At 37.0% G+C, this 72,089-nt stretch overlaps 4 protein-coding genes across 4 annotated transcripts in view; 2 read left to right on the forward strand and 2 right to left on the reverse strand.

The window, feature by feature from the left end:
- Window positions 1-1,381, forward strand: part of LOC143629721 (uncharacterized) — a 3,336-nt gene extending 1,955 nt beyond the window's left edge. The window contains exons 6-8 of the mRNA XM_077098920.1: window positions 1-51; window positions 766-1,067; window positions 1,166-1,381. The exon at window positions 1-51 is cut by the window's left edge and continues 25 nt beyond it. Coding sequence (XP_076955035.1) covers window positions 1-51; window positions 766-1,067; window positions 1,166-1,249 — 437 coding nt within the window. The 3' untranslated portion in view covers window positions 1,250-1,381. The remainder of the gene's footprint in view (window positions 52-765; window positions 1,068-1,165) is intronic.
- A 30,894-nt stretch (window positions 1,382-32,275) lies between these two features.
- Window positions 32,276-36,243, forward strand: LOC143629786 (leucine-rich repeat receptor-like tyrosine-protein kinase PXC3). Its single transcript, XM_077098965.1, has 2 exons — window positions 32,276-35,120; window positions 35,800-36,243. Exons 1-2 carry the CDS (start codon window positions 32,738-32,740, stop codon window positions 36,126-36,128), a joined length of 2,712 nt encoding a protein of 903 aa, XP_076955080.1. The 5' UTR covers window positions 32,276-32,737; the 3' UTR covers window positions 36,129-36,243.
- Window positions 36,244-37,305: 1,062 nt separating this feature from the next.
- LOC143629761 (protein SEMI-ROLLED LEAF 2-like) lies at window positions 37,306-50,576 on the reverse strand. Its single transcript, XM_077098943.1, has 11 exons — window positions 50,486-50,576; window positions 49,080-49,138; window positions 42,261-42,445; window positions 40,352-40,517; window positions 40,074-40,149; window positions 39,847-39,974; window positions 39,579-39,770; window positions 39,050-39,178; window positions 38,839-38,961; window positions 38,557-38,748; window positions 37,306-37,885 (listed from the first exon to the last, which is right to left on the reverse strand). Exons 1-11 carry the CDS (start codon window positions 50,574-50,576, stop codon window positions 37,727-37,729), a joined length of 1,500 nt encoding a protein of 499 aa, XP_076955058.1. The 3' UTR covers window positions 37,306-37,726.
- A 13,291-nt stretch (window positions 50,577-63,867) lies between these two features.
- On the reverse strand, window positions 63,868-67,735 carry LOC143629722 (protein FATTY ACID EXPORT 1, chloroplastic-like). Its single transcript, XM_077098921.1, has 6 exons — window positions 67,565-67,735; window positions 65,370-65,598; window positions 65,109-65,276; window positions 64,978-65,024; window positions 64,843-64,883; window positions 63,868-64,011 (listed from the first exon to the last, which is right to left on the reverse strand). Exons 1-6 carry the CDS (start codon window positions 67,652-67,654, stop codon window positions 63,918-63,920), a joined length of 669 nt encoding a protein of 222 aa, XP_076955036.1. The 5' UTR covers window positions 67,655-67,735; the 3' UTR covers window positions 63,868-63,917.
- Between the last annotated feature and the right edge of the window lie 4,354 nt (window positions 67,736-72,089).

Below are 72,089 nucleotides of genomic sequence, written 5' to 3' on the forward strand. Positions count from 1 at the left end.
GTGCCTTGTTTGATGCTGCTCTGCTTGCTGCTGTTGCTGCTTTTTCTCATTGTAAGTGGTTTTACACAGGGCTGTAAACAAACCGAACAGAACGAGACCTTGTTCATGTTCGTTCGTTAAGCATTTATCGGACACTCGGACGGTTCATGAACACATATCCGAGTGGAACTTCTTGTTCGTGTTCGTTCATTAAGGAAATGGTTTTGTTTGTGCCTGCTTGTGTTCGCTCGTTAATTTCATAAACTACACAAACGAACGTGTATTACTTTCAAAATTAAAATCAACATTCTTAAACTCATGTACTAGACACAATCACTCAAAATAAATATAAATTAACTATTCAAGTACGGGAAATACATATCTGAAAATCGGTTGGCATTATAATGGTAATATACATATTATAGAAATTAAGGTGATAAACTAAAGAAATTTTAAAATATGAAAAGGTAAGTTGTTTGGATTATAAGTTAAGTATAAAATATAAAAAAATAACCTTTAATCACCGAACATAAACGAACGAGTATTAGCGAACATAAATGAATGAGCATAAGCAAACGCATTACCGAACATTCACGAACACAACTGAATGAGCACAGCCTCTGTTCATGTTCGTTCATTTATTAAGCGAACGGACTTCTTGTGGAACGTTCGCTTTTGCAGCCCTGGTTTTACACATATATAGGCCTATTTAGAATAAATTTTAATATACAGTTTACTTATTTATATGATTTAATGACATCGAGCTTCATATATTAATATTCTCAGTGCAAATTCCCGTGGTGTCATTGAATGACGATGGAAGAATCGTGGTTTTTTCAAAAGAAAACGAGGGTGAGAAGCTGAAGAACAACAAACCAGTAAACGAGGAGAAGCGAAAACTTAAATTAAGGAATATTCCATTCGCGTTAACTTGCTTAATTCACAAGAATTACATCCTAGCTGATCCAACGACCGAGGAAGAATCCATCATGGAAACACTAATAACCATTGTGTTAGATTCATCATATCAGCTGGTGTCTCTTTACAAACCAGGTGGTCCTGCTGTTGCATACGAATCCATAATCCAGGTCAGCACGCGGCATCATTTTTTAATTTTTAATAATTATTGTTTTTAAGGTTTTTATATAATAATAATATAAATTTTCGTATATGGTTACGTGTGCAGGATTGTATTGCATTGTCAAGACAGAGAGTGAGTGAGCTTCAAACAATTTTGAATGAAGCCATTTGTGATATGGAAGTTGATTAGCTTCATAATATTATTTTGTGCTTCATTTTAGCTTTTATATCTTTTTACAGAGCTGTAGTTTTGGGATTTTTTATCTTTGCTCTGTAAAAGGACAGCTTTGGAATTTTGGAATGTGGTTTACTTTTATTGGTCAACAATGATTGACAACATGTTTAGTTATATTTAGTTTAACGTGTTATGCGTGTCACAAACGAGATAAACTAGTTGAACGCGTGTTCAACCTATTAATCTATTTGACAGAATTGGTTAAACATGTTGGTATCATAACAATCTAAGAGTGACTTAAATAAGATTAACCTATATCATTGTTATAGCGATCACGAAATAAGAATTGCGTAACAAAGTCCAAGTGGATCGGATTTGGGATTGTTTATGATCGATAGTACATATGTGTATCTTATTTAAGTCACAACATAACAAATCATAGGTGTCCAGTTTATTTTCGTTTTCTTTATTTTGGTTCTGGTTTCACAAGAATTATGTATTTCTTGTATTCAGCTCAACGCAGCTTGCTGTTGATAAGTTTCAAATAAGTTAAAACAAAAAATCTTTAGTTATTTATTATATGTCTATACAACACATATACAAGGAAATGAAATGCGAAATCAATTATTTGCTTCGAACTTCATACACGGCAAAGGAAGCTACCTTAAGTTTTATTGTACGTTCGAGTAAGGCGAAAAACAAATAAGTACCTTAAATTGTATTATCTGATTGATCGACAACGAGTTATCTTTAAATTGCACTCAACACTTAACTTTAGACCAGTTAACTAACATGAGTTGAATATAACCGAGCTAGATAGAAACGAATTGCAAGTGAGCTGATGCTATCTTTAAATTGCACTCGACACGACCCAAACACATTCAACATCAAAGTTCTAAGCAGTGGTTAATGGTTTTACACAGCTATCTCACTAATGCCACTTAGGATAAACGCAAAGTCCATGGCAAAGATGAGTACTTAAAAAATGACCCTTTCGAGCTACCAGTTTTCTCTTTTTTTTTTCTTTTTTTTTTAATTTAAATACCGGCTTTTACCGGTTAGCCGGTTTCGGTTATAACTTAAACCGGTTTGATAGTTTTCGAGATACGAAAACCGGTTATTAACCTAACCGGGTTTTGGCCAAACTGGTTTTGACCGTGTTGACCAAAAACCGGTTCTGCTAATAAACCGGTATGATATCTTCGTTTTGGGCCAAAACCGGTTTCACATGACCATTTGGGCCCATTCAGTCTCACGAACCGGCCTGCTTTAACAAGACAAATTTCTTCATTAAAATTATACATATTTTATGCAAGCAATTTCCAGCGTCATCTGATTGAAAATTTAAATTAACATCTTTTATGTTAGTTTATATGTTTTATATTTATCTTACGTATGCCATATAATTATACTGATTTATATAATTATAATCCTTCCTCTCTATCCTCAAAGGCTCAAACCAATAAATTGAGTTTATTTTACATTTTAGTTGAATAATTGTTAGGAGATTACGTTTTGTTAATTATAAAATTTCAAAAATAAATTAAAAAAAACGTATTTTGTTATTTAATTTGATTTTTTCTGATTTTTTAAAATTTTATTTGAAAATACTGGTTACATGTTCATTAGTTCAATTAGTAACCTAGCCGGTTTTGATGGTTATAAATTTTAAGCCTAGAAACCAGTTACTTACCTTAACCGAATGTTCACACTATCCGATTTCAGCCAATTGATTAACAACCAGTTATGATTAGTAACTGATATTCCACAAACCGATTAAACGGTATTTGCACCTTCATGTATATGTCAATTTTCAACTACCCAAAACAAAATAGAAATGAATAACAAACAAAACATATTATGCATGTGATCACAACAAACTAACTCCAGTTTGTTACAACTTTTTGGATTAAGTTGATTCCTTTTTTACCAAACATGAATGTTTTACACAAAGTAGTTATAGTTTTAACTGTGAATTCTGCAAACCAAACATAAAATGTTTTTTATGTTAACGTCCAATAGTATATAGTGAAAAGTAATACTTTCTTAAAGTAACATTTTACAAATTGTGTGTTATAAAGATTGGTTATATTTTAAAATTCGTGTTAAGATCTAAAAACCAAAACATTAGTTATTGGTTCGGTTTTAAGGTTTTAATCTATAGTCGAGTCAAGACTTCAAATGAAGAAATCAAGACTTTAGAGGAAGAAAAATGCTAAGCAGCAAACAATAAATGTTATGATCACGGCCGGCTCCGAAAATTGAAAAAAAAATTGGGGCGAAGGCGAAAAATATTTTGGGCCCGTATTTTGTTGGGTTTAAACAATTTAATTTTTTAATTGGCTTCCTTGGTTATAATATGGGTTGTATAAAAAACCAATATATAAAAATAGGCTAAAAAATGTCTCTTTACCACTAGACCAAGTTAGTTGTTATGTAATTGAGTTTAAACATTAAGTATACATATAGTTTTTCATAAAAATACATATAATTTTTTTTTTAAAATTTCGGGCCTAACGGGTAGTCGGGCCTATGGCCGTCGACCTCTCTGCCATAGGCCATGGACGGCCCTGGTTATGATCGTTCAGGCTATGCGTGGGAGATCATATCAACGTTTAATGCAACTTGAGTTGCCCTCTATTTGAGCATTCAACTTCTTTATTTTAACGAGCCAGTTAGCCGGCCTGTCGAGCCCACCTTACCTTGGTTCGGTTACGAATGATCCAATTTGAGCGAGACACGACCTTTTCAAACACCCCTAGTATTGGTGACTGACTAGACCGTGACTATTAGGTTAAATTGTGATATTACATGTTTTGACAAGAGATAAAACACAACCCAAACACTTCTTTCTCACATTTTTAAAGTTTTTTTTTATTATAACAAACTTTATGTATTCGTGATGAAAATATATGTACATGTAGATCATGTTCGTGGACACACCTCGTCTTCTATGAGGAAAAGACTAACTTGCGATCCTTGTCTCATGGCCTATGGACCGAATCCTGTTGGAGTTTCGGCTCACACCACACATTGTTTTTCATAGCGGCGGCACCTTGTTTACACAAATTCCTAACCAGTAGGGTAACATCCCGATCAACAATCCGATAAACAAAAGAGTCGCATTAATAGTTTAACATGTATAAAGACAAAAAAGGAATCCGTACACAACGGCCACAATAGGAAGGGGCCCACAAGATCACACCTGAATATTTTATAATAGGGAAATGTAGAAGGGGCCCATGGGATCATACCTATTATGACAAGAACCGGTTTTAATATAAAAAAGCTCTACATTTGTAACCTGTTGGGTTAATAACTGTACCGGTTAACGGTATTTTTTTAAACAGTAAAATTTTTTAAAAAATAAATACTAAACATATAAAATTAACACAATAAAACATTTTTTTATTTATATTTTGAAGTTTCAGAATTAACAAAAGATAATCTATTACAAAACCTAGTTAATCACGAAAACATTTTACTTTTTAGATATTAAATCATCTTGGTCGTCGTCATCTTTGCTTAGTGTTTACCGGGTAAAGTGTGTTCTTTGATTGTAAACGAGTTCCTCATTAGATAATGGAAACGTCTCTCCTTGTTCTACTTAATTCTTCTTTATGTAAATCTTCTTATACGAGGAGTATACCCTTAAGACTTCAAGCATGTTGTACATGTCCAACTGGTCTTTACGCAAATGCACATTTTCGTCGACTGTGGAGTGTGCTTCGTTGCCACTAAAAGAAAAAAAAAAGAAGGCTCGAACAGTTAGTATGTCACAAGCCATGGTAACAAAAAACGGATAACGGGCTTTGCTTTCTTTCCACTAAAGCCATCTTTCCACCAACCAAAATATAAGGTTCCACCAAATCTTAGCGACACATAGTGGGTTAAGAATCGGTTCCACCATACCGCCATAGCTCAATACTAGGATGAGATTGTTGTGACAGATTTGATATATTAAAGTTCTCTCAACTTGTTAAACTTTATAAGAAAATGTCACTAAATTAATTTTTACTTATTAAAAGTCTTTTGGCCTTGTTTTAAGATAACCCATTTCAATTGAGATTATAACATATCGATTATTATGGTGAATCATATGTATTACTGGAAAATAGGACAAGAAAATGGATAATACACTATGAAAACGACTAGTCATTGGAGAACATTGGGTGTTAATAAAAAAGTAAAGATAAGTCAAGGATAAGCACAAAATTAACATCATTTTCTTTAGTTAGAGATTGCTACAACTAATTGACAGCCAAGATAGAGCCGTTTAAGAGAATCAATCAAGGATTCATATCCTTTATTTATTTTACATCGCCATTGTTAAGCTGTTAGCCTCACAAAAAGTTTTTCTATTTAATTTGCATCTGTCTTTCTTTGTAAGACACAAAAAAATACACTGTCAATGAAAATCAACTCTGATGGAGATGAAGTGGCCGGAAACTTACGGAAAGAGGTTGGTATCTTGGTTAAGATGATGTGATGCTTGATGCCTTGATGTCTTTATTAATTTAAATTTAATATAACCTTGTTTTTTAGTTAACTTAATGTAAAGGACATTTAAAATTTTTATACAGGAGTAAATGGTAATTTAATTTGAAAAGTGGAAATCTATAATTGATATTTAAGGATCGGAGAAATATGTAATTAAAGATGTTTAGGTAGAGAAAATATATAAAAATTCTTATAAAAAACCCAATAGAGCATCTCAAATTTCAAAATAACAATAACAAAAAAAACTACGTACAAATGTGAAATCCATAATGTGAAGTTGGGCTCCCAAACGGCCAGACATAGATCCTAGTCAGCTTAACTAATCACTTTCCCCCTTTTTTTTCTTTCTGATACGGGATGTCGTCCATACTGATTTTGACGCTTCAGGTATCACTCACCCAAAAACATCATAAATGAGGAAATCCACCACTATAAGAATAACCCCGCTATTGACCAGAAGGTCAATGGCATATCTGTCTTTCCCAGTTTCCCTAACTGCCAAAGAAAACCACCTCAACAAGGATCCGTGACATGGCAAGCCAACGGATCACTAACGTGGAATGTTATTTTTATCAAAACTTCGGCCCACTTCACATTCAACATTGATCCCTACCCACTAGAGGTGCACAAAAAACCCGAAACCGGACCCGAAAAAAAACCCGGAACCGGTTTTTTTTAAACCCTGGTTTTTTATACTCGAACCCTACCCTACCCGTAGGGTACGGATAGGGTATGACTTTCAATGCTGAAACCCGAACCCTTACCCGATATAAACCCGATAATACCCAAAACCCGGTTCTAGTTATACCCGAAACCCGGTTCTAGTTATACCCGAAACACGGGTTTTTTGCATACCCGAATCGGGTTTTTTGCATACCCGAACTGGATTTTTTTGCATACCTGATATTAGTGTTTGTGCACATATATCTATGTGACACTTGACAATGGTTGTGTGGCTACCCACAGATCTATAGCCGTTCTTCGACGGATCTTTTTTGAATCACATATTTGATATAAATATTTTGTTTAGAGCAACGTCTTTTGATATATCAAACAACAATTCAAAACACATAAAATATATGTTTTTTTATATCACTGTTTAGTTATTTACTTATGTTTGAATTATGTTTAAATGAACTTTGAAGTTTGTATGCAAAAAAATGGAGTTATAATAATAAAAAAAAAGTAGGCCCGTTATCAGAAGAATGCTGCAGAAAATTGGTTTTTTTAATACCCAGAAATAGGGTATTCAAATACCCGGAAAATGGGTTTTTTCAATACCCGAAAATAGGGTATTCAAATACCCGGGTATTGAAAACCCGGTTCAATACCCGACCCGGACCCGGTACATAGGGTATGGCTTTTCATGCCAATACCCGGACCCGACCCCGACCCGGTTATTACTAATACCCGATTTTCCAATACCCGATCATACCCGTACCCGGTTCCATACCCAAACCCGTTTTTTTTAATACCCGATTTGTGCACCTCTACTACCCACTTTAAGAACGGCCCACTTTAATTAGCCCTATTTTTAAGAACGGCCCAATGAATATTATTTTGGTAATCTCTTCTCATTGTTATTATTATTATTAGGAAAATTGGATTTTAACAATCCCAACTTTCTGTTATTGGCCGATAATAATCTCAATTTTGTTTATTTTCACCAGTGGTCCAAATTTAAAAAATTGGCTCTCAATGGTCCCCTGTTAAAAAAACTCTAACGGCGTTAAGTTTTTTCCGAATTTCACACTAATTTTTTTAGGCTTTTAATCGGAAGGAGATGCGAGTCGATTAACATAAAACTTAGCTCGAAACGATACTCCAAACAACTTAATTTTTGTTAATTTGAAGTTTAAATACCCGATTTGAAGCACTAATCAAGCCATTTGAAGCATCATTTCGAGCTAAAGTTTTACGTTAGTCGACTCGTGTCCTCATTCTGATTAAAAGCTCTAAAAAATTAGTTTGAAATTCGGAAAAAACTTAACGCCGTTAGGTTTTTTTTAACGGGGGACCATTGAGAGCCAATTTTTTTTAAATTTGGGACCACTTGTGGGAATAAACAAAGTTGTAATTATTATCGGCCAATAACAGAAAGTTGGGATTATTAAAATCCAAAATTTCCTTATTATTAATATTAAATGGTATTTTGGGCTTTAAAACTTGGATTGAAAGTAAAACATATCTACCCAAAGAAAGTTTAAGCCCATATGCGTAGAGTTTTAGTGGTGACCATTCAAAAACTTAAAACTAGGGCTGTAAACAAACTGAACCAAACTAAATAAAACCTTGTTCATGTTCGTTCGTTTAACATTAACTTGTTCGCGAACGGTTCATGAACACTAACCGAACAGAAATTCTTGTTCATGCTCCTTTGTTAAGAAATTGAACTTGTTCACAAACGGTTCGCAAACACATATGAACATGTACTACTTTAAACAAATATATTCTTAATCCAAAACATAAAACATAATTACTTTAATTAAACATACAGGTAAACACTTGAGATAACAATAATACCCATAACAATATTCCGCTAATCGACTATTTTATATATATATATATATATATATATATATATATATATATATAAACATGTGAAATAAATAAATAAATAAATAAAATGCTTCTCAATACAACTATACATGAAAACAAAAGGTATATGAAAACTTATTCAATATATAGATAAAAAGTGAAATATATTGATGGTTATAGTTATCTAGAAAGAATAAATGTAAGAAAGGAAGAATGGTGGCCCAAAATGGCCCAAATGGGAGAGACAATGCATGATACAAGGGTCATGATACATGTCTAGTAAAGGGAGTGCCCAATCTACATCAAATGAGATTCCATCAAACCTCAATTTGCTTTCCTTTCCTTCTGTTCATCTCATCACCATTTGTGGCTCCCACCATCCCCATTACACATGCACATGCCCTCTTTCCCACTACTTTTTCCTTTCATAATATTATTCCCCCTTTTAACATAACAATTCAAATATTATTTACAAGGTTTTTAACTTAGGTGATAAATCTGTGAAGTGTGCTCAAATTAAGCTAAGTTAGATCAAGTTACTTATCAATCAATAAAGAGGTAAACAAGTCTGCTAAAATTGTAAATAGCCTGCCTTAAATGAGCTTGAGTCTAAATCAAAGCTCCTTTAGTAAACTAGTTCGACCCGGTTTCATTTTTGAGCTATACTAAGCTTGCAAGCCAAATGATCATAGTATCAATATAAATATAACAATTTGCATTTAATTTGCATCTAAAGTTAAATAATTAATCATGTGTTAAAAACAAAACACTAAAAGGTATTATTATTATTATTATTGTTATTATTACAAATGTAACGAATTTATATATGTTTCTCTTTAACCTATTTGACTAAGAGTAAAAACGCTCAAACCAAACACGAATGCCAATACAAAACATATAGTGATAATTAGATATGGAAGAAGGTTGATTATAACAAAAATTCTTCATTACATTATTCATGATATTGCTTTCAATCAACTATCAAAATCTAACATGACTATAGGTGGTGATATTGGCAGTTCGAGGCAGAGGTTGGGTGGCCGGAACATCACATTTATCTGAAACATCGCAATAACCGCGTAGTATTTCACCTTCCGCTGAAGTAAATCCAAGTGACCCCATTAAAGATGGCCAACACAACTTTTCTATTTTCTCGATCGCCCGACAACAACCCGTCCCTAAACAAGTCTCTCCGTTTATGAAAAAAAAGTATGATCTCTCCGGTGCAAGCATGGAGTTCAAATAATGTTTCCCAACACTCGACTGCACCGCCGTCTTGGCCATCACTTTTGTCAAGCTTGAGTCGTGCAACTAAGGACTGTGGACCCGTTGTGGTTGGTTGGCCAACGGCCTTGTGTGGACCATGGACATGGTTGCAAGAAGTAGAGCTAGCACAATCATAGGAGATGCATTAGCCATGGTTTGTGGTGTGTTTTTGGATCAAGATGATGGGAGATGAATTTATAAAAGATGGATGGTTAGGGGTTACGATTATTGGGAGGCCAATGGACATTTTTTACATGATATGAAAGGTTTTATTAATTACATGTTAGTATTAATCAATTGAATTCATTAAATTGTACAAATGTTACTAGACAATGGTTTATTGAAGATTTAATATATATTCAAAATACATGTTATTGGAAAACTAAAGCCTTATCATATTACTCAAAGATCATAATATCAAACATTTTTTAGTTTTTAAATTCGTGATAGTCATGCGTTGGGAAATTAGTTGTAGAAAGGCTTTTTTAGCGAGTGACAAATACATATTGTGATAATCACATAATCAATGTTTCGATTTAACTTATAGTAAAAGTCTAAAACAACTTCAGAATCATTATATTATTTATTTATTATTATATGTTTAGCTTAATAACTATTCAAAAGTTAGAAATTATAAAAAACCTAGCATTCGCTCTTCAAATTTGGAGAGTACGATAGCGTAAATACAAAAAAGTCCTCGTTCTAAAAAAAAATTGTTATTTATAAAGGTTTTATGTAACTGTAAGTGGAACGAGGTTCAATATTAGAAAGCTAACATCCTAATAATAAAACTCAATAAACAATCCAACAAAATTATCAATTAAGCATCAAACAACTTAACACTACTAGACATTGCTGCAGAAATTTAGTAAACGTAATTGTAGAAAAATAAGAAAAAGTAATAACAATCCAAAAACAAAGAGTGAAAGAGACAAACCCGAGCGTCGAGGACTCGCACACTACAAGTAGACTATAGTTGCGAGGACGGCAGGAGGTAGTAGAGACGACAAAAGCTAACAGAAGCAAAATAATTAGTGAGGGTGAATGGTGATAATTTGGTAAGGCTTTACGCTTTCTATAAAATTTTGGTTTCAATTCTTAAGTTGGAATGAGTGAGCTAGAACTCTTTTACCAAAAACTTCTGCTTGAACTATTAATTAATGGCTCGATTTTTTTTGTCGGCTTTCTTACAGCTGAAACAGGCCTTTGTTCTTGAAGCATAAACTATTTGTCTCGCTCTACATAAGTCACAAGGGATCATTTTTAATACATCACAATAAATGTTCGGAAACATAAAGTACACCCAATACATATATCATAAATATTTACTGAATGCGACATTAGGTCTATCTATTTTTGAACGTGATAAAGTTTCAATCTATTAAATTGATAAATAAATTATATATTTAAATACTAGTACTAGATGGTTTTAACTACTGTTTTTATATGAAAAAATTCCCAAAATAGCCTCTTTTAGAGAGAAGATTTCCAAAATAGCCAGTTTTTCCTCAAAATAATTTAAGATTTGGACTGGCAAGACGCATTGGGAAAAGATAAAAATAATGAAGGAGCAGTCCAAATTTTGAAGAAAAGTAAGGTAGGAGACAGGATTTGGGAAAATAATAAAGGTAAAGTCCAAATTATTTTGTAATCTTTGAGCAAAAGTCCAAATTTTTCCAAAACTTTTTCTTTCAAAAACCGTCTTGAGAGACTGTTTTTTTATGTTTCCTACATTTCCCGTCCATATTTTCAAATTCTTGAAAAAATATATTTTTTACAGTTATACCCCTGAACCACCACCACCACCGTCGGCCCCACCCCATCACCACCACCGTCACTATCACTATAGCCGCCTCCACCGTCAATTCCCGTCGCCGGAGAAAACCACCACCACCACCATACCCGTCAATGCCGAGGAAATGGTGGTAACTTCTCTATGCAACAGGTATGACGGTGGAGGCGGCTATGGTGATAGTGACGGTGGTGGTGATGGGGTGGGGCCGACGGTGGTGGTGGTTCAGGGGTATAATTGTAAAAAATATATTTTTTCAAGAATTTGAAAATATGGACGGGAAATGTAGGAAACATAAAAAAACAGTCTCTCAAGACGGTTTTTTTGAAAAAAAAGTTTTGAAAACATTTGGACTTTTGCTCTAAGATTACAAAATAATTTGGACTTTACCTTCATTATTTTTTCCCAAATCCCGTCTCCTACCTTACTTTCCTTCAAAATTTGGACCGCTCCCTCATTATTTTTATCTTTTCCCAATGTGTCTTGCCAGTCCAAATCTTAAATTATTTTGAAGAAAAAAAGACTATTTTGGTAACCTTTTCTCTAAAAGAACTATTTTGATAATTTTTCTTTTTATATCGATTTAACTTCAAGTATATATAACCTAAATAAACATACTTATTCTTAAACAGATGAAAATGATGCCTCAACGGTCTACATTCAATTATGAAATATAAATCTTATCAATGACTCATTAGTTTTGTGAAGGCAGAGATGATTGACTGATTTAAAGTTGTCATATCCACATATAAAAAATAAACGTTTTCATAACAATTTATTAAAACCTAGGTTTGTTATTTAGCCTACAACCAAATAACTCAATAAGCATCTTTATCTAGTTGAGATGACAATGAAACCGAAATATAGTGGAAAAACCTGAAAGCTAAAACATTTGATGGGTAATGCCCGTCCCACTAACTAAGGGCATTGAACGAGTTTGGATTACTTTTAAAAATTTTAGCGGGTTTTAGACGGGTATAGGATTTATAATATGTCTGATTAACCGACCAAATTATTCGATAACATAGCGTTGTTTACGTGATTATATGATTAAGTAACCTAACAAATTTTTTGTTATTTATTTATTTATCTTAAATATATTACCCAATCATTTTTTTGTAATTAATTGATAGTTACATGATATAATGTTTAATAATATTTTGTCAAAATCCGAATGAGTATTGAAACCCATGGGTTTAGGACGCGCTTGAAAGAAGATTTTGTGAACGGGAGTACCTAACTCCTAAGTCTCAAATCCAACTCATTACCATCTTTACCATTTTTCAAAAGTTACAAAATAAATAAATGTTAATTTTATCGTACCGAAATGAGTATGTTTCAATAATATTTTTAGAAATATCACTATACTATATAGTCTATAGATACCTTTAAGCAAAAACCTTAAATCCCGCCACAATTAACGTTAGCTTTTTTAAGTTTAATGATTAGACCATTCTACGGCAAAGGCTGCATATAAAAGCCATGTAAATTTAATAATTTTTATTATAGTACCATGAATCTTACTTAATATTATTAATTGAGTCGCCGTTCAAAGAAAAAATATATTATTAATTGAGTTATAATTACGGCAAGTGATGAGTAGAAAGTCCTTTCATTTTTATTTAAACGGCACTAAGTTCAGTTTTATTGTTTTAGTTTTATGCAACACTAAATATAATTCAAATGTACTAAAGCATATTTGTTACGTCTTAACCCCTCAGGGTGAATAACAAGACTAATAACTCGACATAGGTGTGTAAATGAGTCAAACCTTGTCATTACTTAGAAGTTAGAATTATCTTACTTATATTTTAACTAAATATAAAATTAATCTAAATTAATAAACTTACTGGAGTCTGAATTTCATACCTTAAGCTCGGTTATATCTAAACAAAACATATTACCTGTAAAAATAATTTTTATATAAAATAATATGTAGCTATATAATCAATTTGCTGTAAACCAATACAAAAAGAAAGACAAAAATAAATTACTTACTGGAGTATGAATTTCATACCTTAAGCTCAGTTATATCTAAACAAAGCATATTACCTGTAAAAATAATTTTTATATAATATAATATGTAGCTATATAATCAATTTGTTATACACCAATACAAAAAGAAAGACAAAAATAAATTACTTACTGGAGTCTGATTTTCATAAATTAAGCTCAGTTATATCTAAATAAAACATGTTACCTGTAAAAATATTTTTTATTTAATATAATATGTAGCTATATAATCAATTTGTTATACACCAATACAAAAAGAAAGACAAAAATAAATTATATATATATGTGTGTGTGTGAAACAACAATATGTATAAACAAGTAATAAATGTAAGAAGTCCGAGCTTATAACATCAATTATAAGTTGAGGCCGAACTTTAGACCTAAAGCTTGAAATAAAAAAAACTGAAATTCATTTATATTAAACAAGTGAAGCTCAAGATTAATCGGTTTAACTTGTTTAAAACTTAACTTTGAACCCTATATAAATACATAATTGATTTCACTTCGTGGATCTTATGAGAAACCACTCTTAGTTATAGTTTTGATTTTAATCCAGGACTTTAATAGGTTATAACGTGTGTGATTTGTATGTTAATAACGTCATAATTAATTAATTTGATTATATAGCTACATATTATATTAATCAAAAAGATGTAGATGATTGAGTACCATCTTTTTGACTTGAAAAAGGAAAACCCGTAAAAGATAGATGATGATTTTTGCCACCCCTCCAAGTCCACACCATCACTACGTGGTCCCACATCTCTTTTTTGCCGGCTGATTTGTGAATAAACTTGTAACATAATCTAAGTCTAATAACAACTTTTGTTTTAGATTATTTTAATTAAAGTAGAAATGTTTTTGAAAACTGTTAGGACTTTTCATTGATAATGTATATGATATGAATATTTGTTGTGCATAAACAAGGATGGACAATTATCTTATAAGGCTAAGGGCAGTGGGGTTTGATCCAAGCCCAAGTGATCTAATATATTTACGACACATAGGCGGTGACGTGGCATAGGATCAAGCCCCAGAGGGTGTAGTGGTTCAGGTGATCCGGAGCTTGATTGAATTAATAATAATATAAAATATTACATTAATAATAATTTAAAATATTACTAGTCTAATACAAGATTATCGGGCTTCTATCCCACAAATGCTCGACCAACTCATGCTGAAGGTTGCCGTGTATCTCACAGCTCTTGATGATACTTAAGTTGTCGAGTCGTTGTGTAACACCCCGACCGATGGCGGATTATACATCGGGGCGCCACGTATTGTTTCATTACTCGTGACACTATTTGGGTGTCAATATTTAATAAATACATTTACCGCGCACGCGCAACACAGTTTGTAAAGTAACATAAATCATAACATAAATCAAAATATTCAAATAACATAAACTTGTCTTGTTACATTTTAAACTAGGTCCAAAAGAAAAGAAAACATCCTATGTGTCCTCAAGCATCCAGAAACAGCTACAGCAAACCTGAACATGTGTTAAAATAAAACGTCAACACTTGCGTGTCGGTGAGAAATCAAGTTTAATACATATAAATAGATAACAATATCTGCGCGCATCATGTGTATAACTGGTGTTCAACAAGGGTGTAATCAGATTGTGATCAAGCCTTAGATCATAGCTCATAGTTCAATCCGTGCTCCCAATTGAGCACAAAAACAAGAAAACTGTGCAAGTGTAAACAAAAGAGAAATCATAAACGATAGTTCTCCCGTGTTCATCTAATGGATCCATGAAAACTGCGGAATAGGCCGACAAGACGGTTAATGATCCACACATACAAATAAACAGCCAAGTCTACGTCCATAACACATGGGGTTTTGCGCGACAAAAGTTTATAAACAAGCTTAAGACTCAAGTTTGTACGAACACATGAACATCCCAAAACATTAAAAATAAAAAGGGATTAGGTACGAGATTACTCACCTGAAAAAGGTATGTTGAAAGATAATGCAAGAACCAACTTTTAAATAAGCACAAGTTAACCTATAAATAAGAGTTTATTGGTTTATCGATTGGTTTTTATGTCTTGAATATATGTTAGCATAGGAATATGTATCTTTAACAAATTATTATATATTATATATTACCGAAAATCTGGGCAGGACAAGGGAAAAGACGAAGGCAGAGAGAGTGGCGGCTGAGGAACAACGGCAGAGGGCAGGGAGAAGAGAGCAGAGAAGAGTTTAAGTGTTTGTGTGTGTAGTGTTAAATAACAAGAAAATAGTATTATATATAGGGAAACCCTAGGGAACACAATCCCTTAAAAAGAGGAAAATATCTTATCAAATCAAGCAAAAGATAATAAAAGCATAAGAAAACAAAAGCAAAAGATATCAAAAGATATGCCGGCAGCTGCAGAGGATGGGGAAAAGGCTGACAGGTTACAGGATAAAGCATGGGAGGAGTCAGATAAAGGTACTGGTCAAGGTATGCAAAAGAAGATTTCAAAAGATTATGTCAGTCACTTTTTCTGTCAACCAATAAGATTGGTGCGCATGCTGCGCCGAAATTGGCTTGACCTACAGTGCTCATACAAAAGATAAGATATATCAAAAGCATACAGGCTGACCTAAACTGAAGAAAAGACTTTAGGTCTAGCGCGAGAAGACTCGAGCGCACGCGCGAGGGCGAAGGCAGACAGAAGACAATCCTTAGCGCGCCGCGGGAAGAACTGAAATCCTTAGCGCGTCGCGGGAAGAACTACAAATCCTTAGCGCGTCGCGGGAGGAACTACCATTCTTAGCGCGCTGCGAGAAGAACTACAGTTCTTAGCGCGTCGCGGGAAGAACTACCGTTCTTAGCGCGCTGCGAGAAGAACTACAATTCTTAGCGCGCTGCGAGAACAGTTCGCCTCGCGTATCGCAGGAACAACTGGTCTTCGCGCAGGCTTCCTTGTAAGGAGTCTGGCGCGTGGAGCTGCGCAGACATCCTTAGGCGGGAAGAACCAAAGGACAAGCAAAAGGGTTAAGAGAAAAGGGGGTTCAAGGCGTAAGGGTTAAGAAAAAGGGGCGGGACGGCGACAAAGGAGAAAAGGGCGAGATGGCGACAAGAGAGAAAGAGGGAGGCGGGAAGAAATTAATACTATTATTATTATTATTAAGTAATATAAAAATATATATATAATTTATTCAATGTTAAATTTACAAAAATTAATAGACAAAATTTAAATCATAAAAAGAATCGGATTCGAAAACGGGTACCTGGGTCGGGTCGGATAGGGCAGTTGTCACAGTCTCCCCTACTTTAAGAAATTTCGTCCCGAAATTTATCTCGAAGTAGGTTGCGCAGAGAAAAGGTGCGGGTACTTGATCTTCATTTGATCTTCCCTTTCCCAAGTGAACTCGGCTCCGCGCTTGGACTGCCAACGAACTTTGACAATAGGGATGCGACTGCGCTTGGTTTGCTTTACCTCGCGATCCATAATCTCAACAGGCTTCTTAACGAAATGCATAGACTCATCAACTTGAACTTCATCAAGTGGTATGTGAAGGTTCTCGTCAGCTAAACATTTCTTGAGATTGGATACATGAAAAGTTGGATGCACATTGCTGAGCGCGGGCGGCAGGTCCAGTTTGTAGGCAACTTTTCCCACCCTCGCAAGAATCTTGAACGGACCAACATAACGAGGTGCAAGCTTACCTTTCTTCCCAAAGCGGACAACACCCTTCCAGGGCGATACTTTGAGGAGAACAAGATCACCAACTAGAAATTCGAGAGGCTTCCGCCTGCGATCTGCGTAACTCTTCTGTCGGCTTCTGGCAGTCAGCAGATGATCACGGATCTTGGCGATTTTATCGGTTGTCTCTTGAACTAGTTCGGGGTCCTGTGATTTGAACTTCACCCACTTCGCTCCAACAAATCGGGGAACGGCACTTTCGACCGTAAAGTGCTTCAAATGGGGCCATACCGATGCTGGAATGATAGCTGTTATTATAAGAGAACTCGATCAGAGGTAGGTGCGAATCCCAATTACCTCCAAAATCAAGAACACAAGATCGAAGCATATCCTCAAGGGTTTGGATGGTTCGCTCAGACTGTCCGTCAGTCTGAGGATGATATGCTGTACTCATGTCCAAACGAGTTCCTAACGCAGATTGGAGAGATTTCCAAAAGCGAGATATAAAACGGCCATCGCGATCGGATATGATGCTCAAAGGAGTACCATGACGGCAGACAATTTCTTTGACATAAAGATGCGCAAGTTGTTCAACACGGTAGGTCTCACGAATGGGCAGAAAGTGGGCAGACTAGGTCAATCGATCCACTATTACCCAAATGCTATCATGTTTGCTTGCGGTCAAGGGTAACTTGGTGATAAAGTGTAAGGCCCCGAACCCGGTAGCCCTACTTTAGCGTCGGATTTACTCATAAACACAGTTCTTCAAATCAGAGTTTATTAAAACTTTTCGCGGAATATAAAACATCAATCATTTGTTACAAAACGTTAAACCTTTTCTTTGATACCATAACACAAAACTTTATATTTAAAACATCTTTACTTCTTTCTTCAGATGCCAGCCGTTCAATCCATGCCGTGTGTCATCCTCATGCTAACTCTGTAATCAGCTCACCTGCGTGCATACTAAAAGTCAGCTACGCTGAGTGAGTTCTAGTTAATCGAACGCCATACAATACATACACATACATACATATCCGTACATACATATCCATACTTCACTAGTTACCCTTCTGTTCTACTTACATACTTGCTACCATACATACATACATATCTACAATCACTAACCTCAGTCTACCGAGAGTACGTTCATAGTTCACCGTCTATACCTGTACTCAAGGTCGTGAACACGTACAAAGGTCCGCAGTCCTTACCTATGTTCACCCTTTATGGTACGTGCAAGGTCCGCAGTCCTTCCCTATACCATCCTACATCCACAACACGTACAAGGTCCACAGTCCTCCCCTATGTTGCAACCTAAACCATAGCACGTACGAGGTCCGCAGTCCTCCCCTATGCTACCACAATACAACTACAGCACGTATAAGGTCCACAGTCCTTTCCTATGCTGATGCCTATCTATAATACGTATAAGGTCCGCAGTCCTTAACTACGTTGTCGTCTATTATCTGTAACACGTATAAGGTCCACCGTCCCTATCTACGTTTACATCTATCATCTACTTTACGTATAAGGCCCGCAGTCCTTAACTACGTTTACATCTATCATCTACTTTACGTATAAGGCCCGCAGTTCTTAACTACGCCATCACCAGCCGAGTCTATGTCCGACAAAAGCTAGAGGGATTTGCCATCCTAACTTACTATGTCGAACGTAGAACTCACATACCATTCGTGTACCTGTATACACCTACTTCACATATACAATAATTACATCATAGCATAAGAACACCCTAGGCGTTCTTTACATCTTTCATTTAACAACCATACCTCTTGTCGATACGTGCAATATCCGAAGATTGTTCACGCCCCGACAAGTATTCATTTGTAATGTTCATACATCTTCGATGTATAATATTCGTACCTTTATTTTTGACCTGACAGTACGCGCAATATCCGAAGATCGTTCGCGTACCGACAAGCAACCATTCATATCCATCACATATATCACGTATGGCATACACTTATCACTTAGGATAAATGTATTAACAACACATCGAGTATGCACACAGCCCCGAAAACATAACACATAAATGGGGCTAGAAACTCACCTGAATACTGTTACGCTCTCCGTTAATAGTTATTCCCCTCTTGAGCTGTGCACGGCTAACTGTATAATATTTACACGTATCAATTAGCTACTACTACTTATGTTGCGTTTCTATCTTTATATGACCCACAACGAACGGGGGTCCGGGGGCAGCGCCCCTGGTAGCGGGGTTCTAGGGGCGGCAGCCCCTAGCGGGGTCCAAGGGGCAGAGCCCCTGGCTGGGGTTAAGCTGCCAGGTCAGCTTGGAAAAATTTTATTTTCGATAACTGCCTTAACACATTTTCCATTAGGTTTTTAATTTATTTTCTAAACGAACCTCACTCCAGGCGAAGTTAAACCTCGGGCGAACTTGGCTTCAGGCGAAGTTAAACCTTAGGCGAACTTGGCTTCAGGCGAAGTTAAACCTTAGGCGAACTTGGCTTCAGGCGAAGTTAAACCTTAGGCGAACTTGGCTTCAGGCGAAGTTAAACCTTAGGCGAACTTGGCTTCAGGCGAAGTTATCCTTAGGCGAACTTGGCCGTAGGCGAAGTTATCCTTAGGCGAAGTTACGCTTGAAGGCGAAGTTCATCAGGCGAACTTAATCTTGCAGGCGAAGTTGTCGCGCTGCAGATCTGTTTGCCCATAACTCATTTGTTTCTTAGCCAAATAACTCGATTTTGGTACCCACGGAACCGTATGATCGGCGCCTACAAACCCCAACCATCAAATCGGCCTAAAATCGACGTTTTAGGGGTCCGATTTGGGCAGTTGGGTTTCGGGTCCGGTTAACCCATCCAATCCTAACCATTTTCAGTAATAATAGCTTTGTTAGATTAGTTCTTACCTTACCAACTCAGATCTATCAACAAATCTCGGGTCTCGGCTTCGAATCTAGATCGGTTAGAATGTGTGTGTTTTGAGGGTGTAAGGAGTGTGTGTTAGGGAGTTTGGTGAGAAATGAGATATTTTGGGATTTTGGGGGTATTTATATCCCTGAAATCCCATTCTCATTTAACCTATCTCAATTAACCCAAGTCCATAACCCACTTCCATTACCCGACACTAGCCCGACCCATACCAACTCCTATTCTTTTATTTATTTCCTGATAACCCGAGTAAACTTCCCATCTATAAATAAGTAATATAATTAATATTACCTTTGAAATTTCGGGATGTTACATAAAGTCCATTGCTATACTTTCCCATTTCCACGTAGGAATTTCAGGTTGTTCGAGCAAACCAGATGGGCATTGATGTTCAGCTTTTACCTTAGAACAAGTTAGGCATTTAGCTACGAACACAGCAATATCCTTTTTCATACCAGGCCACCAATAAGAAAGGCGCAAATCTTTGTACATTTTGTCAGCACCAGGATGAACGGAATACCGAGATTTGTGCGCTTCACTCAGTATGACAGAGCGAAGATTCTCATCATTGGGAATCCAGATGCGATTGAGATAGCAGAGAATTCCACTCAGATTAGGGACAAAATGCGCTTCCGCGCCACATGCTAACTCGGCGCGAAGGTTGCCATTGCTGATGGATGCGCGCTGCGCGTCACGAATGCATGATTCAATATTGCTTTGAATCGGCGCGAAGTGAAGCTGCGTGTGCGGCAAGATACAGTTAAGTTGGCTGGGTTTACGGCTGAGCGCATCGGCTACCACATTAGCCTTTCCAGGGTGATATCGGATCTCACAATCGTAATCGCTGATGAGTTCGTTCCATCGGCGTTGTCTCATGTTAAGTTCCTTTTGATCAAAAATATGCTGAAGGCTTTTATGGTCTGTGTAAATGATACACTTAGTCCCATAAAGGTAGTGTCTCCAGATTTTTAAAGCAAATACAACTGCACCAAGTTCGAGGTCGTGAGTCGTATAATTCTTTTCATGAATTTTGAGTTGCCTTGACGCGTAAGCGATAACCTTGCCTCGTTGCATAAGTACACAACCGAGACCTTGGTTGGAGGCATCACAATACACGACAAAATCATCATTACCCTCTGGTAAAGTTAGAACAGGAGCTTCGCACAACAATCGCTTGAGCGCTAGAAAGGCTTCTTCTTGCTTCGAGCCCCAAATATACGGTTTGCCTTTGTGCGTTAATGCTGTTAAAGGCAAAGCGATCTTTGAGAAGTTCGAAATAAATCGCCGGTAGTAACCAGCTAAGCCCAAAAAGGAACGGATTTCGGTAGGAGTGGATGGCATAATCCAGTTCTTGATTGCTTCAATCTTGGATGGGTCAACATGAATACCCATCTTGTTTACAACATGACCAAGAAACTGTACTTCATCCGACCAAAATTCACACTTGGAGAGTTTGGCAAAGAGTTGCTCGGTTCGAAGCTTTTGCAACACCAACCGAAGATGTTGCTCATACTCGGCCTTGGTTTTAGAATACACCAGAACATCATCGATGAACACGATCACGAATTGGTCCAAGAAAGGCCTACACACCCGGTCATTAGATCCATGAAGACAGCGGGTGCGTTGGTTAAACCGAAGGGCATGACCAAGAATTCAAAATGACCGTAGCGGGTTCGAAAAGCAGTCTTGGGAACGTCCTCTTCGCGGATACGCAACTGGTGATAGCCAGAACGAAGATCGATTTTGGAGAAACAAGAGGCACCTTGGAGTTGGTCAAAGAGGTCGTCAATACGCGGTAAGGGATACCGGTTCTTAATGGTGAGCTTGTTCAGCTCTCGGTAATCGATACACATGCGAAACGAACCGTCTTTCTTTTTAACGAACAACACCGGAGCACCCCAGGGCGAAGAGCTAGGGCGAATGAATCCTTTATCGGTCAACTCTTGGAGTTGACTTGCTAATTCTTGCATTTCAGCGGGTGCAAGACGATAAGGAGATTTGGCTACGGGGGAAGCACCAGGGACAAGATCAATACGAAACTCGACTTCCCGAGCAGGAGGTAAACCAGAAAGATCATCGGGAAAGACTTCAGGGAAGTCACGCACAATAGGGATTTCGCGAAGTTTCTTCTTTCCTTCATCGGGTTTGACCACATGAGCTAAGAACGCGACACATTTCTTCCGCAAAAGTCTTCGGGCTTCAGTGCATGACATAAGTTTAAGACCGTTAGATGGTTTCTCGCCGTAGATATGCAGATCACCATTTTCTCGAGGAATGCGAATCATCTTTTTGGCGCAAATAACTTCGGCGCGATTTTGCGAGAGCCAGTCCATACCGATAACAACATCAAAGCTTCCAAGCGGCATAGGAATGAGGTCGATTAGAAAATCGTTTTCATTAAGGTTAAGCGTGCAATCTTTGATTACGGAGTTTATTAAAATAGTTTCACCATTAGCCAATTCAACTGAAAAGTTTTCGCTTAAGTTTATGCGCGGTCGCGCAAGTTTCTGCTCAAATGCGCGAGAAATAAAACTTCTATCGGCGCCAGTATCAAAAAGTATAGATGCATATTGTCCGTTAAGTAAAAATGTACCATTAACCACGTCATTATTCGCTTGCGCTTGGTGCGCGGTTATATTAAAAGCTCGTCCGCGCGTCACTTGGTTCGAAATTTGGTTAACTGGGTTCGCTTGCGTAATCTGAACTTGCAATCTCGGGCACGCGTTCCGGAAATGACTGGGATCACCGCAGTTGTAGCACGACCTGGGTCGTGGGTTAGGGTATGTTGGTTGTGGGTTCTGCAGGTAGGTTGGTGGTGTTTGCGCAATTGGGTTGGAGGGAAGGACTCTACAGTTTTCCGCATTGTGACCAGCGCGGCCACATCGGTGACAAAGTCGACACGGGACTTGAGTTGGATGGTGAAGTCTACAGGTTGGGCAAAAGGGTTGGTTTCCTGTGTAGGGTTTCTTAGTTGGCGGGGCAGGGAGTGCGGGATTGGTTAAGGCATAGTTATGGACTACAGGGGGTGTGGGGTAGGTTGACAGTGGGTTAAGAGCGTACACTGGAGGTTGGTAGGCGGGTTGCTGGACAACGAGCGGGTTGGTAAGCGCGTAGGCTTTGCGCCTGCGCTTGAGGTTGTTACGGTTTGAGGGTTCTGGTTTGGTTTCTGTTGGTTCTGGGACAGTCTTGGTGAGCTTGGTCTTCTCTGTTCCCCGCAGGAACAGGGTTCCTGCCCTGACATGGTTGTCGCTGAGCACAGCGGCCAACTCGATGGCGTCAGAGAGGGTTGCTGGGTTCCTGGCCCATACAGAATCTTGAATTTCCATGGGGAGACCCCCAAGAAATTTCTCGATGGCTCGGCGGGAAGGGGTAACTAGGTGTGGGACAAGCAAACTTAGTTCGTGGAAGCGCATAGCGTACTCGCGCGCTTCGCCACTGTACTGTTTCAGGTTCCAAAACTCTTCCTCCAGGCGCTTTACTTCGTTGGGAGGGCAGAATTCTCACGTCAAGATTTCCTTGAATTCCTCCCAGAGCATGCTAGAAGCAGCCTCTGCGCCACGCGCGTGAGCTACTCCGTTCCACCAAGTAAGCGCCCTTGATTCTAGGACACTTGAGGCGTATAAGGTTCGTCGGTCTGGAGGGCATTGGGTATGGAGGAAGGTGTTCTCAATTTTCTCGAGCCATTGGAGCATTACGGTGGCTCCTTCAAGCCCTGTGAATTTCGGAGGGTTACCCGCATTGAAGGATTTAATATTGTATCCGGAGGGGTTGGTATTAGTTTGGTTTAAGGCTTGGGCTATTGCGGCGGCCATTTCCAGGGAACGTTGCTGCCTACGTCTGCGCGAGGCTTCTCTCCTCTGATGACGGCGAGATAGCGGAGGCATTCTATAAAAGTTTTAATTTTTGTTAATATCTTGGTATGGGAAATCATTTTATCGCAAAGTACATCGTCGTAAAGCTTGTTTCGCAGAGTTAAATGCTATCAAATTTTGGAGTAAAAAATATGAATTTAAATGTAAACTTAATACAGGTAATGAATTCGAATTGAAAATCGACAATTCATGTATCACCATGACTTTCCGAATTCCCAATTTAAAATATCGAGTAAATGAATGTTGGAGATTTGACAATTCATGTATCACCATGACTTTTCAAATCTTCAATTTAAATTATCGAGTAAACGAATGTTGGAGATTGACAATTCATGTATCACCATGACTTTTCAAATCTTCAATTTAAAACATAAAGTTAATGGTAATTGTAAATCAACTATTCATGTACCACCATGACTTCTCGGATTTTCAATCCCCACAACAAACGAATAAGTAAAGAGATAAATTGAAATTTAATAAAAATCGAAAGATTGCGAATAAAACATGAAATCAAGTGCTGCGTATGCGCCAGCATATTTTATAAATATCGAGTAAATAACAATTAGCGCGCAAACATGAGATATTTCTCATGCGCGAGAAGGGACTCTTAGGTATTCTAGGTCGTTACGTCTAACCACCTATCCTAAAGTCACGGAGCTCTGATACCAATCTGTAACACCCCGACCGATGGCGGATTATACATCGGGGCGCCACGTATTGTTTCATTACTCGTGACACTATTTGGGTGTCAATATTTAATAAATACATTTACCGCGCACGCGCAACACAGTTTGTAAAGTAACATAAATCATAACATAAATCAAAATATTCAAATAACATAAACTTGTCTTGTTACATTTTAAACTAGGTCCAAAAGAAAAGAAAACATCCTATGTGTCCTCAAGCATCCAGAAACAGCTACAGCAAACCTGAACATGTGTTAAAATAAAACGTCAACACTTGCGTGTCGGTGAGAAATCAAGTTTAATACATATAAATAGATAACAATATCTGCGCGCATCATGTGTATAACTGGTGTTCAACAAGGGTGTAATCAGATTGTGATCAAGCCTTAGATCATAGCTCATAGTTCAATCCGTGCTCCCAATTGAGCACAAAAACAAGAAAACTGTGCAAGTGTAAACAAAAGAGAAATCATAAACGATAGTTCTCCCGTGTTCATCTAATGGATCCATGAAAACTGCGGAATAGGCCGACAAGACGGTTAATGATCCACACATACAAATAAACAGCCAAGTCTACGTCCATAACACATGGGGTTTTGCGCGACAAAAGTTTATAAACAAGCTTAAGACTCAAGTTTGTACGAACACATGAACATCCCAAAACATTAAAAATAAAAAGGGATTAGGTACGAGATTACTCACCTGAAAAAGGTGTGTTGAAAGATAATGCAAGAACCAACTTTTAAACAAGCACAAGTTAACCTATAAATAAGAGTTTATTGGTTTATCGATTGGTTTTTATGTCTTGAATATATGTTAGCATAGGAATATGTATCTTTAACAAATTATTATATATTATATATTACCGGAAATCTGGGCAGGACAAGGGAAAAGACGACGGCAGAGAGAGTGGCGGCTGAGGAACAACGGCAGAGGGCAGGGAGAAGAGAGCAGAGAAGAGTTTAAGTGTTTGTGTGTGTAGTGTTAAATAACAAGAAAATAGTATTATATATAGGGAAACCCTAGGGAACACAATCCCTTAAAAAGAGGAAAAGATCTTATCAAATCAAGCAAAAGATAATAAAAGCATAAGAAAACAAAAGCAAAAGATATCAAAAGTTATGCCGGCAGCTGCAGAGGATGGGGAAAAGGCTGACAGGTTACAGGATAAAGCATGGGAGGAGTCAGATAAAGGTACTGGTCAAGGCATGCAAAAGAAGATTTCAAAAGATTATGTCAGTCACTTTTTCTGTCAACCAATAAGATTGGTGCGCATGCTGCGCCGAAAGTGGCTTGACCTACAGTGCTCATACAAAAGATAAGATATATCAAAAGCATACAGGCTGACCTAAACTGAAGAAAAGACTTTAGGTCTAGCGCGAGAAGACTCGAGCGCACGCGCGAGGGCGAAGGCAGACGGAAGACAATCCTTAGCGCGCCGCGGGAAGAACTGAAATCCTTAGCGCGTCGCGGGAAGAACTACAAATCCTTTGCGCGTCGCGGGAGGAACTACCATTCTTAGCGCGCTGCAAGAAGAACTACAGTTCTTAGCGCGTCGCGGGAAGAACTACCGTTCTTAGCGCGCTGCGAGAAGAACTACAATTCTTAGCGCGTTGCGAGAACAGTTCGCCTCGCGTATCGCAGGAACAACTGGTCTTCGCGCAGGCTTCCTTGTAAGGAGTCTGGCGCGTGGAGCTGCGCAGACATCCTTAGGCGGGAAGAACCAAATGACAAGCAAAAGGGTTAAGAGAAAAGGGGGTTCAAGGCGTAAGGGTTAAGAAAAAGGGGCGGGACGGCGACAAAGGAGAAAAGGGCGAGATGGCGACAAGAGAGAAAGAGGGAGGCGGGAAGAAATTAATACTATTATTATTATTATTATTAAGTAATATAAAAATATATATATAATTTATTCAATGTTAAATTTACAAAAATTAATAGACAAAATTTAAATCATAAAAAGAATCGGATTCGAAAACGGGTACCTGGGTCGGGTCGGATAGGGCAGTTGTCACACGTTGTTCATTGGTGATCGTCGATTCTTGTCTTGAAATATCACCTTGGTAGTTTTGACAAATAGTGTGACCCTCGTCTTCTTGTATCATGTTATGTAGGATTACACACGTGTAGACGACTTCCGTTATCTTCTCCCTTGTCCAAAATTTTATTGGATTCGCCAATATTGCCCATTTTTTCTTTAGGATTCCAAACGCCCTTTCAATATCTTTTCTGGCCGATTCTTGTCTCTTCGTGAAGTACTTTCGTTTGTCAGAAAGTGGAGACGCATAAGCTTGAACTAGTGTCCCCCATTCACTATAAATACCATCAACGAGGTAGTACCCGTACTTGAAGTGTTCTCCATTTGCAAAAAAAGCCTGAGGGGGTTCAACCCCGTCAATAAGGTCATCGAATATCGGTGATTGATCGATAACATTGAGGTCATTATTTGACCCGGCAACCCCAAAGAACGCATGCCAAAACCAAAGATCCTGTGACGCCACCTGTAACACCGTGAAAATACCCTATCTAGTTTTGGGCCAAAAATGTCAAGATTAGAAGTTAAAGAGCTAAAAATGCCAAATCTGAAAGAAGAAGGACTAAAATGAAATTTCTGAAACTTATACATCTTCGCGTATCGCGAAGATGCAAAGAAGAACATCTTCGCGTATCGCGAAGATGCTGGCACACATTTCAACATTATCCAGTGACGTGATGACACGTGGCAGCCTGGGGTTGACATGCAGAATTGCGGCGCCGACTTAAGCAACTTCGCGTATCGCGAAAATGCTCAGGCAAACATCTTCGCGTATCGCGAAGATGCACAAAAACGGCTATAAATAGGGCAGCCACGAACACAGCCCATTCATCCCATTTTCACACTCATTTTCACACACATAACCTGGGTAATCGTGCCAAGGGTGTTCTAGGGTGTGGAGAGCTGTTTTCGTGAAGAACCGGAGTGTCGTTACGCTGTTTAACAAACTGTTGATCTCGTAATCAAGATACGAGCTGAACTGCTGTTGAATTTCTCATCTTTTGTTCTCGCCTAGCAGGATAAGGTAGGATTAGGGTTAAGTAATCCTGTTATATATAGTTATTAATACCTGGTTATGGTTATAGTCGTTAAACTGTAATTATTTTTCAAGTAATGTTTTATAAAGCAAAGACGTTGCTTCTACGTGAAGTAATGTTATCAAAACTATTATTTTGACGGGCATGTAGACACTGGAAGGGGGGTATCATTAGTAGACTCTTCTTGTCTAAGGAAAGCAATTCGTATAAATCCCAATCAACCGCGGGACCCGTTTGCTTACCTGGAGAAGTTTGCCAACGTGATATCCTTCATTAGGCCAAAGCGTGCTATTCCAAACGTCATATGTAAATCCAAAGTATTTTCATAAAACGACTATAACTATACTAAGGCTAGGTCAGACATTAAGTCTGCTTATCAGACCTCGAGTTTGCTGAACTGAATCAGACAATAAGTATGCTGAACTGAATCAGACTTCAAGTCTGCTGATCAGACCTCGAGTCTGCTGAAACTGAATCAGACTTCAAGTCTGCTGATCAGACCTCGAGTCTGCTGAAACTGAAACAGGCTTAAAGTCTGCTGAATTATACCAATTAGGTACTTATGCATACCTATTATGAATATAGGTTAATAGCATATTGAAGTCAAGGAGGTTGATATTTACTACTGATATACGAGGTGAACACGTTAACCTTTTACTGTCTGAACTGATTTTACTCTTGTAATAGACAGGTTGTATATTACAAAGAGTCTGATAAATGTTTGCATGAGATAAAATCTCTAAAATCGTTATAATACAAAATAGATAATAAAAAGCAACTCAGACCGAATACACATGTGTCTGGATCCAAACATAACTGACAATTTGCATACAAAACCAAGTCAGTCATAACCAGTTCTCCAACAGGGTTATATAGCCTAGGGGAAGGTTGTCTCCGAACAGGGGCTATATACTCGGGGAACCTTTGAATTGTGTGTGTAGGGCAGTGGTACAAATCCCGGGAATGAACAGGCGTTCCTGCTGAGTCTGTGAAACAGAAAACTATGTTTGTATTTAACGACTGTTATAAATGTTTTATGGAGTCAACGTTTCACCAACATATAGCTGACGTGTTTTTCCCACCTATGCAGGTAACTAGATGACTATAGATGGTATACAAGAATGGGAGTCATTAGAAGATCGCTACAGATGGCTCGTTTTTGATAAATATAAATCCTTGTATAATTAATATTATGACTTTGTAAAACTGAAACTCGGGTGTTTAATTCCCGAGTAATTTTAATAATGTAAATTAATATTTTAATATTTAAAGTCTTCCGCTAAAATGAATCCGCTACTCTGATATATTTACAAAACATGTACCAACTGATGGTCACACTCCTAGGCCCTGGATTGGGGTGTGACACCACCGCCTCAAGTACAATAGTAGGGCCGGGGTGATCACCTCGATGGAATTGACCTCGCTAAGCAGTAGGACACATATCCCAACCAACATGCATACAATCGAGGCTACCGAGCATCCCGGGGAAACCATGCCTTTCACTTTGCACCTCGTATATGCGTTGGATATCATACATTGTTGGTTTACGTAAGTATCTCCGCTTGTATAGCGATATGACCCCTAAATATAATTATTTAAAATTATATAAATAAATGTAAATAATAAAATTTTAAATAAAACTATATACCTTTACAAAAGTGGTTAAGCGAATCGTGTCCGGTCTTTTTAGCTATTTGTAGATACTTGTCCAACACATGTCCGAGCTAACACCATACGCTAGTTGCCGAAGAGCGGCGGTAATTTTTTGAGTAGGCGTGAACCCGGGATGACCTCTAGCGTCATCCCTTTGTTGAAAATACTCAAAGTGCTCCGGCAAGTCATTTGCTAGACGCATGAATAATCGTCTAGTCATTCGAAAACGGGTTTTAAAACTTTCCTCGCCATATGCGGGATCGGGGCTAAAATAGTGACGTATCAAAGTTTCATTAGCAGTCTTTTCGATCATGAAGACGTGGTTGCCGGAATAATGGGGCTCGAGGGCGTCTTTGATCGATCAAAAAATTTATCGTCGTTTGAACCGCCTAACAAATGAGTTCGTCTTCTTCGGAAGAATTGGAAGATGAAGACGATGCCATTTATAAAAATGGAGAGAAATATAGTTTTGGTAGAGGGAAAGTATGGTTTTTTAAGAAAATAAGAGAGAATGGGGTGAGTTTTAATTAAAATGAAGTGTGTGGATTGGTATTTATAGGTTAAACAAAAAAAAAACTTTTTTTTTAAAAACCACCCCAACGGCTATATTTCCCACGCGGACTGCCCCGCGCCGGCTAACCGCGCCCCCATCCGCGCCAAGGTGGTAGCGGTGTTCGCGAGCCAGGTGGCCACGCCGGGCCTCCGCGCCCCCCATCCACGAGACCACTACCCTTAGCCTAATTGGACATATTAGACATATTAACTATAAGCACATTCTAAACTATACAGCGGTGGGCTTCAAAATTTTACTTTAAATTACGACCATTATATGAATATGGTATTAATTAACGTCTTTTGGATTACATCGAAACAGAAGGCAAGCGGGCAACAAGCTGCCCCGCTACCCATTTTGAAGGGTTTAAACATTTAATTATGATTACAATTAGTGTTCCTGAAATTGAATACAACTAAAAGAGGCATTGATGTCTGGTTGGTGAGCTTCTTTAAAAGACATTTGCTTCAAACTCATTTAGGAATTTACAAAATTCTGGATAACTCCATGAACCACAGGGGGAGATTGCTTTTGGATTGAAATAACCTAATGCACTAATGAGAAGTTCAATAGTATGATTCACATGGTGTAACAAAACAAATATCAGGTATGTTATAGTGCTATGAAAATCCGTATTAGAATTAGACTAAAGATCGTTTTATACAGTGGACGGACAATTACAATGTTTAGCTGGTGATTATGAACGTCGATAGTTATTACTGATCATCAAATACCACTCACGAGAAGTTACCACTAATCATCAATTTTCACTAACGATCAATTCCACATATGGACCACTTTGCAATTGATAAGCTTCCATAGAAGTTTTCATCAATAATGCAAATTTGGTGTAACTTCTAGTGAGTTCCCCGGCAAAGGTGCTGCCCCTAAACCTCGTTTAAGGTGTGGCTCCCGAACCCCTTAGAACCTCTACCAAGCCCCCCCCCCCCCTTTTTTTTTCTAAACTTCCAGGGTTCATTAATGCATGAAACAATAACCATTTAATATTTAGAAATACTTGTATACTTCACACCTCTTAACTCGTATCAGTTGATATTTTTATTCCTTTTTGGTAAGGGATTTATTCTCTTTGGCCTTAAGGATTTATTCTCCTTTATCTTAAAGAATAATGGGATTGCTTTAGAAAGACACCCGACTTCAAAGCCATATACGAACACAAAAAGTATATTTATAAATACACACTGCTTCCCATAACAGTGAAAATTACACATTTGGTATTTTTAAATATAAGAGCAAGATAGTCATTTTTATCGAAGGGAATAAGAATAGAGGTTTTCTAACTTGTGCCCTTAGGGCACATGTAAGAAACGTTAATTATATGAATATTTTTATTGAAACTTTAATTTTATATTAATTATATTTATTTCTTAATAATTATCATATTTAGCATTATATTGTTCCCTCTTAAATTTTTTCTATATTGATGATTACTAAATAAAATTTTTTTGATTCCATCTAAAATTACTTTTTCACTATATTGTGGGCCTTGCATTCACATTTTGCATAGCCTATGTTTCTTGATTTTTGTGTAGTCTTTTTTAGGCTCCATTTTCCTTCACGGTGACAAAAAAAATTCACGTTTTGTCCTGTCTCCTTTCTTGTTCACAAGCCTCCCTTTTCGAACGGAAAACCCATTCGTTCTTATATAATTTTGATAAAAAAACAAGAGCCTCTTCTTCACTTAGAATACATTGACCAACGAAAGATTCATCACAAATTTTTTTCTTGGTTTCACTTTGTTTTTCAATAACATAATTCAACTGGAAGTTCATTCAAATCCAAAAGAACACGTCCATCAATTTACATATTAATAGTAATGCTTTATATTATTAGACATTCGAAAAAATAGATAGAATGGTAATAAAATGTGTTGTTTAATAGTGAATACTTATAAAAACATAGTGGGAAATTAGGAGAGATGAAATAGTAATTTTAAAGGAAATTAGAAAATTTTTATTTAGTAGTCATTAACTGAGAGAATATTTATGAGGAAACAATAAAATGTTAAATATGGTAATTGTAATTATTAAGACATAAATTTAATTAATATGAAGAGGCAGTTTCAACAAAAATATTTATTTAATTAATGTTTCTTATATATACCCTTAAGGCATATGTTAGAAAATCTCATAATGAAAAGGTAACTCCATCTACTCTTATTATTGATTTTTCTCTTAACTGAAATATTGTAAATTGTTTTCAAATAACATAATTGAAAGTTAAGGACAACCGAACTACAAAAATAAAAATTTAAGGCGTCACTGGTCACGTTGCTGGTATGGATTAATAGCGGCTAATTTAATGTTTTAAATGATTTTTCTTTAAATATTTCCACTAAATTTAAATCTATTATTATATCATGACAACATTAACGTAAAGCTTGGTTTTTGCAACATATTTAGTCTACTCGTGAGAGTCGTGACTGGTCATTTATGATCTTGGCCTCCTCCTATCATCTCTTTCCTTCTGTATACCCATTCAATACATCTATCTGCAGATATAGATACTATACTATACTATGTTCTAAATTATCTTTATTCACTTCTTCACTCAATTCATATCCATAATCTTCAACCAAACAAAACCTTATTTGGGTTTTCACCACAAACCTTTGCTCACTTCATCTCCTCAAATCAAGAAACTGATTCTTGATTTTGAACCTTTTTGACCCAAATTGAAAATGGTTAAATGGGTGTGGTGAAAGACTGAAAATTTACAATCTTTATGCATATTTTCAGTGTTTTGAAGCATAATTGCATGAAAATTTAGTGAGAAATTAGTGGGGTTTGGTTGAAATTCAAGAAAAGTGGAAAAAGATTGGATTTTTATACTAAAAATGTTGAATTTGTGGTGAGAGACTGAAAATTTAGGGTCTTTTAGCATCTTTTTCAGTGTTTTGAAGCATAATGGCATGAAAACTCACTGAAAAATTAGTGGGAGTTGTTCAAAAATCAAGAAAAGTGGAAAAAGATTGGACTTTTATGCCAAAAATGGTGAATTTGTGGTGGTTCTTGATTTTGACAGTTGGGTTTCTTTCATGGTGTCAAGATACTGTGAATTCAGAGCTTATTAATGGCAACCATGATGATATTTTCACTCTGGTAGCCATTGGCAAAGAGCTTAGGTTACTCGAGTGGGACGACGAAAACGGGCTCAAGAACACCTCAAATTACTGTTTTTGGCCTCACATTACTTGCAGCACAAGTCAAGCTGTTGAAAGACTTGATCTTTCTCATCTAAATCTTCAAGGTAACCTCACATTAATCTCCCAACTGAAATCTTTAAAATGGCTTGATTTGTCAGTTAATAGTTTTCATGGACCAATCCCTATATTGTTTGGTAACTTATCTGATCTTGAGTTTCTTGATCTATCTTACAATAAGTTTGATGGGTCAATCCCAGTTGAACTTGGTCAACTCAAAAAGCTCAAATCTTTAAACATTTCAAGTAATTTGCTTGTTGGGTCAATACCTAAAGATCTTGAAGGGCTTGTAAAGTTGCAAGATTTACAACTTTACACTAATCATTTGAACGAAAGTATTCCGAATTGGGTTGGAAACTTGAGTGATCTTAGAGTCTTTACAGCTTATGAGAACGAGTTAAGCGGTAAAATACCTGAATCTTTAGGCGCGTTTTCGGAACTTGAAGTATTAAACCTGCATTCAAATTATTTAGAAGGATCAATCCCAAAGAGTGTGTTTGCTAATGGGAAACTAGAAATCTTGGTGTTGACTCTGAACAAACTCAGTGGTGAGTTACCTGACTCAATAGGAAACTGTGAACATCTTTCGAGTATTAGAATTGGGAATAACGAGTTAACCGGGAATATCCCTAGAGAAATCGGTAATGTTAGCAGTCTTACTTATTTTGAGGCTGATAACAACAATCTTTCTGGTGAAATTGTTCAAGAATTTGCTAAATGTGCTAATTTAACTTTGTTAAATTTGGCTTCGAATCAGTTTAGTGGGATTATACCCCCGGTGTTCGGTGAAATGATGAATCTTCAAGAACTTATTGTTTCTGGAAACAATCTTTCTGGAGAGATTCCAGATTCTGTTCTTGGTAACAAGAGTCTTAACAAGATTGATTTGAGTAACAACCGGTTTAACGGAAGCATACCCCACAATGTATGCAACTCTTCAAGATTACAGTACTTGTTATTGGGTCAAAACTCGTTGACTGGTGAAATCCCAAATGAAATTGGCAACTGTGTGAAGCTACTCGAGCTGCAGCTCGGTGGTAACCGTCTCACTGGAACGGTCCCACCCGAGATAGGTAAAATAAAGAATCTGCAAATTGCTTTGAATTTGAGTTTTAATCATCTCCATGGCCCATTACCACTCGATTTAGGAAAACTTGATAAGTTGGTTTCGTTAGATGTTTCAAACAATCAGCTCACGGGTAATATTCCCATGGCGTTAAAGGGTATGTTAAGTTTAATCGATGTGAACTTTGCAAATAATCGTCTAACGGGCCCGATACCAACGTTTGGCCCGTTTCAAAAGAGCCCGGGTTCGAGTTTTGAGAAGAACACGGGTCTTTGCGGGTACCCGTTGAATTCTTTTTGTGGAAACTCAAACGGGCCAGATTCGCTTCACCACAAGGTTTCTTACAGGATCGTGTTGGCAGTTATCGGGTCGGGCTTGTTAGTGTTTCTCTCAGTTACAATCGTTGTTGTTTTGTTCATGATGCGAGAGAAGCAAGAAAAAGTGGCGAAAGAGGTTGGAAAAGAAGACGAAGAAATCGATGATAGTAATAATAAACCGTTGGTTATTGTTGGAAACGTGTTCGTTGAGAATCTGAAACAAGCTATTGACTTTGACGCCGTGGTCAAAGCAACGTTAAAGGATTCGAACAAAATTAGTAGTGGAACGTTTAGTACGATCTACAAAGCAGAAATGCCTTCGGGTTTGACTTTGTCGGTTAAACGGTTAAAATCGGTTGACAAAACGATACTTAACCAACAAAGCAAGATGATTCGGGAACTTGAGAGGCTTAGTAATCTTTGTCATGATAATTTGATCAGACCCATCGGGTTTGCTATTTATGATGATGTGGCACTTCTACTGCACCAGTTTTTACCAAACGGGTCGTTGGCCCGGTTCCTGCACGACTCGAGTAAAGAAGAGGGGTATAAGCCCGATTGGCCCGTTAGGCTTTCCATAGCGGTTGGTGTTGCAGAAGGGTTGGCTTTTTTGCATCATTTGGCTATTATTCATCTTGATATTTCTTCTGGCAATATTTTTCTTGATTCCAATTTTGGCCCGTTAGTCGGTGAAGTTGAAATTTCAAAGCTTTTGGATCCTTCACGCGGAACTGCTAGTATCAGTGCGGTTGCAGGCTCGTTTGGTTACATTCCACCAGGTATAATTTAAGCCCGGTTTCTGTATTTTTTTACTTTGTTTAAACCCGGTCAAACCAGATCAGAACCGGTTAAAATCCGGTTTCAAACACGATCCTTTGACTTTCTTCAACCCAGTTCCAACCTAAACTGGTTCCAACAAAACCAGTTTTGACTTTTGACCCAAACCGGAACCACTTTGGGCAAAAAGCCCAGTTTGTGTAGGTAATTTAATTATTAGTCGAAACAGGTTGTATAACGGGTCAACCTTTGACATCTTCTTAATTTTTTTATTCGACCCGTTTGAAATTAAATACAATTCACATAAACGGTTTTACAGGTAAACGGACCAAACTTGTCATCTTGACTTTTGTAGTTTCGTGTTATGAACCGTATGTTGCAATATGGGCGGGTCATTACATGTTTTCCAACATGGTCAAACGGGCTATTTTTTGGGTACATGTTTAAACGGGCCGGGTTGACCCAAAACATCACCTGTCCCAAAGTTAAATATAAATTGTTTTTTTAATATAATTAGGTTGTCAAATATATAAAAAGATTTATATTCAACCCGTTTGACTCAATCAACCCGTTTTGACTAAACAATACATTTACAACTAAACGGGCTAAAACCGTCATATCTATACGGCCCGATCATCATTTCAAGAACCGGGTTCCTAAAAACATTTTGTTTTACAACAGAGTACGCGTACACTATGCAAGTAACAGCTCCAGGAAATGTGTACAGTTTCGGTGTCATTTTACTTGAAATTTTGACAACGCGGGTCCCAGTGGACGAAGAATTCGGGGAAGGTATAGATTTGGTGAAGTGGGTCCAGGGTGCACCCACAAGAGGTGAAACTCCTGAGCAAATACTTGATGCAAAACTGAGCACGGTGTCGTTTTCGTGGAGGAAAGAAATGCTTTCAGCATTAAAAGTGGCTCTACTTTGCACAGACACCACACCAGCAAAAAGACCAAAAATGAAAAAAGTGGTGGAAATGCTTCAAGAAATTATAGATAGTAAGTGAAAAATATGAAAAAGATTGAATCTTTTAGGTGGGCTTTGTATGTTGTATGAACTTTGAAGAATTTGATGTATACAAAGCCCTCATTTGTAATATTGATCTTGTGGTAGTAACCGAATACGGTTAAATGTGTATTGTTCAACCCGAACATGACCCGCGTTTTTATGGGTCAAAAACATCAACCGTGAACCGACCCGTTTTCCTAAACGTGTCAAACAGGTTGGCGGGTGATAACCAAGTTGTAAACATGTTAATCGAGTTGGTGGGCTGTCTAAAAGTGGGTTAAACAGGTCATAAACACCTTAGTGGGTCGACTTGTTTAACTAAACACATCAAATCGTACACGACCCCGTTTAGTTAAACAAAGTTGACCCGAATGCAAACCTTTAAAAAAATATGTCCACCGGAACATTAAGACTTGTTTAATTAAATAGGTTAACCCAAAAACTGCACGCTTAGTTATACATGTTAACTCGAACACGACCCGTTTTTAAACCAGTTGGACATGCAAACGAATTTTGATAGACAAATCCAGTTATATTTGGATTAAAACAACTTTTTGAAAAAGCCACAAATCCTGACTTTTTAAAATAACTTTTTGAAAAACGTCATCAAATCAATAAAGGTGTTTTCAAACTCAATCCCGAACATGCCCTTAGTATCATGATGTTATGGTTTTATTAAGTATGATTTACTTTTCTTGTAGTGAGACACAAATCATACTTAATAAAACCATAACATCATGATATAAATCAACCTTAATCTGTGATTTACAAACTGTGGTATCATGGGTTGTTAAATTGGTGTTCTTTTTGTTGGCTTACTTGACTTTAAGTTGTAAGATGATAAATAAGATGGGGTGGTGACAGAAATATGTTACATGATATATGTAAAGTTTGTTAATAATCATCACATTAAGCATGGCTTTAAACTTACCCCCAAGTCATCAAATACTTAACTACACCTCTAGCAATTCTAAATTTTTAATTTTTTCAAAATAAACCTCTACCATATCGGTTTCGGGAGAGCATGCATCACCTAATACCACTTCAATACCCGTCCCGAGTGTTTCAGATATTTTATACATGTCTCCCAACAACAAACTCAAGCTCAATGAATATCAAATCCAAACACAATGCACATATAAAATCTTAAACACTCTTTCAAACCTTTTGTTGGATAAAAATGAAATTTACAAGCTAACAATTTACAAATACGATGTTCACATTCACCTTCAACTCAAGGGTGAAAAAGAATACTTAACCCCTCAACAAATTACTAACAATTCACTTTTCTAATTACAAAATAAACTCTCAAAATGCTTAAAGATCAGACCTTTAGGCCATCTCCATGCCTCTAAGTTCTATACATAAACACAAACAAATTTAAAAATAAACAAATTGTGTTGAATAAGTAACTGAAATAAGCAATCGGGTTCCGATCCGATCACAAACATAAGAATCCATCATCTCTAAATTTTGCAGCATGCAAGCACAATGTCTCGGGACAACTGACCTTCAAAACTATATCTTTTGTGCAAGTTTAACCATTTTAAGAGCGCGCGCGATACTATGGTTCCAAAAGATTGGTTGGTTGACTAACTAACTTCTAGCAGCTTTTAAGAAATTATCATATGGACTTGATGCAGGCAGCCTAAATGATTGGGGTATGTGTTGGTATTCTCTTGAACATGATGATGTTCTACATTGTCCATTCACAGCCGGAGGTGCGTTTTGTTCCAAAAATGGATGACCCGCTTGCTGAAAAAGATTAAAAAATATATATAAAAAAGATATTATGATGCAAAAATACTAAGAAAATATGAATCAAGATTAATAGGGTTGACCAAAAAAGATTAGCAAACGTTTATGCGATTCTCACGGTTCTTTACTTATAACTGGTTCTGTATTTTTTATTTTTTGTTTTCAGTCATTATACGGGTCACGTCGCTTCAATCATTACAATATTCCTCTGCCACTGACACATCAGTCAATTCCCAGTTACAGACGGCCCTCTGTATGAGAGTCGTCAGACACTGTCAAAAAGCACTGGTGCAATACGAGCCATATTGCTTGTAAGTGGTGTCTGTAAATGTGTCAAATGGTGTACGATTTTCAGTCGCCTTTGTTCTTTTTTTTGGCCCCCAAGACAACTTATTGATTTTATTCTATACTTTTAAGTTAAGGGTATTTAGGTCATTTCACATCTATTTAACAGAAAAAGTCAACTGACATCCGCTTCATGGACGAAGCATGTTACGTTTATGCACAGTTACAGTCCAAACATGTAATTACTTAAACCTGGAGACCAAAACCAAAATTTGGCCATACCAAATGGACCATATGTAACTTACTCTATTATATGAACGCGGCACAATGAACATAATAATATATGGGACATAATGAACATATACAATTTAAGAAAACCATACCGATTGGAAGGTTGTGTTATTTTGATGCACATTATCACTACGACTAGCGGGCCGTTGTATGCTCATCAAATTGGACATTTTCTCCCTTTTTCCATTTACAAGAGCTTCACATTGATTGGTCATTTCTTTATAAGAAATCTCGGGTGTAACACTTATAGACATTCTTCCCACGTGTTGTGCAGACTCCAAAACCTTGAAACAATATAAAGTTGTTATCATATTATTATTATTATTATTATTAAATCAAATGTCATAATATAATAACATGCTCAAAAGACTTACTGAATCCAATAGTTGATTAACACTCAAGAGATCATTACTCTCACTCGTTGCCAGTGAAAGACGGTTGCTACTTTCAAACGGATCTACATCAAAATCATCATCCACAAATAAAAGAGGAGTATCCTGAACAAAAAAGAACAATTTTTTTATATATAGTGTTCACTTATGGTCATGATTATTTGAACTTATAATATTCAAAGTTCATAATTACCTCCTCCATAGATTTACGATTTTCTGAATTCTTTTTTGGTGCATTTGCAGATGAGGAGCCAATAGGGCACACATCATCATCAGGCACAAATCTGTTTAGTAATTGCTCCTTAATGATCGATAACTCAGACTGCACAAACAAGTTATTTATTTTTTATTTCTGCATATTTAAAAACTTATGACTTCATAAATTTGACTAACAAATGGTTATCAATAAACATGGCAATTTCAAACCGTATACTTACAGATGAGTTGACTAAGTGCTAGGATTTAACTGGGTAGAACATAAAAACATAACTCAAAAGGATACTGGCCAATCCGGTTAAAAGTCATCAAAAGTGTTCAAAAATTTAGATTATTGATGGCATAATAACTTCTGTAATAATAGTTGACACTAATTACATAAAAATTCGGACATAAAGTGTTCTGATCAAACCCAACCAGACACATTTTGGCCAGGCCCAAAATACCCGTTTCGACCAAATAAGACATAGACCCATTATTGAGCCGGGGAAGGGGGGGGGGGGTACCTCAGAAACCGATTCCAAGTGCTTGACGATTGTACCAGCCAATGATTCCATTGATTGTTCTTCTGAAAACTTTACTTCTGAAAGCGATTTTTGAGCTGATATATCATCTTCCTTTGACCCAAAACTAATGTTCCCCGATCCGGGGCCCACAGTCAACTTACAATCTTCAATCAAGCACAAGTATGGATCCACCTATAACAGAAGAACCGATTTATTTACAACCGACATGAACACCAACATAAAATTGTTGAAATAATAATCAGTATACCATCTTATTAGTAAGTGTCGCCTTTGCAACTGGAACAAGAGGAACAATACTAAATGCTTTCCCAGAAACAATAATCATAGTGGTTGCCAAAGTGTAAAGAGACCGTCTACGCGATGGTGGCAGGGCTCCTGCCATAATCATAATAATATTAAACTCCAATATCTTATACTGACGACACTTATAAAGCTCATTCTAATAAAGATAGCAAACAACTATAAGATTCATACCTCCTTCAGCAAGGGATATATCAAGCAATGAAAATGCCAGCTGGAAACTTCTAACTAAAGCCTCACGACCCGAATGCTGCAGAAATTCCACAATTTCAGTGATTCAGTAACAAGAAAGCAGTATGGACCGGTTGGGTCAAAGCGGGCATTCTTGTACATTAGTACGTGCCAGGTCAGGTCGGGATGACCCAAAACACCCCTTGCCAAAACTTCTTATAAGCACGAGGCCTGTACATGAACATGGCGAGTCGCATGTGACCCGGTTTTCTTTATATTACCTTTGCTCGAGAGAATAACAACACGAGACTGTAAGTGTGAGCAATTGCTTCATAATTTTCAGGTGTGTTTTCAGGTGAAATAGATTGTGCCCAAATTGAAGACAACAGTAGTGATATTTGGTGAACGTCTATGATACGTGTGAACCCGGACAAAAGTAAAATTGCACTAATTTTGACGTTATTTTACTAATCTCGTGAAAATAACGTTAAAAGTGATGGAAGGTTAATCAGGCATCATGTGGTGGCGTTGATAGCCGAAAGACAAGGGTACATGCACCAATCAGCCATCGTCCCGATGATTGAGTGCTATGTGCCTTATGTCCAAGGCTTGATGCAAAACTAGTATAGAGCCGAGGGTCTCACCGGAAGCAGCCTCTCTATCCCCATGGGGTAGAGGTAAGGCTGTCTACATCTTACCCTCCTCATACCCTACCATAGCTTTGCTATTAGTGAGATATACTGAGTACGATGATGAATGATGATAAAGTAGTGATATTTGGTGGGAACTGAGCCTAAGGGTAACTGCCTCCTGATAATTGAAATAATAAATAAATAAATAAAAGTAATATACCATATTTCAAATAAAGATTGCAAAAAAACAAAAACCTACCCCATCTCTGTTAAAATTACTTCCAGAATTTGCATCGATTTTTATAGAATAAGTCCGGCTATAACTCGACTTCATTCTGTTAAACGCCCCGCTATTGTTTGACTTCTGTTGACTAGCATTATTGGTCATTAGGCTGAGGGGTGTGGGGCTTCAGCGGGGGCGCGAGAGCCCCTCCGCTCGCGCCCCCAGGCGCGAGCACCACACCACCGAGGCGCAAGAGGGGCGCGAGCGCGGAAAACTAGGCGGGCGCAAGGTGGGTCGCGGGAGAAAGGTGGCGTAAAGGAGCATTGGGAGACGTGACATAGCCGTTGGATCATTTAATTGAGCCGTTGGGCTCATAATTTAATAAAAAAAAAAGTTTTTTCTTCCTATATATAACCAATTTCATATAAATCAATTACCACAACTTCAAAAAAAAACCCAAAATTTAACCCATCTTCCCAATTTTTTTTTTAAAAATAATGTCGTCGTACTCGTCTGATTCCGACTCCTCCGAAGAGGATGATTTGCTTCTTCATGTAGGAGGAGTTTTGACCGCAACCGTGGTCAATCTCTTGCAAAATCAAGCCCATCAACCTCGACTCCCGAGGGTTAGAGCACCACCTCGTGATCGTGATCGATCGGGTGCTAACGATACTTTAATTAGGCATTATTTTAGCGAACCCGATACGTTATTGGACTCGGGAGAGGATAACGGACGTCGTCTACACGTGTCTGATCCTACATAACATGACGTTAGAAGACGAGGGCAAAGCTATCTGCCAAAACTACCAAGGTGACATTCCGCCACAACCGTCCACAATCAGTGATCAACAAAAACTTCACAACATAGCAAATATCAAGAGCCGTGAGATACACGGGGAGCTTCGACATGAGTTGGTTGAACATTTGTGGGAGAGGCGACCCGATGATCTTGTATTAGATTAGTGTTATTATTAAGTATTATTGTTTGTTTAATTTTTAGTATGTTTTTTTTGTAATTTGAATTTTAAAAAAAATGTGTGTTTTTTTTAATAATTTATGAGTTTTTTTAATTATACGTTTTTTGAATATATTTATAAAAAAATAAAAAAAAAATCCGCTGGAGCCCCTGCTCGCGCCCCTCCACACCAGGGCCAGGGGCTCCAGCGGGGGCTCCAACACCCATCTTATCCAGTTTCTCTCTCTGCCACACGTCACAATATTATTGGCTGGAGCCCCCACTCGCGCCCCCGTTAGAGCCCCCACACCCCTCAGCCTTAAAGGCCCGCCTTTTTTCATTTTCCCAAAAAGGGCAGCAGAAGAAGAAAACACGGATACAGTTCTTGACAGTGACCCACCACCTTATTGGGATCAGTGCCAGCTGGCACAAGGCTTGAAGACTGAGGGCAAACAGATGATGGCACAAGAACAACAGAAAATATTCTGTGTGATCCGACTCGTGTTTCGTGATCTTTATGAACCATTGCAGGAAGTAATTGATGAAATAATGCTTCTGGAAATGCCTTTATAAAAAAAATATTATATATAATAATTTTAGTAATATAATTCAATTGCCCAAAAATCCAAAATTATGGTCAGAAAGAAAATATTATTTTAAATATGTACAATTAATGCTGATGCTAGTTAGCAGCATGCCAATTTTACCCTTATTCATTAAAGATGCCAATTGGGCCAAAAAATATTGAGCCTGAAACTTTGGGCCTAGTTTTGGGCTTTAAAATTTCAGTTTAACCATTTAGGCTTAAAATTTTTGGACCGAAATCGGTGATCCAAAATAATGAATTTGGGCCTGAAACTTTGAGGCTAATTTTGGGCTTGAAACCTTTGGCCCGAAAAAATGGTGTGCAAGTGAGGTGGTGACTTCTATAATGTCGACTTGCATTTCGGGCTTTTTTAGGACGTTTTTGTGGTCAAGATGCTTTATTAATATTGAAAGAAGAAAATGTGTATTGTGTCCTGAAAAATAATAATAAGAAGAAGAATAAGATTATTATTCGTAAAAGAGTATCTGCATAAAAAGGCAACCAACTTTCATCGCATTTCAGCTTTGACTAGTCAACTTATTTTAGGCCATAAAAATCATCAAATAGGAACTTTAGAGGTAATCGCCTAAGATAACTATAGGTGGCAATTTTCTACACGACTCAAACATGATAAGAAAATAATCAGGTTTGGGTTGGCTTGTCTAACGTGTTTTTTGTTTAATAACCAGGTCGTTTTCAGGTTGAGGTGTTTAATTAAAAGGGTCATGTTTGGATTTTCCTGTTTAACCCTTTAGTTAAACAGGTCAAATCGCCAACCTGCTTAGTTAAACAGGTCAGCCCGCAAACCGTTTATGACCCATCAGTCCATCTTTTTACGACCCACCAAACCGATTAGCATATTAACTTGATTATTTACCCGCTAACCCGTTTGATACGTTAAATAAATGGATTAAACATGTCATGTGGGTTACATGATATAAAGTGCATGTGGGTTAGGGTTGATGCTTCTGATACAAACAAAAATACTGGTCATGTTTGGGTTGAACAATTCAACCAGTTAGCCTGTCAGCCCGCCAACCTGACACGATTGACGCCCAAAATTAGATAACCAGTTCACACATTAAATCACAAAAAAAGTCAACATGGTCAAATATATCCACCATTTGCCATGTCACCATTTTTACTCGTTACCCTAAATCATTTTTTGAATGGGATGGTTATTCCCTAATGGATACCTAATACATTAAATGGACCAAAGGTGGTTACTTTATATATGCAATTAACCCAAAAAGCAAATAATAGAATTGATACCTGAAGAGGTAGGTTTCAGCAGAACCAAGTTGAACCAGCAAGACTCACCTTAAAGAGGGACGTCTGCACAGTTGGACCCGCAAGACTCACCTTAAAGAGGGACGTCTGCGCAAAGAACAACTGGATCCGCAGGACCCACCATGCTGAGAGAGATGACGTCCTTACGCGCAGTACGCAAGCTGTTCCCGCAGGAAAAGCCTCCCAATGGTGACGTACCCCGCCTGTTCCCGCAGCTGCGGATACTAGCCATCAGGGAAGGCTACCCGCACTAACAGCAAGGCTACACGCACAAGGCACTAACTCAAATAATTCAGTAATGTCACCTGAAGAAGGAGCAAGCCGGGAATACTCCCGCTCAAAGCCGGGAATACTCCCGCTCAAATGAGCCAGTCCGTACGCTACTGGAGGATCTTTTGTACTATACCTGCCAAGGTATGGACAAAAGATCTGACCAAAGCAGCGACAGCTCATTAACAACAGTACGACGAGGAGCACGCTCCAGTACTTAATGTCACTATCAGCCGCTGCCTACTCACCAACCCCTGTCGTGGCACGTACATAGCCTGAAGTTGGTGGAAAAGGAATAGTACACAGCCGGCCATGTCACTATCAGCCGCTGCCTACCCACCAACCACCAGCATGGCACGTGCGTAGCCCACAGTTGGTAGAAAAGGAATATTATACAGCTTGTTGTACCTGCTTGAAAACCTACCTTCGGCTATAAATACTCCAACACCTTGGAACGGTATCATTATCTTATATCTCCATATATTATCTGATATCTGCTCTAGCAATTTCTCTTAATATACACTTATATTCAAGAGCAATCTAGTCTGATTCTCACGCCGGAGGGTGGTCACAAGGAGGTACCCCCCCCCTTCTCAGTGACGAGCTCACGGTGTCTGTTTTGCAGGTCATCAGAGGAATAACCATCTTTGTCGGACCTAACCCTCGTGGAAACATCTATTTAACCCCCAAATTATCCGTAATCTGCCCGGGGTCACTTAGTGTTTCTTCATTGGCGCCATCCGTGCATAAAAGCTAGAACTAATTCTTTTTCAGTTTTTTCAAAACTTCTGGAAAGATGGTTAAGGTTACTCCATTGCCAAGGCCAACGAGTGACCAAGAAACTCCGGTAACCACAACCCCAGCTACTGGGGGGAACACCGGCGAGTACACAAATTTTACGAACACTACCCCGGTTACCCAAGCCGGGGCAAGTGCAGTAAATTTTACGAACACTACCCCGGTTACCCAAGCCGGGGCAAGTGCAGTAAACAATCCTCCCCTGGGATTCATTGATACTCAGGTGGAAAGACGGCAGACGAAGCTCCCCCGCCAAACACTTGATCAAGTTAAAGCGTGGGCGGAAGCATGTCAGAAAGAATTCCAAGCTGAGTTGGATGAACGCCTCCAACAGGCTGACGAATTCGGAAGCACTCGACAACAGCTCAACATGAGCAATGAGTGCGATTACTGGGACGATGATTCGGAGGAGTCCGACAGCGACGCAAACCCTCGCCATAGGGCGAAAGGGAAGCGTAAGGAAACGGACTTCCAACGAAGAAGGAATTTTGGAGAAACCTTCAAAGGAACGCGGGGGGAAACCCACGTGACTTCTCCAAAACCTTTAGACCGACTGATGCAAATGCGGGAACGTCCAAGTTTGCAAGGGACATTGCGGAAGCAATCGCCCCGAATAGTGCTAAACAGATGTCCAACATCGGCACTTATGATGGTATATCTGACCCAGACGATCATTTGAACAGATTCATAGCGGGGCATCCGTCAGCAATTGGACGGAACCCACGTGGTGTTATATGTTCCAAATGACGCTTGTTGGGGCAGCCAGAGCGTGGTTCGACCGTCTACCGGTCCACCACATCTACGATTGGGCAGACTTCCAGCAAAAGTTCAGCCAACACTTCAGTCAACAAAGAAAGTATACCGAAGAGCAATGGACGATCCTCAACTGCATCCGAGAAGAAGATGAGTCTTTACTAGACTTCATCACGCGCTTCAATTCAAAGAAACTGAGTCTGGGCACCATAAGCGAAGATCTTGTTCGCGCAGCTTTCATCCAAGGCGCCGAATACCCAGAGCTTATCCGCACATTGACGGGTAAAGACGGCATGCCATCCACATGGGATGCCATCATGACAGCAACTAAACGCTTCGCGGAAACGGAAAAGCAACTGGGTAGAGATCTTCCTCAGAGCACAAACCTCTACACTCAGAAAACAAGAGAAAACAACGTCCTTACCGCCCGACTAAACAAAAAGAGGAAGCTAGGCATCTGGCAGTCAAGGGTAAACTTTGACACCTCATCCGGCTCACACCCTAGGTTAGGCGGAAGGGATAACATGCAGTTGTCGAACCGGAACTCCAGATGGACGCCACTCACCAAAAGCGTCACCGAGATATTCGCCACCGAGAGGCTCCCATGGCCAGAGGCTCCAATTATCCGACAGCGTCCAAACGCTGATCAAAGCAATTCCTGCGACTTCCACAGGACAAAAGGCCACACCACCGAGGAATGCTTAGACTTGAAGGACGTCATCGAAGCATTTGTCAGAGATGGGAAACTCACGCACCTCGTGGCGCAATGAACGCTGAGCAGGCTAATGCGTGTAGAACCCCAGTTGGAGAAAACACGAATGAAACTGCAGCTTCAATGTTGGAGACTACATACTGCGTAAACAACGAGATTCCGAACCAGGTGCATATTGGCTCGAAAGGCTCGATGACACCCCCATCCCAAGAACATGGAAGGGAGCTCAATTACACAGGCTGCATGTAGATCAATTCCAAACTTGTAAAGAAAAGGCCCAGAGCCACTTCTAATGGAAATGATTCTCCTTATTACATTGACGCTGATGGTCTTACATTTATACTTATGAACTTTCCACACTGATATGCCGGTATTCACCGCATAAATAAGTGGGGAAGTAAGTCGTTGCGTGTGGACGGCGGCAAAACCCGCATAAACACAAAACGGCAAAAATTTCTAAGAGATGAGGACAACCTTCACGCAGGTCAGTTATAGGTAAAGTTTGGTCATCCCACTAAATGAAAGTGACGGTCCTACCCGCACAATCATGATAGAGGAAACTGAACATTAACCTATTGACAACCGCGTGTCGAAAGGTTTAACTTATTCAAAACACTGATGCCGGTATTCACCGCATAAATAAGTGGGGAGGTAAGTCGTGGCGTGTGGACGGCGGCAAAACCCGCATAAACACAAAAAACGGCAAAAAATTTCTAACGAAAACCTTCACGCAGGTCAGTTATAGGTAAAGGTTGGTCATCCCACTAAATGGAAGTGACGGTCCTACCCGCACAATCATGATAGAGGAAACTGAACACTAACCTATTGACAACCACGCGTCGAACGGTTAACTTATTCAAAACACTTGGAAAATTGCTAAGTTCAACTAAAGTATGCACGAGCGAATCATATATTGTTTATGAGGCAAAACAAGTGCCAAATTAAATTATAATATGCATGAGCAAGTCATATAACGTTTATAAAGCAAGTCATCCAGTGAAAGTGGCGGTCCTACCCGCACAAACATTTATATTTCATAAAAAAATTCAAACATTACAAGAATGGCCGGGTATCTACCCGCCTACAGAAATATAAATCTATCCTAACGGTGGGAAGGGATCTCAAGGTTCAAACTTCAGGACCACTCCCTCCAAACCCACTTGTACCCGCACCATCAGTTGGCTGTGACGGTTCAAGGAAAGTCTTGAGAATGGTTAGCCCATCATCAGCAGCAGCAATTTCGTTCACCTTCTCCACCACCGGATGTGGGAAGGCAGCATACTGGTTCACTGCTTGGTCATAGGCAGCTTTAGTGTCCACGTCATAAAGAGGGAAGTTGGAAGGCGGGATGCCCTTCTCAACAAACCCCAGACCAAGCAAGAAACCAATATTTTCCCCATCCTCATGAGAAGCGTTGAGGGCTGCGCTCATGGCATCGTCATAAGATGTGTTCGTGAAGATCCGATGCACAACCTACAAAAAAAAATATATGTATCAAAAACTTTTCTAAGTATAAAGAAAAGCGTAAAGACATTATGAAGCTACGCATACCTGCGACAACGCTTCTCGTAAAAGCCATTCCTTGGTGATCAGAGCTTCCTGGAGGGCAGCTTGAGCTTGGTTGCGGGCGCGTTCGGCTTCATTTTTATTAAGGTTGGCAAGCAACACTTCCTTAGCAGCAGCCTCTTCAACGCCCTTCAGCTTACGCTCAGTATGATCAAGCATACCCCTCTGGTCCAAGATCTCTTGAAGCTTCTTGGCGTCTTCCATGGCCAAGGCATCATGAGCCTGTTGGAGCCTCTCTAGTTTGGCTTTAAGCTCCTCATTCTCGGCGCGCAGAGGCTCAACAATGGCTTCAGCTTTGGTGGCCCTCTCGGTCGCGTTCCGCGCAGTTTCTTTAGCCAACCTAAGCTGTTCGTTAACAGCTTGGGTAGCCTTGGAACGGGCCTCGAGCCGGGCCTGAACTTCAACCTCGAGGGCCTTGAAGGCCTTTTCCTTCTCCGCAGCAACGGCGGAAAGTCTCCTGTTCTCCTCCCGGATAGCCCGCGCCTGAGCCACCTCCCGGCTACGCGCCGTCTTTAACTTGTCGTTTTCACGACAAAGCAACTCGACGCGCGGCTGCATCCGGGCAAGGAGAATCCGAAGCTCGTTCGTCAGCCTACCCTCCTGGTAGCTAGACATAGCTTCCCCCAACGCACCACTTGGGGCGGCGTGACGCGCCCACTCGACGCAGTCCACAGCCGTCCGAAGGGTTGTTCCTCGGCGGATGTTCCACCGTGGAACATACACCTCATTGGAATCCGACACTGTAAAAACAAAAAATAGTTAGGAAAAAAAAAAGCCAAAATAACCCTACGCGCCTGTAGGGTCGACAACAGGCCGATAGCCGCCAAACCCATCACCCGAACCTAAGGGATATCCATCCAAGAGGTCAGACAGATGGGAAGGAGGCAGAGATTGGCTAGAAGCCCCAACCCTGAACATACCTGCTGAACCGGCCGGGGACGAGGTAGTCGCTGGTGCCGGAGGCACGGTTAAAGCCGCCGCGGTAGAGACCATCGGAGGTGAACTCACTGGAGGTGAACTCACAACCGTGGCCGCCGCTGCGGAGGAGCCCGCAGAAACAATCACCACCGGCTCAGTGAAGGATGCAGTGAATATGGCACTGACAGCCGGCGGAGAGGACGTTACAGTTGGAACAGTTGCCTCAACGGGATGAGCAACTGAACCAATGCTGCAAACAGGCGCAGCTGCCTGGGTCATCGCCTCGGGTAGGTTGACCAAACCTACCATCGTGGGTCCAGAACTGTTCCTTCCCGCATCACTTTGGAATGCGGTTACATCCACGCCTGCATGAAGACAAGATATTAAAAATAATGGCGAAAAGAATTGCGGGTAAGATAAATAAAAAGTACTTACGAGTTTTCTTAATCTTGAAGGTTCTGACGGGCGGGGACGAACCCGATGGAACTGGACTCTTCACGCCAGTCACCGTCGTAGAATTTGGTCGCGCGGAGGTGGCAGCTGTCTCAACCTCCGAGACAGTTGTCTCACCACCACCAGGGTTCCCCGCCGCCTCCTCACTTTCGGTCTCCGAGTCAGACCGGTTCCCCTGATCGGCAGTGGAGGCAACCTTCGCCTTGCCCTTCACGCCGGCAGCTTTCTTCTTCCTCACGAAGAAAGGACCGTCTGCGGATTCCTCATCAGAAGATGACAAAATTAGAGAAACTCCAGCAGAGGTTTGAGCATGAAGAGGGCGAGGGTTAATGAAACCCTTACCTGGCCGCGTGGCGCTCAGAATTTCGTGGCCTAGCGGGTAGACCTCCACAAACCGATCCGCCGTTTGCTCCAAGATGGGCAACTCGTTCTCGTCGAGAGCACGAGCACCCAACCGAGCGGGACCACCGCTCTCACGCGGTTGCAGAAGCGACTGCAAATTGTTCCCCTCTGCAAATAAACAGAAAAGCAGTTAGAAGAAAAACCCTAAATCAGCAAAAAGATATGGAGCATACCATAGGGAATAGAATTCGAACCGTATTCAAGAAAGATGGGAATCTATGGCGCCTCTGCCCCAGCATCCTTCCATACCCGGCTCATCCCAAGCATCACCATCCCAGACTCCGCAAAGCGATAAACCGGAGTCTGGATCCGGGAGATCTTGTTAAACCATTCCGCCTCCTGGTAGTTGGAGGCGTGAAGGTTCGGGAGTGCTCTCCCGTTCTTGAATGTCATCGCTATGGGGACGACACGGGCAGAGATATAGAAGAACTCCCGCTTCCAAGACCGAAGACTGCGCTCGGTAGCACAGATCTTCAAACCCTTGATCCGAGTAATCAGGGTATACCAGCCCTGGATGCACCTCCAGGAGTAGAAGGTCATCAGGCGGTTGACGCGAGGCTCAACGCCCAGAATGTGGCACACCCATTCAAAGTGGCGAACCTTTGCGATCGCCATCGGGTGCACCTCCGTCAAATGTACACCGTGTTTCTCCAGAACACGGTACACAAACTTCGTCAATGGGAACCTGAGATTCCCATAAATGAAGAATGCAGCATACACCCCTATGCCCTTGGGGGCATCGTACACCGTCTGGTGAGGCTCAGGAAACTCAGGCTCGAAAGGCTCGAGTATGAACTTCTTGACGATGTGGTGATACATGTCGACGGAAAGAGCACACTGGCACTCGCCAGCAGTACTCTTATCGTCCTTGTCAGACGCTGACATCGGGTTCTCCGTGTACACGTCAGACTCCTCAGCAGTAGCCTCAGGATCATGAGTAGAAGACATCTGGAGGTATGAAAGAACGATTTCAGGAGAATGCTCGACGGAAAAGTTAGAGTATTCGCCGGAAATCGCTTAGAAGAAGAAGTGAAACTGTGAGTTGAGATGCATCATCTCCTCCCTTTATATACTCATCGCAATGAATGCGATGAATTTAATGCGGAGGAGAGAGGAAAGCGCAGGTGCAATGAAACTATGACACGTGGAAAGAGCACGCCGGCAACAGCTGTTGACAGGACGCGTGCCGTAAACTTCGCGCCCACGCGCCCGAAAACTCACGCCCACGCGCCTGAAAAAGCGTCTGGAATGACCATATACTGTCACGTCGCCATAACTTCATGCACGTCCTGAAACTGTCAGAAGAAACCGTCACACCACGCTGACGTCCCTTCAACAGTTGGACTGTTCTTATCCTTTCACCAACTCTTCGAATTTCAAAAAGATTCAAAAATAAGAGGGAATACACCCCCTTACCTTGGCAACCAAGTAACTATAAGACGGGTGCGGGTACAGTGTCATGGCAAAACCCTTCACATACTTAGCACCCGCAGGGAATTGATGCCAAGAATACCTTGGCAACCAAGTAACTATAAGACGGGTGCGGGTACAGTGTCAAGGCAAAACCCTTCACATACTTAGAACCCGCAGGGAATTGAAGCCAAGAATACCTTGGAAGTAACTATAAGACGAGTGCGGGTACAGTGTCAAGGCGAAACCCTTCACATACTTAGCACTCGCAGGGAATTGAAACCAAGAAGGATCTTCTGGGCCATGCTTGTGGAAAGGGATATAACATCCCCGCATAGCGAGAACATTGAGAACTAGATTGTTTGATGCTCCAAGATGGAATTGGTTGTTTAAACATAATTGATCACTATGTCTAAAACTACCAAAACCTCGTGGAGAACCTATACAACTGAAACTCAACGCTCCTGACTTGCGAGAAGGTTACACACCTACCCGCATCATACCCAAAGATCAAGCAGAAAAGTGGGAAATTCTGCGTGACATTAGGAAACCCGCGGGAAGAATCCCCACGGAGAACCTTAAAACTAAACCCTTTTCGAAACCCCTTGCTTAAGTTCAAAAGTTCACCTCACTTATTAACAATTCATGAGAAGAACATTGGACTGGGGGGACTTGAAGAGGTAGGTCCCAGCAGAACCCAGTTGGACCCGCAAGACTCACCTTAAAGAGGGACGTCTGCGCAGTTGGACCCGCAAGACTCACCTTAAAGAGGGACGTCTGCGCAAAGACCAACTGGATCCGCAGGACCCACCATGCTCAGAGAGATGACGTCCTTACGCGCAGTACGCAAGCTGTTCCCGCAGGAAAAGCCTCCCAATGGTGACGTACCCCGCCTGTTCCCGCAGCTGCGGATACTAGCCATCAGGGAAGGCTACCCGCACTAACAGCAAGGCTACACGCACAAGGCACTAACTCAAATAATTCAGTAATGTCACCTGAAGAAGGAGCAAGCCGGGAATACTCCCGCCCAAAGCCGGGAATACTCCCGCCCAAATGAGCCAGTCCGCACGCTACTGGATCTTTTGTACTATACCTACCAAGGTATGGACAAAAGATCTGACCAAAGCAGCGACAGCTCACTGACAACAGTACGACGAGGAGCACGCTCCAGTACTTAATGTCACTATCAGCCGCTGCCTACTCACCAACCCCTGTCGTGGCACGTACATAGCCTGCAGTTGGTGGAAAAGGAATAGTACACAGCCGGCCATGTCATTATCAGCCGATGCCTACCCACCAACCACCAGCATGGCACGTGCGTAGCCCACAGTTGGTAGAAAAGGAATATTATACAGCTGGCTGTACCTGCTTGAAAACCTACCTTCGGCTATAAATACTCCAACACCTTGGAACGGTATCATTATCTTATATCTCCATATATTATCTGATATCTGCTCTAGCAATTTCTCTTAATATACACTTATATTCAAGAGCAATCTAGTCTGATTCTCACGCCGGAGGGTGGTCACAAGGAGGTACCCCCCCCCCTTCTCAGTGACGAGCTCACGGTGTCTGTTTTGCAGGTCATCAGAGGAATAACCATCTTTGCCTAACCCTCGTGGAAACATCTATTTAACCCCCAGATTATCCGTAATCTGCCCGGGGTCACTTAGTGTTTCTTCAACAATGGTCGTAAAGAACTTCATTACTGATAGCCTACATTGTTTTGAGTCTAGTTTCTATATATAAAGTTCATTTGCATGCATCATTAGTTGTATTGATTGGAAGTTCGTACTTTTTTTCTAGAACAACAAAAGATCATACTTCAAAGTTATATTTGTTTATATTAAAGACTAGCCATATTTCAGTAATTTGTGTTTATATTAAAGACTAAGGGATTGTTTAGAACCGCCAGTTGAGCCATTAAGAGGGCTGATCGATTCAGAGGCTCCATGCTAAAGGTTTACAATTGGTAAACCAAACACACTTTGGTGTTGACCAATTCAAAGAGGCTTCCAAACAACCACTAACCGTATAAAACGTTGATGAAATGGTTAATGAAAGCCCACCACATTTTTGTTGATCAGAATTGTATAGCAATAGCATCTTGAGGTTAATGATGCCTTAATCATGCAATATGTTTTGACTCAACATGAAGTTATCTTGAACTTTAATACACATAAGAATATAAGATACATATCGTCCTTTGGTATTTCTTCTATTCACTTGACTTGATATTATTTGTGTTAATCAACTAATAGACTACTAAACAAAATGGTATCATAAATAACTTCCAAGTTCCAACGACCGTTTTTCGTTGGTAATACAAAATATCATTTTGTTTATGATACCATATATTGTATCATTTTGTTTATTATCAAGGCATGTTCATCAGCTAGTGGATCCACAAAAATCGACGAAACTTGGGAAAATTGTGTCTTATGTGTATTCATTTCAAACAATTTGCTTTTCTTTTTTTGTTTTATGACTTTATGCTACGTTTTTATTTTTAGAACTTACATTATGTTTTTAATTTCCATCTAACAAAAATAAATTAACTTTTTTTTGTGAAATCAATTTTCCTCGATAAATTCATCAGTAATATTGTGCTAGCTTCTGGAGAAGAACCGTCAGCAATCCCTCGCTAATCTAGCTATTAGTAATCCTCTGCACCTGTCTCTCGGTAATCTCTCTACGACTAATTACTCAGGCCAATGCTACCGATGAAATATGACCAAGGAATGCTCATCGATAAAGAGTTCCACCGAGGGAAACCTCCATCCATGATACTTTTTTGTTTAGTACTCATAGTCATGCTTAGAAAATTACGGATCACACATTTGTTAATGCGAAATCATTTTCAATTTTGAAAGGATCTTATATATAATCACAAATATGAAATTCTACTATAAAATCATATTATTTATTCAAATCTACAAATACTTAGATAGCATTTTGAAACTCATGATATTTGTTTAATGTAGCATCCACATTGGTGTTAAGACATTGAACAAGGGTGTGAGACAAGATAATGAGGTACCCAATTATTGTTGTTCCACCCAAGAGCCTCACAAAATCAAAAGAATATAATTTAAAGCCTATAATATTTCAAAGAATTGAATTGCTTTATTAAAAGGGACAACACTAGCAACATATTCTTCGCCATGCATGATTTCTTACAAGAAAGAACAATTAAATAATAATTAAATATGGTCCAATGGATACGTAATATATTGGAATATACACACATTCACAAGAAAATCCCAATTCATGTGTGCATTGGAGGAAACCTAACAAGCTAATAAATAATTGCTGTACTAATATAATTAGGCAAATTGCGACTTTGGGGAAGAATTGAGTAGACATTAGGTACTTGCTTATTGGAAGAATTTTTATATAATTTTAATAATAATAAATAATAAATAGATGGTTTTAAAAGAACATTAGAGCATGCACAATAGGAGGTAAATAAGGGTGATGATTAAGATTTGGGATCTTTGAGGTCTCAATCTGACTTTCCACTATGGTGGGTTTTCTCCTTCATGATGTTTTTGGATGAGTCATGCGTGAAGCGTCAAAATCACTATGAACGATTGACATCCCGTCTTAGAAAGGGTCTCCTCAACCCTCACAAAGCCCGCTTTTGGCATTTCTTGCACAAGGACATCCATCCCCTGTCTCCGCCCTATCTTCTCCTCTCTGCTCAAAACATGTTATTATGGATGCTTTGATAATCTGATGTAATTGATCATAGTGATAATTTTTGTTTTACTCACCAACTTTCAAGAACAAATGTAGATAATTTCCTATAAACTTTTTTTAGGTCAAATCATATTAGAATCAAAATATAATGGGCAGTAATGAACCCATAACTCATGTTCAGATTGAGCTTGGATATACAAGGAATCTTGGGCTCTTGTATATCATGAAGTCCTCCACATTGTGTGCCCGGTATATATTTGATTAATACAAACAATCCAATTGATTTAACAAATTGCTTTCATGTTCCCTATTTATTATACATTGTCCACACATCAACGTGTATGGTCTCTTTGCCAACCCTTTATTAGACCTTTCTCTTTTTAATGCTAGTATCAATTCTATAGAAAATTCAGTGTTAATTTGTTCTCTTAGAACTATCATAAAAATGGTGTACTAGCTATAAAAAAAAAGTTAGCAAGTCAAAGTTATAGACGTAAAATCAAGTTCTTAAAGTCACGAGATTGAAAAGTTGAAGAGAAAACGATAAACGATATAGCTTTTTTAATAAAGAGAGAATGAAAGTAAATCCAAAAGGAATATATAGTAGATTTTATCATGAGATATGTGAGAACAAAGTCTCTAGGGCTTTTGTGTTAATTTATGAGAAAAAATAAAGACATTATTTTTCTATGTGCTAAACTTAGATAGCAATGTCAGAAAAAAAAAATCTAAATCTATTTTGTAGCCTAGCCATAAAATACGCAACTTCATATTAGTCCATTTTTCTAACACTTCAAACTAGATGTTATGCAACCATCTATCACATATTAGCTTTTCAGTAGCGTGGAACATCAAAAAATCGTGTACCCCTTAAGAAAAAAAAAACTCATGGGCTTGTCACCGCTAGTAATTATTGACAAATATTTAGCATACATGTGAATGCATGTGTTGTAAGCTGTGTATCACCTAAATAGACAGTTGTATTCAAGGGAATGAGGAATTGGCAGCGAGTATCACTTGAACATACTTATTTAAACAAACACACTCACACACGCACATCATATTGTATAAGAGATGCCGATCGTATTCCACCCATCTCAAAGGTTTCAATATTTGTTAGTAAATTTATTAAAAATGGATACACAATATATTTCAAATAGAAACTTATGATTATAGATAACACACGACATGCATAATATAGGGTTGTTTTATTAGTTGGGTTGCATTGCGTGACTCTCACGAATCACTTATCAACTATTCAACTACAACATGTTCGTATGCAAACTTATCATATCATAGAAACATGAATGGAATTAGATATAAGTTGTAGGCTTTCACAAAACCACAAAAAGGGTGGGGACGTGGGGTATACGCAACGTTCTTGGCTTACCAATTCATTATGTGTTATTTCACTATAAATATAGTATGTCATTCAAGACAAGGATGAAGAAAATCATATCCCCCGAACAACGAATACATAGTTAACGAATAGTTGCTGAGCGACATTATTTTCATTTAATCATCAATGGTAGAGTAACTTAACTGAAATCTAAGTCCACAATCGACGCTATCTTTGTAACTTCATCTCTAATCATTTATGTTGACTAGATATATAAATTACTTATATGATTTTAACCTTATTGTCGATTTTATTTACCTATTTAGTTATTAAATATTACAATTCAAACAAAAAGATTCTTATTTACTTAATTTAGATGTACGATATATGAAGATGAAGCTATTGTTTTGGATGTATAATAACAACCACACATAGAGCGAAATGGGCATGAACAAATGAATAATATGAAGCAAATGTGTGAAATAAAAGATTGCTTGTACATATCCAAGCTCAATCCAAATTTGAGTTACGGGTTCAATGGCAAGGCTTCTTTATGACAAGGGGTGGCCTGGGCCTCCTGTTTTTCGTTGAATAATGTAAATTTATCCGTTTTTGTCCGAAATTTTTATATGTGGTGTAAAATTACCCGTTTATGCCTGAAAATTTTTATACGTAATGCGAATTTGTGTCTTTTAGTTCAAGCTTCACCACTCTATGGGCTAATTAATATGTCATTAAATTTTGATTCTAATATGATTAAACTAAAAATATAATAGGAAGTTATCTAATTTTGTTGAATGTTGGTAAGTACAAATGATTATATATATATATATATATATATATATATATATATAATGGCCTATTCTTACTAGCCGTATAGGGCACAATACAATTTTAATAAGTCAAATTTTGATTTTTCATATAAACTCATGCGTTAAAGATTAGACAAAACTCATGCTTTAAAGATTAGATAAAGAAGATGTGGTTGACTAAGAAAACTTGAAAGTTAGCAATCAAATCTGTGTACTTAGATTATATATATTCATTAATTATGGTATTTATCTCTTTAATTTTGTTTTAAAAGATTCTACTATAGGTTCATCCAGACAGTTAGGAGTTTTTGCCATAAGGTTCAAATCTAAAAAGTATATGCTTTTAAAAGGAAGATTGAATTTCAATAAAGAGAGATTGCTAAGTGTTATGACCACCTGAGATGATCGTTAAAAAAATTCTCGACAAAAGGTGAATGAAAAGAAGTTGTACTTTGAATGTAGCCCTAAGAAAATTTAGAGAGAAAATTATTTTATCTAGAACCATCCTCTACCTCTAATACATTTTCTTTTGGCATAATCATTTTCCAAAGCTAAGTACATAAAAAAAGATACCTTCTCATCAACTAACATCCATGAGACATAGACTCGTCAAATAATTTTCATCTTTTTTAGTGGAAAACTTTGGTCATGACACATTAATCTGTGAAAGATTTGATGGATCCATGTCACGTCACTTTCCTTTTTTTAACATTGCACTTAGTCACAATCATTTGATTAGGGGAAAACATAATTAGCAAGTATCTTAATTCAATCTTATCGAATTCCAATCATAAAACTTGAAGAATTCTATCAATACCATTATCTATCATAAGAATTTGTTTGAAAATTATAGGTTATAAGTGGAAACATGACGAGACGTTCCAAAAATAAAAGAACATACATCCTAATGCTGTCGTTTGCAACCCATGAGAAGAATGTAATGACTGAGACCGCCCGTTGTAGAAACTCCAAAACGGGTGGCGCCATCCACCTCAGCCGTTAACTACTCATCAAACTAAAGTTGGCGCCAAACCCTATTGCCCTCCTCTCGCCATCCCCTTAACCTCAAGAGGGCTTAAAAAGGTGTGAGTCCACCCTATTTCAGTCAATTGTATTTTTTAACATCTATTTAAACCACACCGGGCTAGTTAGTTAAAGACCACTATATACGTGGCGCTTTAACTAGTCAAATCACCACTATATACGTGGCGCTTTAAGAGCATGTCTTGTACATGTGAGTTCTATTGTTATAATTGATTCAATATTAAAAGTAGGGGGTGTTAAAAAAACATCCAAATCTGTATCCGAATATCAGAATCCAAATTATTCGAAAATTCAGATATTTTTTAATCTCGGATATCCGAATTTTCGGAGTCGGATTCGGATATATTTTTTTAATTATTAAATAATAAATATTATTTGTAAATTTCAGATATTTTTTGAATATTTCGGATAATCTTTGGATATTTTGGATAATTTTTCGGATATTTGGATAATTTCCGGATATTTCAGATAGTTTTTCGGATATTTCAGATAATTTTTCGGATATTTCGGATATCCGAAATATTTTTAAAAGTATTTCTTAATTTTTTTTTTATAATCATATCTTTTTCCGGATATTCCGGATAGCCGGTTCACTATCTGGTCGGATATCCGAAATCTCGGATTCGGATAGTAAAATCCACTATCCAAAAGGTCCAGATATCCGATGTTCGGATATCCAAAAGTCCGGATATCCGACTTTTAACACCCCTAATTAAAAGTATCATAGATATGAAATTATTTGAAACATATAGTTTACAAGTGAAAACATGAGGAGACGTTCCAAAGATTAGAGAACATACGTCCTTAAATGTTGACGTTTGCAAGCCACGTACGCATGTAATGACTAATGTAAACTAAGAACATATCTTGTAGCTGCGGGCACTATTATTATAGTTAGATTCAATATGTATCATAGTTTATTGTATGATTTTTAACTAATTTTGATTATTCATGTTGCAAAAAGTGAAATGTAAAACATAAAACTAAACCAAAGTTAAGCATTTAACTACCCATATAAACTAATAATCACGACTTTGTTTTTTTTTTCTTTTTTATTTTCACGGGGACTTTCCAGTAAATCACTCATTCTTAGATTATCCACCCGAGCATCTTGATTGTAATTTGTAAAGTTCTCCTTTTATTCGTCAATATATCTAAACGTGTTAATGATAACTTATAACACTGCATTTTCTTATCAATCCAATCAACAGCGGTTCTTAAACATTTAAATTGGAAAGAGGGGGGAGGGGGACAACCAAGTAAAAGATAATATTATTCAAAAAGTAATAAGCTAAACTTACACTTCTAAACTTAAAAATGGTGGAGGTCTCTTCTGGTCTAATGAAGCTTTACCCTTCAACCCAACATCTCTGTTATCCAATAAAAAGATATCCTTAAACTGGGCAAATAAATAAAATTTTTGTGGACTAAAACATTTACTCAAGAAAAAAAATAAATAAACATATGGAGTTGGGAGCTAGAGAATCTTGAAGTGGACTGAAGTGTTGTTGAACCTAGTTGCTATTGTTGTGGTCCAATGGTGGTTGCCTTTTGACTTAGCCTCGCATAGCCAACGTTGTAAGGGGTCACAACACAATCAACTCCTGCATGTACCACGTGGAAACTATAACCCCCCTGTGTTGCCTATCAAAAAGTAGTTAATAGACCATTCATATAAGTTTTTAAAAGAAATTGTCATAAATTATTAAAGCTTACTAAATTTCTCATCACAATCTAACGTTTTAGGATGTACAACTTGAGTAGAGTTTCTAGAGGATTTTTATTAGGCGTTTCGTGTATTGGAATCCAACTTGATTTCTAATTCGTATCGGAGTTTTGATTTCTTAATCTGTTTGACAGAATTTTATGATTTCAACTAGGTGTTTGTAAGTTTTAATTTGTTTGTGTGATGATTAATATATTATGTTCGTTTATGTGTCATTTGTGTTCATTGGTGGATAATCTGGGTTTGTTTCAAGATTCGTGCATATATAATGTGTTACTATATGCATATGTCTATCTATTTCTTTGTGTATGGCGACATACATTTCTTCAACATCTTTTTTAAAGACACCAACAATGTTTATTTAATGTTACGCATAGCTTTTTGTTAATATGGAAAATTATGTTGCTAACCACCTATAAAAGAGATTAAATTCACAACACACACACACGGGAGAAAGTTAACGTACAAATGAAATTAACGTGCTAAATATGAGAATCAAGTAGAGTAATTATATAATTACATCATAAAGTAATTACGTAATTACTCTATGATGTAATTACATAATTACTCTACTTGTATATATAATTACTCTACACTTGATTCTCACGTTTAGCACGTTAATTTCATTTGTATTTGATTCAAACCCTATACATATACATATATATATATATAAAGAGTTAATTTGATTGGGTAACTAGTTAAATGGATGCTAATTTCTCTACTTCTAAATTTGTATTGGTTAACTTGTGTACTATGATTATAAAAATTGTGTTGTTATAACAAAAGAAACGAACTTATTTTTTTTTTAGAAAATACAAGGAGAATATCACGTATCCCCTAAAAACTTCTTAATTCATATATATCCAAACAAGTTCATGATATCATATATCCTCTATTGTAATTGTAGCAAAATCCGATTGAAGCAATAGAGCGATAGAACTAAATTGACTCCGAGTGTTTGATTGTCTGTAAGTTTGATTGCTTCTATGGATTGCTACTATTGACTTCTTTCTTGATCAACTGCTCAAGTGTTGAGTTTGACGGACAGTGTTTTCTGAGTTTTGTTTGTGAACTGGAGCCTTCTAAGTAATGACTTTATGTATAATTTTTTCGTCGCCTTCTTTGTTTCAAATTTTCTAGAGTTAAGTCATATGGTATTTTAAAATTACATGGAATATACATATAGAACTCAAAAAGGGTTAAACTAAATGTCTAAATTGACAATGCATGAAACACAAATGGGAATTGAGATTTGATTTGATTGGATCGGTAAAAGGAGCTGCCCAAAACAAAGTGGAAAATATGATGAGACACTCCAAAAGGTCCTAAAATTAGAGGTCAACTTGTACACGTGGCAGAACGTTTGTAGGGGTCTTCCACCCTAAATGTCACATACGTGTCACTTATATGTGACTATATGTCATGTAACCATGGTGTTGATCCAATTAGAGATGAGTATCATGTGAGTAGTGAGCGGCTAGTGAAATGATCTGAAGTCTAAATCAATCAGATTGGGCCCGACCAAGAGTAGAAAGCCAAGTCCAAGTTTAAATCACTATCAAGATTGAAAGTTAAATGTCAAAAGGCAAAAATAAATGATAGAGATTTTAGTATAATTATATTGATTTATTGATCAATGTGAATCATAATATTCATCAAATAAACTATAGATGCCTGATACCTGCTTACTGAGTTTGTTATATGTTAAAGGTGTTGCCCCCCTTGGCGGGTGGTTCCAAAGGGGCATCGCCCCTATAGCTTCCTTGGAAAAAAATTATTTCGACAATTATTGCTATATTAAAATTTCATTAAAAAATGAATATTCAGATTTATTCAATCCGGATTTTGTCACACATTCAATCCTATGTCAAAATGGACTTAATGTCAAAAGACCCTAATTTAAATGGTTAACTACTATTGAGAATTTATGAATCCCTTCCCTGTAACATGTTTCCTCCATCAATTGGTCATTTACGCTCTTTTCTTGTTTGAAATTCTCACACAAAATCCCTACGAAATTCATGTCTCGTCTGAGTTTTATCCGATTAAGTATTTAAAGAATCACCCAAATAATTTAAATTAGAAAGTGCCATACAACTCTCAGGCGTTTACATGAAATTCCCCAACAAATATACGTACAAACCAAGACAGTGTTTAGGGGGTATTCTAAAATAGAATTATTTCTTGAATTGTTTTATAGCCTTTTTATAATCTTTTTAGAAACTACCATAAGGCCTTCATAAAAAAAACTCTTTCAATCAAAAAATTCTAGAACAAAAAGATTTTCAAATTCAAAACAAAGTCAGAAAGATGATTTAATCAATAGAAAGATGTTTGCAAGCATAACTGAGGTTTTTCAACCACTTTCAATAAATCAAAACCATTTAATACTGAATTCTTTTAATGTTTCAATGACGAAATAGAAGCTTAAGACAATATTTGACTTGTCTATTTATTATAATAAACAAAAATGATTGTTCAATCAAGCATCTCTTAATTGGCCTAATATTTTGACAAGTGGCACCCTTATTCTCGTCATCTTTAATTATTAATTATTTTATTAAAATAAATCATTTAAAACCTTTCATAACTTATCCCTTTATCACATCAAAGCATCAAAAATTCTAACATGTTTTTTCCCATAATATTTCATTTTAACAAAAAAAAATGTTTCTTAATGATATCCTTTTACTACATTTGTTTTAAAATTTTAATATGACATTCCATGTTTTTTACAATTTAATGACTTATACAAAATAATAGTCTTAATAATTTTAGATAAAAAGTGAATACTTTAAATTTTATACTTATCTTATTTTTAATTTAAACTACACTTAGCATCTTAATTTTGAAAACCATTCATGATTTTTAAAATTTTTCACTTTCCGTCTATAATTATAACTTCTATTATATTTCAAAAACAGCAGTAATAATAATAATAATTTTTATATAATCTTACTATCCTATATTTTTTATTAAATTGATCTATTTCTCATTAAAAAAAACAAATGTTAATAACGGTAATTTTTATTGTTGGCCATGTGGTGTTACATGTTCATATGCATCAAATCTAGATAAATACCAGAAAAAAATACATGTAAATATGACCAAAATATCTAACGGTCGCTGCTATCCAAAACCTATAATGGTTTTATGTTGTTTCGGATGTTTTGTTGCTTTGAAAAAATGAAGTTGTTTTTTATATTTAAGATAATGTTTTTTATGTTTTAAAATACTTTTTCAGTTTTTGTGGACTAGCATTGTTTAAACTCTTAGTATATGGTGTTTTACTTATATATGTTTTTTTAATGTTAAAACAATGCTTAATTTATATCGCTTTATAATACAATATATTTATTTAAATTTTATGTATTGTTTATTTAAGTATTTGTATGAGTTGTATCAATCTTTTTTTTAAACACTATTCTTCTTAAAAATATAAATCCCTATATCAAATTAATATTAGTACTAAATGATTTATGTTTTTAATAACAATCGTGTGTTACTAGTAAAAAAAGTTAACTAAATAAAGTTTAAGCAATATATACAAGGAAAGTTTTTAGAGATTTATGTCGCACTTTCTATATTAAAATTAGAGATGGAATCAATCTTCTAATATTTAATGAAGAGAGTAACTACAAATGTTGTATATGAAAATTTTTTTAGAGATTAATGAAAATTTACAATCTAATTTTCTTTTTCATATTTTATTTTATGAAAATTTTATTGTATTTAACGTTGTAATACATAGTCATATTCATTCATCTTATACCAAATTAGTATAAGTATTTCATATTGTTTTAATCTTTTGTTAATATAGTTTACCCAACCTGTGTATACACGGGTATTTAACCTAGTTAAAACATATATAAAATTATGTGAAAGAAAATCAGCAATGATCAGTTGTATGAGTGATGTCTATACCTCGGATAAAAAGATCAGTGGAGAAGACTCTTGATATACAGCCAATGAGGAAGTATAAGTATAAACATATACTCAAACCACTATATATCTTTTATTTATGAAATGATTATACTTTTTACGCTTATTTATTTATTTATTAGATATTGAATAACAGAAAGTCAAAAGCTAAACTAGGCAAAACTAAGAACCAATATTTGATGATATAGCAATAGTGGTGGTGCGACGGTCGTGGTTAACGATAGTAATGACAACAAAAATAAACAATACATATTAAAACTCTAATTTTATATCATACATAAAAAGGCTAACAAAAATTACCGTTACAATACTCATTATGACTCAGATGCAGCTGCAGACCTCAATTTCTTTGGAGGTGGGTTTCCTCCAGACACAATAACATACGTGTAAAAGCATAGCATTGCAGTGCTGGCCAAAAAAAAAGGAAAAGATTTTAGGTTAAAGCTCTTGCCTATGGTGTAAACGAGCCAAACCGCTCATGAGCTACTTGAGATCGGCTAGCTAAAAGCTCGGATCGAGCCAAGCTTAAACGAGAACGAGCTCGAGCCCAAAAACAAGTTTGTTTAATAAACGAACCTGTGCCCGTGCTTGTGCTTCACTTATCGACATCGAGCGGTTCGTGAGTCTAAACGAGCCTTTATTCATATAAATTTTATTTAATATATTAAACGTATATTTATATAATAATTATTGTTTATAATATTATGATAAAATAACTACAGAATATATATTAATTACATATAAAAACTATAATTATAAATATTATATATATATATGTATGTATGTATTAATGTAAATGTATATAAGTCAATTAATATATAATAAATAAACCGAGCCCCAAGTTGAGCTCAAGCTTAAAAAATTACTCACGAGCCGAGCTCGAGCTTTAGAAATAAAGCTCGAAATGAGCTGAGCTTCGGCTCTCATAAGTTAAAACGAGCCGATCTCGAGTTTAGCTCGGCTCGTTTACACCCCCTACTTTTGTCTACTAACGGGCCAAAGCGGCTTCTTGTCAAAACATTAAAGTCACAAACATTAATGCATTAAATATTATTATAAAAACTATGTCTTACAAATTTACCAGGGCAATTCGTTAATTTTAATAGTGTTTGTTTAGAAGGTTGCATGTCCTAAAAATACATGGCCAGCTTGACATGATCTTTTTTAGCTATTTTTAATCAACACTATCCATATAGCCCGTTCATTAGTAAAAGGATTGAAATTGCCATAACTTGTTACCTTATGAAAATGTTAAATCCAGTTGGTAATATCTTCTTGGTCTGCATAATAAAATGAACATTTGGTAGTTTAGATCGAAACGACATATGGGATAAAAGTAAGATAGCTAGTGTAATATTTCAAATAGTATATTACCAGTGAATATGTTTGAATATTCTTCCAAAGGAGTGCAGCAGCAATCCCTTAAACAATTGCAAAATATTGAATCTAAGGAATAATATATCACACCAACATATAGCATTTGATTCATTATAGTTATTCTTTACCTAATTGGCCAAGAATGAACGGTGTGCTGGATTGGCCTTGTTTCCATATTTTTAAGCTTAAAATGCCAAGTGCCAGCAAAGCACCACCATAGAGTCCACCAGTTACTAAAGAAGCAGGGTTTCTTGAGAATATAAAACCAATAAGCCCACCGCTGAAAACAATGCCACCTGTTAATTGATTTGGTAAAGAAATGATTATTATTATAATAACATAATATTTGAAACATCTTATAAAATATACCAACAGAAAAAGAAACTCACCATATGGAATACCGAAACAAAAATCATGAATCTTTGCTGACCGCTGTTTTTCAGCGATTTTATTTTCCGCTGGTTCACTAACTTCTTCTCCATTTACATATTCCACAGTACTTGAATTTGGTTTCCCTAAAATGTCATTATGTGACTTGATTCTATAATTTGGAGCTGACTTATTCTCTAAAGTAGATGCTTTTATGGCATGGCCATTATTGTTGACCATCATTAGCACCTGAAACATAAAATGTGTAGCATGAGCATAAAATAATCATTTACAAAGACAAAAAACAATTGAAAATGCATATACCTGTAAGACTGTAATAGTTGTGTTTTCTGTTATTATTTATTTGTTTTAAGCTGTAACTGTTTAGTACTTTAGTTACTGATGTGTAATAGAACTCAAATTTGTAGAGTTTATTTATTTAAGCGCTACTTGAACTTTATGTCCAAAACCAGTGCTAGACAATCAAATGTTTATATGGCATCATTGTCTATTGATTCAAATGTTTAATGAGTAACATATATGTACTGGAAGTGTGAAGTTATCTATTAAATGTTGAGTGTTATTCCTTAACCGTGTTAAGCGTTTATCTGCTCTTTCGTATTCTGATGAGAATCATGAATATTGTGAGTGTGGTTCTTAATTTTTCGTGATGAAGATGCCAAAAAAGTAAAAGAAAAACTATGCATCGTTTTTCAAATTTTATTTTGACAAATGAAAAAATCAACAAAATAGTTCAAAAAATAAACAAGAGTGAACAAATTTTAAATGCAAGTTATCATCATGTGACCAGTGTACCATAATAGAACTTCTCAGTTGTCAAATTACACATAAACTAATGGATATTCAAGCATGCTTCTTATCTACATCACAAAAGGAAAATAAGATGATATTTGCAAATCTGCATACTCCCTAGTTTAACTTAAGCATACACCTAATACTTTTCAACTTCAAACCTATAGAAACACACAATAAACAAGCAATCACACAACAATTACATTCGAGCATTGATTCGTTGATATTATACGACATGTAACGCTCAATACCAGCATACTAAACCACTATTTGACTAAACAAATGAATTATTGCAGCTAAACCAGATACATATCGAGTAATTGATTTAGCTTGAGAAACGCACTAATTACATTCAAGTATTGATTTGTTGATATTATATGACATGTAACACAATAACCATTACCAGCATATTAAACCGCCTATTTGACCTAATTTACACCTAACAAATCCATTCAATGCAGCTAAACCAGATAAATAACACAGAAGTGAACGATCTGGCTTCAGAACACACGATAATTACATTCAAGTATCGAATCGTTGATATTATAAGAAATGTAATACAATAACAATTACTAGCATAGTAAACCACATCTTTGACCTAATTAACACTTAACAGATCAATTCATTACAGATAAACCGCATACCTATAGCAGAACTAATCGATTTAGCTTGAGGAACACACAGTAAACAAGCAATTACACAAAAATTATATGAAATGTAGCACAATAATAATTATTAGCATATTAAACCGACTATTTGACAGTAATTACACCTAACAGATCGATTCATTATTGCTAAACCACATACATATCGCAGAACTAATCGATTTAGCTTGAGAAACAGACAGTAAGCAAGCAATTACACAAAAATAATGCATAAAGTAGCTCAATAACAATTATTAGCACGTTAAACCGTCTGTTGACCTAATTTACCCCTAACAGATTGATTCATTATTGCTAAACCGCATGCATCTAAGAAATGAATGATTCAGCTTGAGAAACATACGGTAAACAGACAATTACACATACAAAATGTAACATAATAATCATTACTAGCAAATTAAACCTGTCAGTTTGACCTATTTACATCCAACAGATTGATTCATTACTGCTAAACCGCATACATGTCACAGCACAAATACACAATAAACAAGCAACTACACAACAATAGATCATATCCGCTTCACATTCGAATTCTAATACCTTGATTACAAAATATAACGCATAATCATTACTAGCATCTGTTTGACCTAATTTACACCTAACAGATTGATTCATTACAGCTAAACCGCATACATATCTCAGAACTGAACGATTCACTTTCAAAAACACACAGAAATAGATCATATTCGCTTCAAAAACTGTACAATTGATAAACCGATAGAATGAGATGAGACGTATACCTTAGAACGAAGAATATGGAGGTGTGATTGGTTATGAAGTTGTAATCTGCTGCTGCGAATCGCAGATGATTGAGAGATTATTGAAGACATATTTTGCCTCTCTCTGATTATTATTATTATTATTATTATTATTATTATTATTATTGTGAATAGTTTATGAAGGTCGTCATAACAGAAGTAGTTACAGGTTTGGTGTTTGTGACTTCTTCAATGTTTTGAGGCTCAATTGTACGGCGCTGAATTGAGGCAGCTGGTATGTTTCTAGAATTTAGTTTTTTTTTTTTGAAGAATATGATGTCACGTTTTTTATCTGAATTTAATTTAAAATTCTGTCTGAATAATTAATAAATGTTTTTTAATGGGTCTAGTAAGCAATTAGTGCGTTTAATAATAGTGGCTAATTAGTTTAAGCAAAGAGCTGGTTGCTTTAAACCCGTGTATTGTGACTGAAACGTAGTAGGATTTTGGTTGTTAATTTAGGGACGGCTAACAGTTTTTGATGGCCTAAGGCATTTCAAAATATATGAGGCTTTTTTTTTTCCAAAATATATAATTATTTTGGTTACGATCATAAAATGTCGAAATATTATGAAATTAAGTAATGGATTTCATATAAGACGTTGTTTTAACTACTCCAACTAAAAATCGACTACTGTAATACAAACAAGAAGAACTTTAACATAAACCAACTACTGAACTTAGTAGATTTAAGTAAGGAGAAGAAATACGCGAATAATCAACTAAACATAAATCTTGAATCGTGGAATTGAAACCTAGAATCGTGAAAGATGGAACAAAAGCATCAAACTTTTGAAACCTTGACTCATGAATGTCCGTTGATTGTGAGGTGTGAGGGTCGATAGTGTGATTAGCTAATTACTGATATTTGCTTTGATAGTAATATATATTCGATATCATGAACTTTCTTTTAGATTGTGAGTGTAGAATAAGCGTCACATTTTTTTTAATTTATAAATTTAATTATTTTATGATTTCATTTAGTTCAAAAATTTGTAGTTTATAGATTGCTTTGTGTTGAGCCAGACCAACTTGTATAAATTTCAAGACAATCTCGTTTGGCTCGCTAAAATTTAGCAGGTCAATCCAACTTTTTATCGCCTAAAGAATCCATTTTGCCTTTTATTATTTATTATGTTATCTATCAATATGTATAACAACAGTTATAAAAATATTTATACTATATATAATGCATCACTCATGGGCAAATTAAGACACTTCATTTTTAAGTAATTTACAACACTCAAAGCATTATGTACAACCATTATAGCATGTAGTATAGGGGCAAAGTTGTTCACTACAAAATATGTTTTTTCATATATTCAGTTTTGTTAATAGTTACAGCATTGGTCCTTAAACTCTACTAACTTTTTGTAACTTTAAGAAAATGTTACAACTTTTACCCCTTAACTATTTGACAAGTTTATATATTTTCTTGTTTTCGTCTATATCTCTAAATATATTACGTTTATAAAAAAACCGAGCTTACCGATGCATCGTACTTATTTTTGTCGACGTTTCGATATAAAATTTATTCAATACCGAGGTACATATTATAATGTACACGTCACCAAAGCATTAATGTACAACTTAAATATGCAATTATAAATCAATAAAATGTTTAAACGCATGAACATGCAACCCATGTTTATTCAAATATCCAGCCAGCCCATCCTTAGTTTTCAGTCCATATTAGTCATCCAGGCTATCAGAATTAAGTTCTCAATTTATACCCAAAAAGATAACAAAGAAACTTTAGTGTTTTATTACCTATAACAGAATGAAGAAGAATATTGAATTGTGAAGTATAAAAAATAACATATTACCATGTATATTTTCATAAGCAGAAAATTCTACACGAAAACGCACAAAGCTAAAAATATCAAACGAGCATCCAAATGAAGGAGCCTTGGCCTTGACCAGCTCTGGTCCACCAAGCTTCCAAGCTCCACTTGAGTTAATTAGCAGCCTCAAATAACCAACGAAGAAAATGATTAAATAAAATGCTAACATCGACTATAACGATCAATAAGTAGGATCAAATAAGCTTTTGTATACCTCAGGCGACAGACCGTGATGAACGAGGTGAGCATTATTATGTAGAAATTCCAATAATTCTGCTACCTGAAGTAACATCACAGTAACCAATACATACACATTATCATAACCTCAAATTCCACAAATAACAAAACAAACAACCTACCATTCATTGCAGCTCACGCAGCACTTAGCAATATTATCCAACATCCTAACGGCATTGGCCACGGATGCAAACAACGGCTCAGTTCTGGGGACCTTTGCATCTGGTGAATAGAGCACAGCTTCAGCAGGTAGAAGAAATAGTGCATCCCAAGCCAATGATATATTAAGATAATAAAAAACGAAATTTTAATATTAAATAAAAACAAAATTATAGGAATCTTTTAATACCTAAAACACCGAAATTAAGGGATTTTTTAGTATTAAATAAAAACAAAAGTATATGAATATTTTAATACCTAAAATACCGAAATTAAGAGATTTCAAATTAATAACTGATAATGGTCATTATTTTTAAAAATAATTTGAAATTAATAACCGAAATTAATCAATTTACTTTCACTCAAATTTATTTTAAATCCTATGATATGTGGGTTTTAATTATCTTGATTTTTAAGCAATTCAATTTTTCAATTTATGTAATATTAACAATCAGCTTATGAAATCCCACCTAATCACGAAATTATAGGGTTTATCAATAAAAATCTTTATATAAAAAAACTCCAAAATTATGGTATTTGAAATTAATTAATGAATGGCCATTATTTTTATAAAGGATTATAAACTAATGACCGAAATTATGGTTCTTTGCAAAATTAATGCAATCTTGATAAATATAGGAAGTACAATTTCGTGAGACACGCTATTATAATGTGATATTTGTTGATTTTATTTCAATAACAACTATGTTTTGTTTTTTTATTTTTATTAAATTGTTAAATATTTTAATATTTAAACAACTTCCATAACTGCTCCTATATCACGGTTAAAAAGAAAGTGGGGCAATGCAGTTTTTAAATTTAACCCTCTATATAAAGATATTAAAAGCAATAAGTGTTCAACTTAGACACAATTTCTTGTTTTACTCATAGATCATCCGACTGAAATCATTAAACAACATAAACTAAAAGAGGATTCTTTACATCACACTGCCTACAAACTTGAAGACAAGCAAAATCTTCAATCTGATAAGGTAAATTCTTAAATTAATTATTTTTTAATTTTCAAATATTTCATGTCTGCTTTTGTTAATTTCAGGTGCATCAGCCAAAATTTTTCAATGTTCTCCCTTAACGTGTATCAAATCCGTACACTTAACCCAAAAGCATAAAGTTTATGAAGATATAAATTGATGGAATTAACATACCTACCAATGTATTCAAAAATTTACTAAAAACACAAATAACAGAAGAACATGCACCCCAAGTTACTTCCATTTAGGCATACTTGAAGGTAAAGCTCACAGATTTTAGATTCTCATATTCAAAGAAATTTGTCATGGATTCTTTCTTGTTACTTGATATTAATGAGAAACCTGGTGCTTAAGTTCTAAATTTTTCCGGTAGAGTCTGCATAGGCATACTATAAGAAACAATAAAGTAATTCAGATGTAATACACACCGAAAATAATAATGCATAACACATCAATCAATGGTGTGGACTAATTGAGTAATTGGGTGAAACCCCTAATTTATCATCACACCCAGATTCTAAGAAACCCTAAAACAATGAGAAAATGGAACCCTAAAACAATCTAAGAGCATGTAGGGAGTCGGAGTGGACCTTATGGCCTTACGGATCTGCAAATCGTCGTAGTTGAGGCAGAGGAACGGTGGTGAAAGGCTGACGACGTAGTTGAGGCGGATCTGCAAATTGGCGTGGTGGAGGAGGATCTGCAAATCGGCGTAGTGGAGGCGGGTCTGCAAATCATGTGCCGGAGGAAAAACCCTAACCCAAAGAATAATATTAGAAGAAGATGAGGTGGAAGAACGGCGGTGAAAGGTTGACGACAACAGTGGTGGTGTTTCTGTTTGTTTTGTTAGGTTTTGGTTATTTGAACTTTGAAGACTTAATGCTTTGAAGACTTGTATGTCATTTAACACGTAACATGATAGGTAGAAAATTGAAATATAAATTATTTTTAATTTAATTTATTAATCTTTAATAATATAAATATCATTCATATTTCCTTTTTTATAAATATTATTTATATTTCCAAATATTATTTATGTTTCCTTAATATCTTTAAAAAAATATATGATCTTACCTTATTAAAAAATATATAAAAAAAAGTTTTAAAATCCATAAATTAAAATTTAAAACATACTAAATAGTTTCAAATTATAATCTAATATTTAAAATAGTTTAATTTTTAATATTTATAGAATTTTTTATTGAATAAAAGATAATTTTAAATCATATTTATTTAATTAAAATTGATTTTGGTTAATTTGTGAATGAGAGTGAA

The sequence above is a fragment of the Bidens hawaiensis genome, unplaced genomic scaffold, assembly GCF_021521415.1.
Source record: "Bidens hawaiensis isolate Kalapana, Puna unplaced genomic scaffold, B.hawaiensis_p1.1 tig00005453_1, whole genome shotgun sequence".
Classification (NCBI taxonomy): domain Eukaryota; kingdom Viridiplantae; phylum Streptophyta; class Magnoliopsida; order Asterales; family Asteraceae; genus Bidens; species Bidens hawaiensis.

Coding starts and splice junctions, on each gene's coding strand:
- LOC143629722 (XM_077098921.1), bottom strand. CDS start 67,654: ATGTCTTCAATAATCTCTCAATCATCTGCGATTCGCAGCAGCAGATTA. Junction 65,599..67,564: donor TCCATATTCTTCGTTCTAAG/GTATACGTCTCA, acceptor TTTATGTTTCAG/GTGCTAATGATGGTCAACAA. Junction 65,025..65,108: donor GTTCATTCTTGGCCAATTAG/GTAAAGAATAAC, acceptor CAATTGTTTAAG/GGATTGCTGCTGCACTCCTT.
- LOC143629786 (XM_077098965.1), top strand. CDS start 32,738: ATGCCAAAAATGGTGAATTTGTGGTGGTTCTTGATTTTGACAGTTGGG. Junction 35,121..35,799: donor GTTTGGTTACATTCCACCAG/GTATAATTTAAG, acceptor GTTTTACAACAG/AGTACGCGTACACTATGCAA.
- LOC143629761 (XM_077098943.1), bottom strand. CDS start 50,576: ATGTCTTCTACTCATGATCCTGAGGCTACTGCTGAGGAGTCTGACGTG. Junction 42,446..49,079: donor ACAGTTCTGGACCCACGATG/GTAGGTTTGGTC, acceptor TTTTTTATAAAG/GCATTTCCAGAAGCATTATT. Junction 38,962..39,049: donor ATCGTAAATCTATGGAGGAG/GTAATTATGAAC, acceptor TTTTTTGTTCAG/GATACTCCTCTTTTATTTGT.